The 71,998-nt window shown below is 37.3% G+C and overlaps 2 protein-coding genes across 2 annotated transcripts; one reads left to right on the top strand and one right to left on the bottom strand.

The window, feature by feature from the left end:
• The first annotated feature begins 27,113 nt into the window (after window positions 1–27,113).
• LOC136201111 (phenylacetaldehyde reductase) lies at window positions 27,114–31,799 on the top strand. Its single transcript, XM_065991690.1, has 6 exons — window positions 27,114–27,383; window positions 27,481–27,653; window positions 27,726–27,911; window positions 27,992–28,154; window positions 29,376–29,562; window positions 31,268–31,799. The coding sequence occupies exons 1-6, from the start codon at window positions 27,266–27,268 to the stop codon at window positions 31,410–31,412; spliced, it is 972 nt and encodes a 323-aa protein (XP_065847762.1). The 5' UTR covers window positions 27,114–27,265; the 3' UTR covers window positions 31,413–31,799.
• A 7,290-nt stretch (window positions 31,800–39,089) lies between these two features.
• On the bottom strand, window positions 39,090–60,901 carry LOC136235679 (vacuolar protein sorting-associated protein 52 A-like). The gene is made up of 20 exons (XM_066025540.1): window positions 60,767–60,901; window positions 60,436–60,530; window positions 60,248–60,305; window positions 59,439–59,534; window positions 58,203–58,304; window positions 56,162–56,245; window positions 52,993–53,073; window positions 50,931–51,074; window positions 49,712–49,803; window positions 48,711–48,792; window positions 47,686–47,868; window positions 45,197–45,312; window positions 45,035–45,093; window positions 44,667–44,767; window positions 43,713–43,763; window positions 43,190–43,369; window positions 42,935–43,069; window positions 42,672–42,746; window positions 41,919–41,976; window positions 39,090–39,758 (listed from the first exon to the last, which is right to left on the bottom strand). Exons 2-20 carry the CDS (start codon window positions 60,510–60,512, stop codon window positions 39,454–39,456), a joined length of 2,079 nt encoding a protein of 692 aa, XP_065881612.1. The 5' UTR covers window positions 60,513–60,530; window positions 60,767–60,901; the 3' UTR covers window positions 39,090–39,453.
• Window positions 60,902–71,998: the final 11,097 nt, after the last annotated feature.

Below are 71,998 nucleotides of genomic sequence, written 5' to 3'. Positions count from 1 at the left end.
ATTATATCAACTGGTGCCTTAACCATAAACGGAATATGGATCTTTGCGGGCTGTCGGACCTGGGTGCGGCTGGCCACAAGTTCACTTGGAAAAGGAATAGCGTGTTTGTTCGGTTGGACAAAGTTTATGCGAACGTGGCTGCGATCTATAGATTTTCCGAGGTTAACGTGCTGAACCTCCCTTTTCGCCACTCTGATCATTGTCCTATCCTCGTTAAGCTGGTTAAAGGTCATCGGCTCAAAGGGAATAGACCTTTTAGGTACATTGTTGCTTGGGATACCCATCCTGAGTTCAGGAATTTTGTTAAAGATAATTGGCAACCCCATTCTAATGTTCTCCTTGCTGCTGAGGAGTTTAGAAGGAATGTGGTGGGATGGAATAAAAACATCTTTGGCCATATTATCCGAAGAAAAAATAAACTTTTAAGGAGGATGGAAGGCATTCAACGCTGTTTGGAGATCCGTTTTGACCACAGTTTGAATTGTCATCTTAGATCTCTCCAGAACGAGTTGGAAGCGGTGCTTAGACAGGAAGAGCTCCTTTGGTTCCAGAAATCTAGGAAGGCTTGGATTAAGAACGGTGACCGAAACACCAGATTCTTCCACCTTTCTACTGTTATTAGAAGGCAGAGGAACCAGATCGATGCTATTAAAGACTCCAATGGTGACTGGATTTATGAGGAGGAAGATATTCGTCGCCTTGCTCTTGATTTCTATAAAGACCTCTTTAAAGAGGAAGATGTGGTTCTGGACAAAGCCCATTCAGGGGTCACCTTTCCTAGGCTGGAGGAGGATGCTATTGAAGAAGCTTTTCATCCTATCGACCAGAAAGAAATTGATCTTGCTTCACCAGTATTGGAGCTACTAAGGCTCCAGGGATCGATGGTATTCCTGCTAGTTTCTACCATAAACACTGGGTCACGGTGAAGGAAGGTGTCTACAACTTTATCTTTGGAGTTTTCCGCGGTTCCAACGATATTAGCCTGGTGAACAAAACCCTCCTGGTTCTGATCCCTAAGGTTGAAAAGCCCTCCTCCTTTTTACAAATGAGGCCGATCAGCCTGTGCAATGTGTTATACAAAGCTATCACTAAGATTGTGGCTAATAGGCTCCGGCGTATCCTTCCTGAGATTATTAGCCAGAATCAAGGTAGTTTTGTTCCTGGTAGGCAAATGATGGACAATGTGGTTATTACCCAGGAGATGGTTCATTCCATGAAAATGAGGAAAGGTAAGAAAGAGATCGTGGCTCTCAAACTTGATCTGGAGAAAGCATATGATCGGTTAAACTGGAGCTTTCTTATGGATAGCTTAAGGAGAGCTGGTATTCCTGAGAACTGGAGGAGATTGATTGAGGGTTGCATTTCTTCTCCTGTTTTCCAGGTTTTGATCAATGGAGATATGTCTGATGAGTTCTCTCCTTCAAGGGATATCCATCAAGGAGATCCTATGAGCCCCTTCCTTTTTGTGATAGCTATGGAAAGGCTGGCTCACCTAATTCAAGAGGCTGTGAGTAAGGGGATTCTCCATCCTGTGTCCATTAACAAGTTTTGCCCTCCTATTTCCCATTTGTTCTTCGCTGACGATGTGATGATCTTCGTGGAAGGAAATGAGGAGCAAATAGGTGTGGTCATGGATATCCTTAATTGCTTTTGCGTCGCTTCTGGCCAGAAGATCAATGTCCACAAGTCTCGGATGCTTTGCTCTAAGAACATGGATAGAAGCATTTGTAAAAAACTTAGCGATCTTTCTGGCATCCCTCTTACTCACTCCTTGGGCAAGTATCTTGGGGTCCCCCTCCACAGAGACAGAGTTTCCAAAGCCTCCTTTAAAGAGACTCTGGATAAAACTAATGGGTTGTGTGCTAGTTGGAAGGCCAATTCTCTCTCCTTGGCAGGCCGTCTAACCTTAATTCAGTCGGTCAACTGCACGGGTCCCAATCATATCATGCAAGCCTGTAAATTGCTTGAGCCGGTTCTCAATGAGCTTGACAAAATCAACCGGCATTTCCTTTGGGGAGAGTCTGGAGAGGGAAGGAAGATTCACCTTGTCCCTTGGAAGGAGATCTGCCAGCCTAAAAGCAGGGGGGGTCTTAGCATTAGACAAGCTAAGGACAACAACAAAGTTTTATTAATGAAGCTCCTCTGGAGAATGTGGCAAAACCCTTCTTCTCTTTGGGTTCGTCTGCTTTGTGGCAAGTATCGAAAGGACAAAATCTTTGGGGGCCCTAAGGAGAGAATTGTCAATTGTTCTTTCCTTTGGAAAGGGCTCAGTGCTGTGTTTGCTGAATTCTGCTCGGGGGTTGGCCTGGAGGTGGGTAATGGTAAGACCATAAGCTTCTGGTATAACACTTGGATCGGAGATAAACCGCTTATAGATGTTTGTAGCTCTCTCCCGCCTAGCAATATCTACAACTGGAGGATTGCTGATGTGGTGGACTCTGATGGGGACTGGATTTGGTCTAAGTTTGATACCTTCTTGAGCCTGGATACTCTCCTTAGAATCAGGGGAGTTAAGATTAGTAATCTTGAGGAGGACAAGGATAGGCATTGCTGGGCCCTGACTAACAATGGAGCTTACTCTTGCAAATCTGCCTTTGAAGCCTTTACTATCGACAGATCCGACCCTCTCTCGGATACTTGGAAATCCATTTGGGCTCTGAAAATCCCTTACCGAATGAGGAGCTTCCTGTGGCTAGGAGTTAAGGACAGGTTGCTTACTAATTCGGATAGACATAGACGGCATTTGGCGGATTCAGGAGCTTGCAGTAGATGCAGAGGCCAAGTTGAAACTTTGTGCCATGCCCTTAGGGACTGCTCTAAAAGTAAGGAGGTTTGGCAAAAAGTTCTCCCGCACCACATTCTCCCCTCCTTCTTTGCCCGCTCTAAGAATGACTGGTTCTCTAATGGGGTTAATGGAAAGTTACTGGCTAACATGGAGCAGGGAGACATTTTCTTTGCTATTATCTGCCACCAACTCTGGAAATGGAGGAACGAGGAGATCTTTGGTGAGAAGACTGTTTTTATTCAGAACTTACCCGAGTTCTTCTCGAAAAAGCTCCTTACTATTACTGAGAGCTTCAAAGGGGACCCCCTTGCCAAATCTACCCAGAATAAAGAGGTTCACCTTGTTGGTTGGTGCAGGCCAAAGGATGGGATGGTGAAGTTGAACACGGATGGCTCCTGCCTCAACAATGGAAGAGTCGCGGCTGGAGGTGTTCTCAGAGACGCGGGGGGTGCCTGGTTGTCTGGGTTCACCCATAACCTAGGTTTGGGCTCATCTTTTTCAGCAGAGCTTTGGGGTATTCTTTTTGGAGTCAAGCTTGCCAGAAATCTGGGTATTAAAAGGCTTGCTGTGGAGTCTGATAATAAGGAGGCAATTAGTATGATCTCTAATAATCATGTTATTTGTCTTAGTAGCCAGAACCTTATCAAAGCTATCAGAAGTCTTGGCTCCTCCTTTGAGTCCTTGGAGTTCAGCCACATCTTCAGAGAACAGAATCGGATTGCGGATCGCTTGGCGACGGCTGGGCATGAGGGGTTGTTAGGTGTTACCACCCTTTCTGATCCTCCTATCTATCTTTCGTCTCTCCTTTTAGAGGATAGAGTTGGGGTTAGCTTTCCTAGGCTGATCCCAGGCTAGTTTTGTTTTCGTGTTGTTTTTCTTTTCCTGTTTCTACCAAAAAAAAAAAAAAGAAAGAGCAATATGTTTGATGTTAGAAATATTTTTTTTATATGTAATTAGTATTAATAAATTGGTTATTTTCTATATATTTACTTAATAATAATACTATCTTTATTTTTTTTCCATGGTGGTGCATAATAGAAGAAATATTCTATAGAAAAAAAGGTATGTAATTATCTATTTATTTGAAGTGATATGTATTAATTATGTTAATATTGGAGATTAAAATAATTAAATGAAAATACTATAAATATGTTAAAGAAATGTGTAAAAAAATTATGTTAAATATTAGATATATATATTAGTTTAAGCTTGCTTGCATTGACACCCTGTAAGGGTCATCCCAAAAGTAATATTTGACTTCAGAGAAAAACTTCCTTCTTTGATTCGTGGATAGGTTGTGTGGCTTGAGCGAAGTTGCAAGGTAATTAGCTATATCGGCGAACCATGGCGCAGACTGTGCAGCATATAGATGCTCGTCGGGAAACCTTTCAACAATTTCTGCTTGTTCCAAACTGCCCTGGTGATCAATCTTTGACAAATGATCAGCTGCGACATTCTCCGTTCCCTTTTTATCCTTTATTTCCAGATCGAACTCTTGAAGCAATAATAACCATCGGATCAGCCTCGACTTAGCATCCTTTTTAGCGAACAAGTATCGCAACGCAGCGTGGTTTGTGTGAACAACAACCTTGGATAGCACTAAGTAAGGTCTGAATTTGTCGAAGGCATACACAACTGCAAGAAGTTCATTCTCGGTAGTTGTGTAGTTCTGCTGGGCCTCATTTAATGTCTTGCTTGCATAGTAAATGGTGTTGGGGTTTAGTGTCCTATAGAAAATTGTTCTAGGATACAAACTTAATGTAAATGAATTGTTCTTTATATCATTTGTTTTAATGAGATATATGTTTTATAACTATATAAAGACAATCCCTTTTAAGCACTAAATAAAGTCTAATAAAAGGAAATCCGTAAGTTTATTTAAAGTGATTATAAAGTGTTCATACAAGCATGAAGTGAGACAAAACTTTATAGTAAACTGATAAACTTAAAACCACCCCAAGTCAAGTGATATGTTTGAGATTGACATATCACTGTTGAGACTTGTATGTAACAATGCCTTCTGTCCGACAGAAAGCTGATCTCACAAGCTTCATATATACAGATATCTGGAGAGTTACATAGATCCGATGAAACGTTGTGCATTAGGATTGGGGATCCGATTTGAGATAACAGGATGGGTAGATTCATCTTTGTCACCTGTTCATCTCATTGGTATTAATAGGTATAACTAATCCTCAGACTCAAAGAAATATTAATTGGTATTCTGGATTACGGAATGTGATGCTTTGACTCTGGTGTAACACGATCCTTAACAGAGATGACTCTGGGGTGTGAATTATGTTAAATGTTAGAAAGGCGATAAAATGTACGAATTATGATAAATGTACGAATTATGTTAAATGTTAGAAATATTAGAATTTGTTTAAATGTGAATTTTGTTTGTAGAAGTAGGAATTATGAATTAAAATAGAAGTAGTGAATATGAACTACTTTAATAAGAATTTTGTAGGGTAGAAAATGTTTAACTAAAATAAGAATTTTGTATATATAATTATTAATTATGAACTACTTTAATAAGAATTCTGTATGTAAAAGTCTTAATTATGAACTTAAATAGATTACATGTCTGTTTGAACAAAGTAAGTTAATGATATTTAGTAGAATTAGTAAGTTTATGAACCAAAATGACTAAAATGGCCCAACGTTGATTATATATGTTGATTAAATAAATGCTTCTAATATGTCCCATACTAGTAATTTTGATAGGAGAACTATTAAATAATTTTTATATGTAGGTACTATATAATGGCAGGATATATTAATTATATCGTAAGTTGGGGCGGGAATATGAATTTTAGTGGTTGTGATTTTGAATATGATTGGTCTACCACATCCGCAAAGAGTAAACGACTGAAGTTTATAAATAAACCATCATTTGGCGAACTTGTGTCTAATCTCGAAGGAGCGATTGAGTTAGACAGTAGTATGAAGTTAACACGAATCGTGTACAAATTTCCTATCTACGGGGATGATTCATTGTCATTTTCTCATATGACTATATCCAATGACGATGATGTTGACTTCATTTACGATAACTTGAGCAACATACCAACATATCGTACAGTAGAATTATATCTTAAAGTTGAAACAACAACAAACAATGCAACGACATCAAATATGCTCCATGTATACAATGAGTTTGTCAATACCCAGACAGGTTATGGAAATACATGGAACATTGAAGGGCCATCAACAGCTAGAACAAGCTATCACCCCCCATCTAATTTTAATTCGGTAGATTTCCAACCAAGTGGCGTGTTTGACGGGTATTTTTCAACGCCAAATTATGGTCATCCAAACGATACGCAAACTCAAAACTTCCATAGTATTGTTCAATACACAAACTCAAACAAAAGTGGAGGCAGAGGCGAAGGCGGAAGTAGTCAATTTATCCACCAACATGGATTTGCGTTTGAAGCTGGAGGTAGTCAATATACAACAAGAATTGCTAGCCAAAATGTAGAAGAACCAGAACCTGACCCGGTAAGTGAATACGGGGGTCGAGAAAGCATATCTAGCGAGAGTGATGTCGACTTAGATATGGATGACGATTTTGATTATGAAGAATACGATGATCATGAAGAACATGAAGAACAAGGAGAAGAAGAGGTTGGGGTTGATGTTGATGTTGATGTTGGCCTTCAAAATGAGATGGTCGATGGTAATGTGCATGATTCACCTAGTATGGTTTCTTGCACTGTGGGAATGATGGACTTAAATATAGCTCCACCAAATGCTTTTGAATTTTATGGTATCCCGGATGTTGCCCCTTTATCATCCTTTGTCTTCCCAGCACCTGAATATTCAATGATAGAACCAGACCGTGTATATAGCAATCTTAACGAATCAGAAGATGAGGCAATATGGGATGGAGTTTCAGAGTTGCGAAAAGGATTAATTTTTGTTTGTAAGGAGGATGTGCTAGCAGCAGTGAAGAAGTTTTCTATGAGGAAGAATGTGTCGTACTCAACGGTTGAGTCGAAGCCACATAAAGTAGTATTGAAATGTTGGCAATCAGAACAAAATTGTCCATGGTGGCTAAGGGCAATGTTAAAAAAGAGAGAAGGACATTGGATAATAACTGTTTATAATGGTCCTCATACGTGCATCAATTCTTGTTTGACACAAGATCATAGGAAGCTAGACAGCAGGCTAATAGCGAATTGTATTATTGATATGGTTGCTAAAGATCCGAGATTGCGAATTGATGTTATACAAGCAAACATCAAAACCTTGTTTAAGTACCACATCACTTACAAAAAGGCATGGTTTGGGAAGAAGAAGGCCTTGGAGCAGGTGTACGGGAATTGGGAAGATTCATACAACAAGTTGCCTCGATACTTGAACGCCATGAGACATTACAACCTTGGATCTGTTACTATTATCGTGTCCAACGAAACACACGACCAGAGTACATCAATTTTCAAACGAGTGTTTTGGAGCTTCAAACCATGTATCGAGGGTTTTAAACATTGTCGTCCAGTCATTTTGATCGACGATACATTCCTGTATGGAAAGTACAAACACATTCTGTTGGTAGCAACCTCCTTTGATGGCAATAATCATATACTTCCGATTGCATTCGCGATTGTTGAAAGCGAGAACCAGTCTAGCTGGGCTTGGTTCATGGATGCTATTCGGACTCATGTCACTCAACGGCCTGGTTTAACTGTCATTTCAGATCGACATGCCGGCATACTGAATGCCATGAACAACCCTAGCTTGGGATGGGACGAACCCATGGCATATCATCGATTTTGCCTCCGACACTTTGTAAGCAACTATAATCACGCATTCAAGAAGACTGGCATAAAAAACTCCTTTATCGGGCGGGTACGTGTTATATAATAAACTAGTGATTTTTAATAATTTAATATGATTAACTTAATTTTCATCATGTTATACTCAATTTTGATAGGAGCGCAAGCACAACTTCACAAGTTCCTGAAGATTATGAAAGCAATAAAGGGGATGGACGTACACTCATACAACTGGGCAATGGAAAGACGTTTGGATCGATGGAGCTTATCGCATGACAATGGTGCTAGATATGGGAACCTGACGACCAATATCGTTGAATGTGTAAATGGTGTTTTGAAAGGCATTAGACAAATGCCTATTCAAAGCATCGTTGAACACACATTTGTGAAAATGGTGCACTATTTTGACTCTCGTAGAAAGACTTTCAGAGGCATGTTTGAAGCAGGTGATGAGGTCACACCAGTGTGCAAAGCTTTGATACAAAAGTATAGTGAAAGAGCACATGGACATACGATGACAGAGTTTGATACACAATCTGGTCTTTGCCATGTGAAGACTGCTTATGATCTGATTAAGCATAAAGGTAACAACACACAAATAGTGAACCTTCGTGATCGATCTTGTACATGTATGAAATTTCAGAATTTCCGTATACCATGTTCACACACATTGGCGGTTTGTATGTATTTGCACATCGATTTATGGCAATATGTTGACAAAGAGCATACCATTGCGGAAACATTGCGGGTCTACAGCTAGGGGTGAGCATGGTCCGGTTTGGTCCAAAAACCGAACCAAACCGAATTGGACCGAACCAAATTACCTCTATTTTTTAAGACCAAACCAAACCAAATTATAATTCGGTTTGGTCTGGACCAAACCGAATTATTTTGGTCCGGTTCGGTTTGGTTCATGTTAGGACCAAAGAAAGCACTAGAAACCTACAACTACTTGTGTCTTGACTAACTAAATAATTATATAAAGACAATAATCATATAATTAGTTTTTCTTTTGTATATATAATTAGTTGAGAGAAAAAAAACATATTTAATTGTTTTTTCTTTTCTATATATAATTAGTTAATTAATTTAAAACCTTAAAACTAAAAGTAGTATATATTGTATTTTGGTTTGGTTTGTTTGGTTTTGTTCGGTTTTGGACCAGACCAAACCAAATCGGACCAAAAACCAAACTAGCTTAAAAATTAGGACCGAACCAAACCAAATTATAATTCGGTCCGGTTTGGTTCGGTTTTTTCGGTCCTGTTTTTTCGGTCTTTGGATTTTTGGTTCGGTTCTGCTCACCCCTATCTACAGCTACCCATTTCAACCACTTGCTCACGAGGACTATTGGCCGGCATTCAATTATCCACCATTGATTGTCGATCCACAATGTAAGCGGAAGAAAGGAAGACCAAAGTCGACAAGAATTAGGAATGAAATGGACTTGATAGAGACAGGATTTACTAGTTATGTCTGCAGCATTTGCAAGCAAAGTGGACACAACAAGAAGACATGCCCAAATAGACAAACGAATGAAGGAGGTCACAATAGGGTCGAGGTTTCACGTGGGAGACATACTGGTTCCTCTTCTAGGACAGCTAGAGGTCATAGGATAAATTCATAGAGTGTCGTCATTGCCTTTATTATATTATGTGGAAGTTGTATGACATTTTATTAATGCAATATTTTTTCTCCTAATATGTATTCTGTTTTTTCCGACGATATATGATTTATTCTAATAGGGTATGGACCACTGGCGATACAATCGGTTTGACAACGGAGAAATACTAGATAAGTATATGGACCCGGATTGTGAAACATGGTATGGTAAAAAACGTAAATTCAACACTGCGAAACCATACTACCATGTGGTGCGCACTGATGCAGGTCATATTTTCGAGGGTTACCACAGTAAGGAATTACCAAATAATTGCATAGTTAATGAGTACATTCCGCCATCATGGATGAGGTTATGGGAAGTTAGGTGTGAGCTTGAAGCCTATTGTGTATGCCACTCTATAGTTAGACCGAAAATCACATCTGCCACAATGCTAAGGCGAACAACTGAAGAAATAATTCTTGTGAAAGAACAATTGCAGCGTGAAATAGATATAATGGAAATTCGTTTAGATATGGTTCATGGTGAATCACCCACAACCAATGAGCCAACATTATCAACCTCAGACTTATCTTCTGACGATGATGATTTCCAATCCTTTTTGCCAAGTTGTTTACCTCGATGTTGCTATACGACATTTCGTATGTAGAAATGTCGTAAATTCATTCTGCTTTCATGATGGACATGTTGTATTATTTCATTTAATGTTATGTTGGTGCTCTATAATATAATCCTTCAATGTTATATTATTAATATTATGTTGTCACTCTATTATTATGCTCCTTCAATGTTATACTATTAATGGTTATGTTGTTACTATATTAATATGTTCCTTCATTGATAACAGTGAAATGGCTCGACCATTAAATGCTGCTGCACGGGCTCGTCGTCAATTGCGGCGTAATATTGCAGACATGAGGAGACAAAACCGTACAGTTTCATGTGGGCCGAATATACGTAGACAAATGCGGCAACTAAGACGTCAGGCGCATGACTTACGTATTGAACGAGAAAACCAACAACAACTTGTCCACAGTATAGAGCGTGTTGTGGAAGATGTTGTACAGTCTCTCGCAAACAGAGTAATGACTGATATTTTACCATGTTTGACTCGTACTGTGAGAGAGGCAGTACGACCTTTAAGCAACCAATTGCAAGATCCAGAGGAGGACGCAGATGAGGACCCATATGAGGACCCAGAGGAGGACCCAAAGGAGGACCCCGAGGAGGACCCGGAGGAGGACCCTTAATATTATCAAGGACTTTCATAATAACTTAATATTATCGAGGACTTTCATATTAAGTTAATATTATCAAGGACTTTCATGGTCATACAACTTAATATTTTCAAGTTTTTTCATAGTAACTTAATATTATCAAGGACTTTCATAATAACTTAATATTATCGAGGACTTTCATAATAACTTAATATTTTCAAGGACTTTCATATTAACTTAATATTTTCAAGTTTTTTCATAGTAACTTAATATTATCAAGGACTTTCATAATAACTTAATATTATCGAGGACTTTCATAATAACTTAATATTTTCAAGGACTTTCATATTAACTTAATATTTTCAAGTTTTTTTCATAGTAACTTAATATTATTAAGGACTTTCATGGTCATACAACTTAATATTATCAAGGACTTTCATGGTCATACAACTTAATATTATCAAAGGACTTTCATATCAACTTAATATTATCAAGGACTTTCATATTAAGTTAATATTATCAAGGACTTTCATGGTCATACAACTTAATATTTTCAAGTTTTTTCATAGTAACTTAATATTATCAAGGACTTCCATATTAACATAATATTAAGTTTTCAAAGATACTAAATTGAATTGAAATATTCATGAAAAAATGTTACAACTGGCTTATCGTCTACCATATCTATTGAATATATGCCCCCCTGAATAACAACTCGTATGCTTAATGGGTCGTCTATCTTCTTCAACAACTTCTTCCCATTCGCCAAATGGCATGTTCAAGTCTATAGGGGGATTTTCACCCACATCCATAGTGAGCGGTGGATCTTCTACAAACCCAACTTCACTCACACTGGGTTGTGGAACCATAGGCGTATGCGAAGGATCAACCCAAGCATCGTGAAATAAAGTACGGGTCACCGTATTTGATGATCCACCTTGTTCATACCATTGGTTTTGGTGCACCATGTTCATATTTGTTTCCATCAGATTGGGATTATATTGAAACATTGTTGCACCACTTGAATCATAATTTTGTACTCCAAATGAGGGCAACATTGTTACTTGTGGAGTGAATGCAGTACCAGATGGTTCACCGATCTGTAAACCTGTCATCAATTCTGCGGTGGTCATGGTGTGTTGTTGTGACGCTTCAGGCATAGAGGATGCATCAAAGCAAAAAGATGACGACATATTTAACTGTGTTGGTTGTGGACCAGACTGTGGAAAAACCTCCTCATTCTGTTGTGGATAGTATTGTGGAAATAAATTAAAGTTCATTAATGGAGGAGGAATTTGATTTTGGCCTTGCGGAGGAGGAGGATATTCAATTTCATCTCGACGGGATGCTAGAGTCCTTCTCCTCCTTCTTGTTTCCACGGGCGGCTCTTGAATATACGGTATTATCGGTGCAGTTGGAGCACTTTGAATGGGATACATACTAGCCATTCGTTGATTATGATTGATGCCTCTGAGCACACTGCCAGCGATATCTCTCATGCTTTGCCATGCACCTTCCTCGGGTTGCATGTGATACAGTCGTTCAACACCATCCGCTTGTAACATATAAAATTTTTAAACGCCATACTAAATATTAATATCTATCAAATATAAATTGTTGCTATGTTACTTATGTTGGTCCCTTGTAAGGTTGCAAATATAGTTCCAATGGGGGGTTAGGAACTATTTTACCTTTTTAAAATAATTTGGGCAGATTTCTTTTCTTTAAGAAAAGTTTATAAAACAGCGGCACTTAACACTCAGCAAGACACTGGCTTAGTCAACTAGTGACTAGGACAGCTTCGTTGCTTAGGTCAGGAAATAGCACTTAGAGTCTATTCCTGAACCTGCTCGTTTGTAGTGCACAACTCAGCTTGACCTCTTTTACTTGGTCAGTTTTAGTTTGTTTTAAGCAAGCAATATGAATAAGGAGTTAAGGTTTAGAAATACTTCACTCAGCAAATTTATCCAGGTTCGGCTTCTTCTAAGCCTACGTCCTGTCCCCGGAACACCTCCGAGATTTCAAATCCTCTACTGAGCTCTTTAAAGGTAGAGCCTCAAACCTTTTACAATATCAGCAATTGAGTATGACAAGAGTACCTTCCTCTATACTTCTACTCAATCCTAATCTCTCCGCTGAGTACTTAAAACCGAGTACCCAGCCTCTCCTTTCTACTTCTAGAAATGATAAAGATTTTGTCCTAAACAACAATTGCTAGAACACCTTAGATGATTGAAAAACAATCACTCTAGAATTTTACACAAATGAATAGACTTTGTAGTGTAAGAACTTTGCTTTGCTTTTGATGGAGAACTTTTGTATACGTTTGGTCAGCGTAGCGGCTCTTGCTCAAAGTTCTCTAAAGAATGTGGATTCTGAATGCTCTATTTATAGAGAGCTTCTGGTTATTTCGAATTTCGAAATAACCGTTGGAGACAAATGGCTACAGGTCGCTTTCACTGAGTCTGCCAGTAGTTCTCGTTAGCCAATCAGATTCCAGCGTCTTCTGTTCTTCGGTCAGTGAGTCAGTATGTTCCACCATTTTGGGTAATGTCAACCAGACAGCTTGTTGTGTCTTCTGACCTTTACCTAATGAGGAAATACTTTGTCTGGAAGCTGTCTTACGGTCAGTAGCTGTCCTGCACGTTTTGTCGAGACAGCTCAGCAGCTTCATACCGAAGTTGTCTATGTGGATCTTCTCGATCCTTCTTTACTCAGCATGCGTTTCATCACTTCAACGGCGACGTTTTGGAGATACGCGGGCTGAGTGGTCTTTGGCTTGTTTGACTTGGGCCTTGATTTCCATATAGGGCTTGAGCCTTATGATCTTTATGTCTTGTGATAAATTATAAACTCAACATTGAACAAACACATTAGTAACACTAAATCAAAGCATTTAAACTTAGTGTGTTATAGAATATTTACTTTCACTTAATTAATTTTGTCAAATCAAAATCCTGTGGAAAGGTATTTCAACAAACTCCCCATTTTGATGTTGGCAAAACTAATCAGCAAGGAACTCAGTATGAGCTCCCCCATGATAGTTGACCTTTTTAATTAAGTGAACTCCCCCGTAAGGATAGAACTACTGACTTAGTTTTATTCTAAACATTCTAAGGTTTAGCTGAATAAGCCTAAGATCAGTTTTCAGTTATAGGTCAGCTTATGGGTCATAATCTATTTTACTCGGTATTCAGCGGAAGTGATGTATAGTGACGGAGCGCTGAGTAAATCATTTGTTCAATGGTTTATATTTGACAAGTTCAAACATTTATATGCAGCATGCATTTATATAATACTTGGCATTTGATGGATGAATAATCAATAATTTAAATTCGAATGCAAGTATTTCAGAAGTTAGGCATATTGTTTAAAACAAAACAACAAACAAGAAAAACATTACAAAACAAGATAACGAAATTCTTCCTAACTTCTAACACTCTAGTTTCTTTCACTTAGAGTTCCTTCTCCTTAGTTGCCACTTTTCTCCCCCGTTTTGCCAGCATCAGCAGTAGGCAAATCAACGGTAGGGGCAGGAGAATTGGCCTGATCCTGCAGCACACGTATTTGACCCTCCAAGGAATTCATGTGACTGACCATAGTCAGTATGAGTTCGGTCATTTTGGTCAGTTGAGCATGTGGTGGTGGCTACGGCTGGACAGAGGAGAAGTGATTGATCAAATCATGGATTTCACGCAGAATATGGTGAGTGACAGGTGGATGAGAGGACTGAGCATGAGTTGGTGGAGGATGGGCTTGTTTTTGAAGCAGAGTGTTAGCTGAGGCGATGACACGCCGTCCTGACTCAGTGGCACCTAGATGTGCATATTTGGCAGGAGTGGGCTCACACTGAGTGCCTTGTGTAGTGACAGGACTACAAGGCGTGTTGACCTCAGGTGCTGAGTTGCTTTGAGCTTGAGGTGGGAGTGGAGCTTCTTTTGGACTCGCAGGGGTTTTGGCTTGTTTCTCACTTGGAGGAACAGAGGCTTGTTTTTGTGGAGACCCCTCTTGGGTAATGTGGGGCTCAAGAACAGATTCTGCTTCTGTTCTCAGTTTCTTCTCAGCTGACTCAGCTGGGTCCTGATCAGCTTTCCTCTTGTTTCTTTCCATCAGCCTTACCTTTCTCGGGACAGTACGAATATCCTTCGAGCAGGCTCCTTTTTTCTTCTTCTTCTCAGCTTCAGCAATCTCAGATGGCACAGTAGAAGGATTCTCAGTTTGAGGTTCATTGGTTGGTTCTGTACCCTCAGCAGTGTGTGCAGCTTCAGCCATAACATCATCTATAATGGCATCCAGGTTTGTCAAATTTTCCATTTCTCCAATGGGTTGCTCACCCTCAGCCATAGGATCCTCCTCCTCAGAGGTTTCATTCTCATCATACCCTTTCAGGGGTTGGCTGTGTGATAGTCCATTCAGCAGACGTGCTGTGATAGCAGTTCCTGTTGAACTTATTTCATCAACAGTTTCTATGTTCTGGTCTTGTATTATCCGGGTGATGAGAGAACCTAAATGGAGCTTCCTTCCACTTCGTTGAAAGGCTCCTACCAGAAATACAGGTAGATTGAATGGAGTGCTGGTCAGCATATGCCAAATGAAATACTGTTCAAAGTTAGAGGCAGATGAGGGAGAGCTGAGTTTAGGGAAGATAAAGTTGGTCAGTAAGAAGTGGGCCATCTTCTGATTTTTGCCCATGCAGGTGCTGGGTACTTCTCCCTTGTAGTTTCTGGGTTTACAGAACCCCTTCATCTTTTCTGCGATGGCTTTTGGTATCGGCTCCTTTGTTGTCCTGAACTGAATCCCTGTATTTGGTATCTCTAGAAATGTGGCTAGATATTTAGGGGTTATCACTATCTTTTGACCCTTGACTGTGGTCTCTAGGTAGTCAGAGTCATCTGCATCAACATGCAGGTTGGAGTAGAACTCTCTCACCATTGTGGGATAGGTTTGACCGGAAAGAGAGAAGAGACCTGTCCATTTGTTGTTTTTGATCCATTCACAGAATGGAGTCTCTGAAGAGATGAAATCAGGATGGAAGAATCGACTCCTTAGTACCTCTTGATTCTTGGCCCAAGAGTGTACTTTGATCATTTTTCTCATTAGGCTAGTTGAAGGACCAGCCTGGTCAGAGGATTTGAGAGTTGGAGAGAAATAACTTTCGTTATAAGACATTTTTGAAGTTTTGAAGCTCTTTGGAAAATTTAGAAGCTTTCTTAGGGTTCAATGTATATGTGACGAGGGTAGTGGGTTAGTATTTACTATTTATAGATTTTATGGTTTAGGGTTCCGTTTGAATTTTATCCAGTTTTGCTCTGGGTTGTCCAATCGGCAGAAACCCTGACACTTATGACACTATTAAGACGTTATTCGGCGCATGCGCAGTACAGGTGTCACTTCGCGTGTAGTGACATTAAATGCTAATAAGTGCTTTTACTTAGCGTTTGTTGATATAAACGTTTCATATTCTAAGTAGTCAGTGCATTCTTTAAGGATGGTTTTTAGTTCAAGTTCGAAAACTAATTTACTCAGTGTGCAAGATTACTCAGTATTGTATATTCAGTCAGTTTCAATGACATACTCAGCAAACAATAAATCATTCAGCATGTAATTCATTCAGCATTCAATATTCATTTAGCACAGGAATTTACTGAAGAGGATTAAACATACCAATTGCTTCTCTCAGTATGCTGAACTGCTCACGAGCCAGTGGCTTCGTGAAGATATCCGCCAGCTGTTCATCCGTTGGGACATAAGTCAGCTTAATTTCTTTCTTAAGTACATGATCTCTGATGAAATGATGTCTTATGCTGACATGCTTCATCCTGCTGTGCTGGATTGGGTTCTTTGAGAGGTCAATTGCACTCTTGTTGTCGCATTTGACTTCAATTGTCTTTGTTTGAACACCATAATCTTCAAGCTGTTGCTTAATCCAAAGGACTTGAGCAACACAGCTTCCAGCAGCAATGTACTCAGCTTCAGTTGTGGACAGGGCTACTGACGCCTGCTTCTTGCTGAACCAAGATACAAGACAGCTTCCTAGGAATTGGCATCCTCCAGAGGTGCTTTTTCTTTCCAGCTTGTCTCATCCATAGTCAGCGTTAGTGTATCCGATGAGTGTAAAGTCATGATTATTTGGATACCACAGACCTGCATTTACTGAGCTTTGCAAATATCTAAGGATCCTTTTTACAGCTATGTAATGGGATTCCCTAGGGTTAGCTTGATATCTAGCACAATAACATACTGACGCCTGCTTCTTGCTGAACCAAGATACAAGACAGCTTCCTAGGAATTGGCATCCTCCAGAGGTGCTTTTTCTTTCCAGCTTGTCTCATCCATAGTCAGCGTCAGTGTATCCGATGAGTGTAAAGTCATGATTATTTGGATACCACAGACCTGCATTTACTGAGCTTTGCAAATATCTAAGGATCCTTTTTACAGCTATGTAATGGGATTACCTAGGGTTAGCTTGATATCTAGCACAATAACATACTGAGAACTGAATGTCCGGTCTACTTGCTGTTAAGTAAAGTAAAGAGCCAATCATACCTCGGTATAACTTGCTGTCTACTAGCTTACCATTCTCATCAGCGCAGAGGACAGTGTCAGTGTCCATAGGAGTGGATATTGGCTTACAATGTTCTAGTTCATATTTCTTCAATATCTCCTTGGCATATTTAGCTTGACTTATGAATATGCCATTCTTTCCTTGCTTAATTTGAAGTCCGAGGAAGAAGTTGAGTTCTCCCATCATTGACATTTCGAATTCAGTCTGCATTTGTTTGCTAAATTCCTTGCACATAGATTCATTAGTAGCACCGAATATAATATCATCTACATATATTTGTGCCAGCAGGGTATCTTTACCCTTTCTCTTAATGAATAAGGTTGTATCAGCTTGACCCCTGACGTAACCTCTAGTCAGTAAAAAGTTGGTCAGCCTCTCATACCAAGCACGTGGTGCTTGCTTGAGTCCATACAGAGCCTTTTTGAGTTTGTAAACGTGGTTTGGGAACTTAGAATCCTCAAACCCTGGAGGCTGATTTACATAGACCTCCTCGTCTATTACTCCATTAAGAAAGGCACTTTTGACATCCATTTGAAACAGTTTAAAGTTCATGTAAGATGCATATGCATATAAAATCCTAATAGCTTCTAGCCTTGCCACTGGGGCAAAGGTCTCACCGTAGTCAATACCTTCTTGCTGACTGTAGCCCTGAGCTACAAGTCTTGCCTTGTTTCTGACTACGTTTCCTTGCTCATCTAGCTTGTTCCTGAAGACCCATCTCGTTCCAATGGTCTTTTGGCTCCTAGGATGTGGCACTAGCTCCCATACATTATTTCTCCTGAACAGATTGAGTTCCTCTTGCATGGCATTCATCCAGAATTCGTCATCCTCAGCTTCGGCAAAGTTCTTCGGCTCAAGTACTGAGACAAAAGCTACATTGCCGAGATACTTCCTTAGTTGATTTCTTGTCATCAGCGTATTTCCAGCTGAGTCAAGAATTGCATTTTCTGAATGCCCTCTTGGGACTCTTATCTCCTTTGGTAGACTTGTGTCTTGTTCTATCTGTGTTTCAACATTCTCTGCAGAAGTAGATAGGTCAGTGAAAGTAATTTTAGGTTCACTCTTACTCTTGGTCAGCCGTTTTATGAAGGACTCAGTAGCTGGTTCTTGATCAGCAGGTGCTGAGTTTGGTTCATCTTCTGTCAGCGGCTGGTATCTTCCTGCAGGGTTAGTTTCATCGAATTGCACATGTATAGATTCTTCTAATACTTGAGTTCTCTTATTAAAAACTCTGTATGCTTTACTGTTTGTTGAGTAGCCTAGAAAGATAGCCTCATCAGCTTTTGAATCAAATTTGGCTAAGCTATCTTTGGTATTTAAAATAAAACACCTACAGCCAAAGGCACGAAAGTATCCAATATTGGGCTTTCGTCCTTTCCAAAGTTCATAGGGGGTTTTCTTGAGTATAGGTCTAACTAGAGCCCTATTAAGAATGTAGCATGCTGTGTTAACAGCCTCACCCCAAAAATACTTTGGAAGCCTATGCTCATCCAGCATTGTCCTGGCTATTTCAACCAGAGTTCTGTTCTTCCTTTCTACAACCCCATTTTGCTGAGGTGTTCTAGGAGCAGAAAAATTGTGGTCAATGCCGCTGGCTTCACAGAATTCAACAAACTTTTGGTTCTTGAATTCTCCACCATTATCACTACGGATATGAGCTAATTTTAGGTCTTTCTCATTTTCAATTTTTCTAACCAAGTTTGAAAATGTCTCAAAAGTCTCATCCTTACTGGTCAGCAGGATAACCCATGTGTACCGAGAGAAATCATCTACAATAACCAAGGAAAACATTCTTCCACCAAGACTCAGCGGCTGGACTGGACCAAAGAGATCCAAGTGTAGCATTTCTAACGGACGCTTAGTTGAGACAATGTTTTTAGTTTGAAAAGATTGCTTGGTTTGTTTTCCAGCTTGGCAGGCATGACATAATTGATCTTTTTGAAATTTAAGTTCAGGCAGTCCCTCAACCAATTGCTTTCTTGCTAATTTGGCCAGGAGGTCCATGCTTACATGACCAAGTCTCCTGTGCCATAGCCAGGAATTTTCTTCCTTTGTGACTAAGCATACAGTTTTTGAAAACTTCTTTTCGAGGTTTAGCATAAAGACATTGTCTATCCGAGGGGCAGTTAAGATTAACTCATTAGTTTTACCCTCGTATATTTTACATCCAGTAGCATCAAATATAACTTTTCTCCCATTGTCACATAGATGAGCTACGCTGAGTAAGTTATATTTGAGTCCGCTGACTAGGGAGACAGATTCAATAGTAGGGTTACCTCCGACGGTTCCTGAGCCTACTATCTTACCCTTCTTGTTGTCTCCAAAACTTACACTCCCTCCTCGTTTACGTTCAAACGTGATGAACTGAGTTTCATCACCCGTCATATGCCTTGAGCATGCGCTGTCAATATACCACATCTTTGACTTCTCGGCACATCTCAGGCTTACCTGCATTGTAACTAGTTACTTTTAGGTACCCAACTCTTTTTGGGTCCTGACTTGTTAGGTGCAACAGGTATAGCATCATATTTTATTTTATGGCGGCATACATGGACAGTATGGCCATTCTTTCCACAGAAGTCACAACTGACCTTCTGTTTAGGATTTCTTACTGACTTGTCAGCATCCCAGTGCTGAGCGTGCCAGCACACTTTAGTAGTGTGTCCTAACTTCCCACAAAAATCACATTGGACTTTTCGCTGGGGATTTCTTCTCTGCTGAGTACCTTGGTACTGTGTACCTTGATACTGAGTTCTCAGCGGAAAATTGTTTTTGTTTGGAACCTTTAATTGGTTCTGAATGGTTGTGACATCCTTCCTCAGTTTCTTTGAAACTGACTGGACTTCAGAGACAGACTCATGAATGATTTTCATATTTTCATGCAAAACTGAGTTGTCTTGAAGAAGGTATCTGAGGTCACTCAGTTTGACCTCTTCTACTTCATCACAGTGCCGGCTGAGTGCTTTAATCTTTCTATTACACTTTTTAACAAGTGTATAGAGATCACTCAGGGCGTTACCCATTTCATTTCTGAGTTGAGAGAGTGAGATTACCTCATTAGATTGCTCTTCATTATCTGACTCATCAGATTGGTCAGCATGCTCAGAAATGCATGGCTCAGCAAGTTCGTCAGCCATAAAGCATATCTTCGCTGACTCGGTGGCCTCAGTTTCTGTTGATGAAGATTCATCACTGTCACTCCAAGTAGCCACCATTGCCTTCTTCCCACTTTTCTTGTCTTTCCTCAGCGTGGGGCAGTTTGACTTAATATGGCCATCTTGGTGGAACTCAAAGCATGTAATGGGCTTTGAGCTGTCCTTTCTGTATTTGCTGTCGCTTGAGTCAGCCTTATACTTATTAAACTTTTTGTAAGGCTTTTTGGAATATTTGTCGTTCTTCCTGAACAGCCTCTTCATCTTTCTTGTAAACATAGCCATCTCCTCATCATCAGTTGAACTCCCGTCAGTGGAGTCAGCCTTCATGACAAGTGACTTCTGCTTCTTGTCATCAGATTTTTCCTTCACCTCAAAGTTCTTCATTGATATCTCATGGGTCAGCAATGAACCGATGAGTTCGTCATATTTGTAGGTGGTTAAATCCTGAGCTTCCTCAACTGCTGTCTTCTTTGCTTGCCAGTCTTTTGGAAGACTCCTGAGTATCTTTTTGACTTGTTCTTCCTCAGTGAAGATTTTCCCAAGTCTCTTGAGCTCATTAATGATGTTGGTGAACCTTGCGTTCATGTCTGAAATGCCCTCATCATTGTTCATCTCGAACAGCTCGTACAGTCTCATCTGCTGATTCACCTTGGATTCTTTTACTTTGTTTGTTCCCTCGTAGGTGACTTCCAGCTTTTTCCAGATCTCTTGTGCCGACTCACAACCTGAGATTTTGTTATATTCTGCAGCATCGAGCGCACAGTGAAGCATATTGATAGCCGAAGCATGGTTTTGAAGCTTCTTAAGATCATCCTCTGTCCATTCAACCTCAGCTTTAACAATTGACTGGTCATCAACAACTTTCACAGGTACAAACGGGCCTTGGACTATAGATAGCCAGGCACTCATGTTTGTAGCTTTAATGAAGTTTTTCATCCTATTCTTCCAAAAGGTATAGTTTGACCCGAAGAATAGGGGAGGCCTGGTAATGGACAGCCCCTCAGGTAATATCTGAGTTGTCTGGTTTCCAGGGAGAAACCGAGTGCTGTTTTCGCCCATGGTATGGATCAACTCAAGGTTGTTAGACCTTTAGTAATGAGCTTTTAGGCTCTGATACCACTTGTTGGTCCCTTGTAAGGTTGCAAATATAGTTCCAAGGGGGGGGGGGGTTAGGAACTATTTTACCTTTTTAAAATAATTTGGGCAGATTTCTTTTCTTTAAGAAAAGTTTATAAAACAGCGGCACTTAACACTCAGCAAGACACTGGCTTAGTCAACTAGTGACTAGGACAGCTTCGTTGCTTAGGTCAGGAAATAGCACTTAGAGTCTATTCCTGAACCTGCTCGTTTGTAGCGCACAACTCAGCTTGACCTCTTTTACTTGGTCAGTTTTAGTTTGTTTTAAGCAAGCAATATGAATAAGGAGTTAAGGTTTAGAAATACTTCACTCAGCAGATTTATCCAGGTTCGACTTCTTCTAAGCCTACGTCCTGTCCCCGGAACACCTCCGAGATTTCAAATCCTCTACTGAGCTCTTTAAAGGTAGAGCCTCAAACCTTTTACAATATCAGCAATTGAGTATGACAAGAGTACCTTCCTCTATACTTCTACTCAATCCTAATCTCTCCGCTGAGTACTTAAAACCGAGTACCCAGCCTCTCCTTTCTACTTCTAGAAATGATAAAGATTTTGTCCTAAACAACAATTGCTAGAACACCTTAGATGATTGAAAAACAATCACTCTAGACTTTTACACAAATGAATAGACTTTGTAGTGTAAGAACTTTGCTTTGCTTTTGATGGAGAACTTTTGTATACGTTTGGTCAGCGTAGCGGCTCTTGCTCAAAGTTCTCTAAAGAATGTGGATTCTGAATGCTCTATTTATAGAGAGCTGTGAGAGCTTCTGGTTATTTCGAATTTCAAAATAACCGTTGGAGACAAACGGCTACAGGTCGCTTTCACTGAGTCTGCCAGCAGTTCTCGTTAGCCAATCAGATTCCAGCGTCTTCTGTTCTTCGGTCAGTGAGTCAGTATGTTCCACCATTTTGGGTAATGTCAACCAGACAGCTTGTTGTGTCTTCTGACCTTTACCTAATGAGGAAATACTTTGTCTGGAAGCTGTCTTATGGTCAGTAGCTGTCCTGCACGTTTTGTCGAGACAGCTCAGCAGCTTCATACCGAAGTTGTCTACGTGGATCTTCTCGATCCTTCTTTACTCAGCATGCGTTTCATCACTTCAACGACGACGTTTTGGAGATACACGGGCTGAGTGGTCTTTGGCTTGTTTGACTTGGGCATTGATTTCCATATAGGGCTTGAGCCTTATGATCTTTATGTCTTGTGATAAATTATAAACTCAACATTGAACAAACACATTAGTAACACTAAATCAAAGCATTTAAACTTAGTGTGTTATAGAATATTTACTTTCACTTAATTAATTTTGTCAAATCAAAATCCTGTGGAAAGGTGTTTCAACAACTTACACATGCCTCCCTCTCGACACTTCTTGGAGAGATCCATCTTTTTGTACGTGTCAAGTACCACTGCATGTACTGCGACTGTGAACACAAGTTTCGTGTTGCTGGTTGTGTTGTCGCTAACCAACTATGTCTATGTTGCTTCCATGCATCAAGATATTGAGCATGTCGAACAAACCATACCTTATCTTGATGGCCACGCAGATCAATAGTATGGAGCGAGTCAATAACATTAGGTTTTGTAGGAATGTGTTGCTCAAACCCAAATTGTCGCATGCATCTATCCGGGTGATGTTGTTCCACAATATGCACATATATAAGTGGCACTACAGAACGCCACACATTTTGTCCTCGCCGATACATTGCATGCATAACCGGTATGAGTTCTTTGTATGGCTCTCATATCATCTGTCAAATATTAATTACACTGGGTCACTAACTAATTGTGACTAACATTAATTAGCTATTTGGAAAACATCCACCATAATTACCTCCTCTTCTTTCTGACAGTCCAATGCCTCCCTAATGAAATTGAGTTTATGCGTTGGATCACGGGGGTTATTAATCTCCACTGATTTCCACCTACAAATATTTTAGTAATGGATAATAAGGTTAAAGTAATATTTTTAAGCATAGATAATAATGAAATTGTGTATGTTTTTTTACCTCATAGCATATGGTTTTCCACCAACAATATCAACAATATGTCCACTGCTATGGGCAATTGGTACAAGTCTCTCGTATGCCCAATATTGCAAAAATTGTGCACACCCACCTATTTGCTTACACGTAGGGTCTGTCTCTTTACACATTTCTCTATACAAATTCGCTAACATTATGGCACCCCACGCATATGTTCCTGCCACATTGAAATCTTCCAACAAAGGTAGGACCATCAATTGTACCTTATTGCCACTCTTAATAGGAAACAAAAAGCCACCCCATATACGCAGTATCAATGCCCATGCATGACACTCGATTATGTACTCAGATGCATCAATTGGAGGTTGTTCTGGAAACTTCTCAGTCAACCACGACATCTTCAACTCAACCCCGGTAATATCATGACCCTTTCTTGGCCGAAAACCTAATAATTGGTGGCATATCGCACACCAGTCAATTCCTATCTTTCCAAATGTGACGGCTTCACCGTCCACACGAAGTCTAGTCAAGACCTCCACATCTTGTAATGTCATTGTTGCTTCTCCAACAGGGAGGTGAAATGTGTGTGTTTCCGGCCGCCACCTTTCAACAAACACTGTTATCAATGCATGGTCTATATTAATAAGCCCCAAATCAATAATTGTTCCAAAGCCTGCAATTTGCAACTTTTCCAAAACTCTTGGATTTATATTTTCAAAACCTTCAGGTTTCACTGCTCTGGAAGGCTTCAGTGCTTTGTAATTGTCCTACAGATTTTTCAAACACATGTGCAAAAAGTCACTTCAAGTGTTTCTAAAATTTATATTAGTGTCAGAAAATTGATCACTATTGATAAAACGATAATATTACCTCCTCCAACCAAACACCATGGGAACGGTGTATTTTCTGTTGTGTCAATAAATCATCAATTAGTGGCCCTGGATTTATTAATTGTTGAGGTCTGTTTTGATTAGCCATTTGTTCCACGTTATCCTACATATTATATAAGTACATAAATGTTATCTCAATATTTCTAACAGCAAACATATTGCTAATATTTATTACATTTCTAACATATAACATATTTGTATGATGAATTTTTTTAACATATTGCTAATATTTATTACATTTCTAACATATAACATAAATAATTCAAACATTTTTAACATTTATCATAAATCAAACATTTCTATTATGTAACACATTTAACATAATTCTAACATATTTTCATATTTCTAACACTTTTCAAACATTTAACATATATATCTAATATTTAACATAATTTTTTTTACACATTAATTTCTCTAACATATTTGTTGTTTTTTCATTTAATTAATTTAATTTCAAATATTAACATATTTAATACGTATGAAATAAATAAATAATTACATACCTTTTTTCTTTAGTAGATATCTTGTATTATGCACCAACATGGAAAAAAATAAAGTTAAGTAAATATATTGAAAATAACCAATGTATTAATACTAATTCCATATACAAAAATATTTAGATAAAAAATAATAAAAAAAATTATTTCAAACATTTATAAAATTTAAAATAATTCAATATAATTTTATCATATTTCTAACATTTTTCAAACATCTAACATATTTATAACTATATATCTAATAATTAACATAATTTTTTTTACACATTTCTCTAACACATTTGTTGTTTTTTTATTTAATTAATTTAATTTCCAATATTAATATATTTAATACATATGAAATAAATAAATAATTACATACCTTTTTTCTTTAGTAGATTTCTTCAATTATGCACTAACATGGAAAAAAAATAAAGTTAAGTAAATATATAGAAAATACCCAATGTATTAATACTAATTCCATATAACAAAATATTTAGATAAAAAATAATAAAAAAATTATTTCAAACATTTATAAAATTTAAAATAATTCAAACATTTATCATAAATTATACATTTCTATCATATAACACATTTAACATAATTTTATCACATTTCTAACCTATTTCAAACATCTAACATATTTATAACATATATATCTAATATTAAACATAAATTTTTGTACATATTTATAGGTTTTTCATTTAATTAATTTAATTTCCAATATTAACATATTTAGTACATATGAAATACATAAATAATTACATACTTTTTTTTTATTTAGTAGATTTCCTCTATTATGCACCAACATGGAAAAAAAAATTAAGTCAATGTATAGAAAATAACCAATATTTTAATGTTAATTACAAATAAAAAAAATTACATTGCTTAAACATACCTTTAATTTTTTTGAACTCTTCAAATGTGGTGAGAGATAATCTTGTGAATTATGAGAGATTAAGAGAGAAAATAAAATATTTAAGGGGGTTAGTGGAGTAGAAAAAAAATAAGAAGAAGAAAGGGAATAGAAGTAGAGAAGAAGTGTGAGAATAAGTTGTGAATTGTAAGAAGAAGAAAGGGAATAGAAGTGTTAGAAGTTTGAAAAATAAATGGAAGTAAGGGTTTGAAGGGATAAAAAATTAAATAGGGGGAGTGAAATATTAAATAGAGGGATTTGGGGTTTTGAAAGATGAGAGAAAGAGTGAAAATTTTAATGGGAGTGAGGAGTTAAATAGTTAAATTTAAATAGAGGGCCGGGGGAGAGATGAGGGGAGGGAAAACAAAAATAAAATAAAAAATACATTCACGGTTCCGTGAATGTATTTCTTCACTGCTCCCATCATGGGAGCAGTGAAGCCATATTCCACCGATTCGGTGGAATATAGACAGAGTGTGGTCTTATCCACACTCTGCCAAATGCTAAGAGATCGGAAGTCCCGGTCTCCATTTTTTTTATAATAAAAAATAGAAACTGGAAGGTGGACTTCCGGTTTCTTTGCAAAACGAAACCGGAAGGCTGACTTCCGATTTCGCTCCCGGTTAAACCAGCCCCACAGTGGGCATAAAGTTTAACCGAGCCCTTTATATGGTAATAATTTCATTTTAAGCCCTATTTTGGGGCAAAATCCAAAAATTCATATGTTCATGAAAATATTGTTTTTTGATATGAAATTCTAGTAGCCATTAATAGAAGAGAGTGGGTTGTTGAATGAATTGTTTTTTTTTTTTGTTTTATGGGAGTTGATTGAAAAGGAAAATGTTTTTTATTTTTTAAAATGTGTACAAGTTGTTGATTTTCTTTAATTGAGGATTTTTGTTATTTGTTTGGTTGACATCTGATTGTATTTTACACCCGAAAGCAGGGGCGGAGATAGGAGGGGGCCAGAGAGATCTGGATCCCTTCGACTGCCGGAACCATCATGACTACGAATAATTTCGGTTCCTTTGTATCCATAAAATTTGAAATTGTTGTGGTTCCGGCCACATTGTTTTTAAAAAATTATATCGGGTGCTGAATTAGTATTCCAAAATTGGTCCATGTCCAGTTAGGTCCTCTAAATCTAAAATTTCAATTTTTTGATATGTTAAACCATAATCTAAATTTCTAATTTTTTTTGATATGTTATGCATTTTTTAAATCAAAATTTCTATTTTTTTTTCTATTAGATCTTCTCTAAATCCGAATTTTTTCTATTAGACACAATTTTATTACATGTTAAGAACTTTAAACACAATATAGTTAATTTTAAAAAGTTTTACATTATTATTTAAAAATTAGTTATTGACCCATCTTATTATAACATATATATATATATATATATATATATATATATATATATATATATATATATATATAAAATTGAATAAATTCAATTTAGCAATTTTTTTTTTACACATAAAATCCATCTCCGACTGAATAATTTTATATTAATAGCCTTTTACAAACCCACTACGCTCCGGGTATGGTTTATGACATCTGTTTCCGAACTGACCGTGACACTAGGTGACTTGATGTTCTTTTATAACTTAAGTTCATGAAGTTGATACTATGGAAGTAAAGCCAAAAGTGGGCACAGAAACTGAAAAGTAGCGGCCAGAGAGAGAGTGAGTGAAGAACAAGAAGGCGAGGAAATAGCAAACAAAGCCGAGGAAATGGCAAACAAAGGAGAAATTGTTTGCGTTACAGGAGGAAGCGGCTGCATTGGTTCATGGCTCGTCCTTCTTCTTCTTCAACGCGGTTATACTGTTCATGCTACTGTCAAAAATCTCAGTTACTACTCTGTACTCTCTCTCTATCTCTCTCTTTCTTCAATGGATTTTGTTTCTCTTTACTTCCAATTTCTCTGATTCTTTTCTCTCTATTGAAGATGACGAGAAGGAGACTAAGCATCTACTAGCTCTTGAAGGAGCAGAATCGCGTCTTCGTCTTTACCAAATCGATCTTCTCAACTACGGTTCAATTCTCGCCTCCGTCAATGGCTGTGCCGGCGTATTCCACCTCGCATCTCCTTGTATCGTCGACAAAGTTCACGATCCTCAGGTAGTAAAACACTTTCTCTATTCCCCTGAGATTTAGGTTTTCTAATATTGAACTGTTATGACATTTGATCAGAAAGAGCTCCTCGATCCGGCGATTCAAGGAACCTTAAATGTGCTAAAGGCGGCTAAGGAGTCAGGGGTTAAGCGCGTGGTTATCACGTCATCGATTTCCGCCATAACGCCGAGCCCTAAATGGCCGGCGGATGTGGTCAAGAGAGAGGATTGCTGGGCGGATACTGAATACTGCAAGGAAAATGAAGTGAGAGCTTATTACTGATAATTTATTGAAAAATTCGTAGATGAGAGATTTTGATCTGATTTAATGTTAATTTGATACAGATTTGGTATCCATTATCTAAAACTCTGGCTGAGAAAGCTGCTTGGGAGTTTGCTGAGGAGAATGGTTTGGATGTGGTTGTGGTGAATCCCGGAACTGTTATGGGTCCTGTTATTCCACCTACTCTAAATGCAAGCATGGCGATGTTTGTTCGTCTTCTTGAAGGTATATAATCTTATCCCTCATTTTTTCAATCTTAGTTCTTCATTCTGTTTTGGTTTCTGTATTCGTTTCCAATGTTTTCGTTGTAAATTTTCAGTTGATTTCAGTTCTTACTTACAACCATGAACCATAGTTAAAATAATTGAATTTCGAAAGAAATATTTTGTGCAAAATTAAGATATTGTTTGGTAATATATAACGGCAAAAAGTATCCTGAGGCCCTTGATTAATTCACTTTTAGTGGATTGAGCCCCTGATCTTTTATTTCAACATATTTTTGTGCACATTAATCCCCTCCATGATGACAAAAAAAAGTCATATTTGAATATAAAACTCGGTTAACAATGTTATTCAATCCATATACATTCGAAATTCGCATTTGTTATAGCTCAAAATAAGGTTTTTATAATTTCTCTATGCCACATCTCATGTGTAAAAACCGGTTTTCAAACCGTTAAAAATGCAACTTTCGAATGTTATGAAATGTTTAAGGCTCTGTCAATCGAGTTTTATGTTTGAAGTTGATTTTTCTAGTCATAATGTATTTAAAAATAAAAGGTCAGAAGCTTAATACGTTGAAATAAAAAATCAGAGGTTCAATCCATCGAAATTAGAATGATCAGGGCCTTCTGCCATATATATATATGATAACATCAAACATAATACAACTTAGGTTTCATACATCAGGGCCTCTGTATTTGTCTAGATATCTGATTGGTCCTCTATATTTGTCTAGATTATGTGTTGAACTCTTAAACTTTGAAGATGTCTCATCAGCCCCTGAGCTTACTTAAAAGCTTCTCATTACCCCCCCTAAGTCCACACCGTAGAACAAGGTTGGACAAGGTAACTTAAAACTTATATCACTTTCAGCAAATTCAGAGACTAAAAGATAATTGTAACTACTTCACGGGCCATTAGGTCATTTTGCAAAGTTTAGAGGGCTAATAATAGGTCATTGTAACCAAGTTCAAGGAGCTAATGAGATATCTTCAAAGTTTAGCTGTTAATCTGATAATCTGAACAGTACATAGCCTCTTATGTATTAAGCCTATGGTTTGAGAAATTTATCTCTCTCCGTGCTCTGATTAATATTTCCTTGGGGTCATTTTCATATATCATGGCATAAGCAAAATGGTTTAACTTTGGGAATTTTAACAGTGTCTGATTCTTCAGTTTTGTATGTAGGAAAGCTCTAATAATGACATTTAATTATGATTGCAGGTTGCACAGAGACATATGAGAACTTCTTTATGGGATCTGTTCATTTTAAAGATGTAGCAATGGCGCATATAATCGTTTACGAAAACCCATCAGCTTCTGGTAGACACTTGTGTGTTGAAGCCATATCTCATTTTGGTGATTTTGCAGCCAAAGCTGCTGAGTTATATCCTGAATATAACATGCCTAGGTAACAACTTTGACATCTCTCATTGATATAATTCTCATATTCTAATAGGCATAATATATAAGGGTAAATAATTTATTAGTCCCCGTCTTTTTACCTAGCACACTGTTTAGTCCCTCTATTTTGAAAAACACATTATAAGGTCTCTATCTTCTGTCTGTTTACCAAATATAACAGTTAAAAATCTAAAAAAAAAAAGGACAAAAAGACAAAGTGTTAATATTGACAAAACATAGGGATTTTATAATGTGTTTTTCTAAATAAGGGGACTAAACGGTGTGTTAGGTAAAAAGGAAGGAGGGGACTAATAAATTATTTACACATATAATTATACACTTACACTCGTAATTTTTGCCGTTTAACACCCTATATTTATATTTAGACTTATTACATACTTGAACTTACCAATTTGGAGCTATTACACACCTAAATTTGTAAAATTTGGAGCTACTACACTCTTATTTGCTGTTTTGGCAATAACATGGCATGTAACATATTTTTCAATTCTTAACAATATAAGGTGTCAAATCAGCAAATAACGGTATTAAAGATTCAAAATTGATGAGCTCAGGTGTGTAATAGGTTCAAATTGACAAGTTTAGGTGTCTGGTAGGTCGAAATATAAGTACAGGTGTCAAACAATAAAACGTTACAAGTTTAGGTTATATGTTAGGAATAGAATCTCATATTCTAGTAGGTTAGGAATAGAATCTCTTTTATATTTAGGGTTGTAAATGAGCGGCTCGAGGTTTGGCTCGATAAAAGGTCGTTCATCTTTGGCTTGATTTATAAACAAACGAGCTTAAGTACGATTTTGAGGTTTGATTCGTAAACAAGCTGAGTTTGAGCACGAAAAAACTTGGCTTGAAAGCTCACGAGCTGGCTTAGTTATAGTTTCATGAACAAGTTCGATTATAATGTTCATGAAACATGCTCGTGAGCAAGATCAGTTCGATTTTTTTTTTAAATATCATATTTCTATAACTGAGGGCGAGCCTTGGCGCAAAGGTAAACGTTGTTTTGGCAGGGGAAGGCTTGGTGGTACCCCTCCCCGGACCCTCGCTTAAGCGGGGACGCGTAGTGCACTGGGCCACCCTTTTAATAGTATTTCTATGAAGGGGGAAATGTAAAACTACGAATTACGTAGTTTTGTGTTAAAGAAATTTCAATCGAGATTGAAACTCTATTTTCAACTTCAATTCTTATTCAAACAAAATTAGCGAGCTATTTGCAAGCTCTTCTTTATTCACACAATTAATGAGTTGTTAGTGAACAAAGTTTATGAACGAAATTAACAATAAACAAGCTAACGATCATACTTTTCTTAATTAACCGAGCTCGAATAGGATTTTGAGCTCGAGCTCATTCATTTTCGCAGGTCAAAACTCGGTCAATTATAACCCTACTTATATTACTCTCTATTACATTAGTTACACTTGTTCTATTAACATTAGCATGAGTTATATTTATATGCTTGAATCCCGAAATAAATCCTCATAGAATGGTACACACCTAACACCTTGTATTGCACCAGACCAAATTTAATTGATTGATCACGTCAACACGTCACATTAAAGCATAGCTCTGATATCACTCGTTAGGAATAAAATTGGTTGGAACTATAGTGAGTTTGATAAGCTGAAATAGAAACCTATGTAGTTTTTTCTTGAAAAATAAAATAAAATTATTTGTAATGTGAATGTTGAAGGTTGCCGAAGGACACCCAACCGGGGCTGTTACGGGCAAAGGATGGAGCGAAGAAATTGATGGATTTGGGTTTAGAATTTATTCCGATGGAGCAAATAATCAAAGATGCAGTCGAGAGTTTAAAGAGCAAAGGATTCATCAAGTAATTTTTCTGTACATTATCTTATGTATGCAAATCTTACGGGTCTGCTCGGATGGAGGTTAAAAAAAAGTTAAATAATCGAAGGGGAGTTAAAAATATTTAACCTCCAAATTTTACCTATTTGGTGGGACTTAAAGCGGACGTTTTTTAACTTCCAAATTCTCGGGGCAAGGTTAGATAATTAACTTTCCATTATTTAACCTTCAAAAACCTCTATCCGAGTAGACCCTAAAACGTATGTAGCTGCACCAAATATGAGAAATTTTTATCATGTTCGGTACTATTGTAAACGCAGCTAGCCATGTATTGTATAATAAGAAATAAAGATGCGTGTATTAAATTATTGGTTTGACCTGATTAACTATATAACCAAGTTTGATGTTTACAATTATTTATCTTGTTATTTAAGGGCTTAATGTGTACAAGTATAATTGATAAAGAACTAAGCTCCCGTTTGGTAAGATGTAATGACCAGCGTAAAGGAATTAAACATCCATTGCTACGTTTGGTTGTATATTACAATTTTGTTATAATGGAATGAGAAACTCATGAGTTAAATTTTGTTCAACAAATCCTGTAATTCTCATTATACGTAGAAAATGATTTGAATTCCCGTTACATTCAAAACATGTAATTCTAATTTCTATTTTCAAATCTCCATCTAACCTTTTATTTGTCAAATCTTACATCTCATTCTTGTCAAAAACGAAAAAAACACGAAAATAAAAAAAAGGGAAATTGGAAAAAAAGAAAAAAAAATAGAAAAACAGTGAAAAATGTTGAAAATGGAAAATAAAAAAATGAGAAAAATATAAAAAAAGTATGAAAAAGCAAAAAACTATACACTAATTAATTAATTTCAGTTAATATAATTTTGTATTTGCTTTTGATTCAATTTTTTTGCACTTTCAGTGTTTTCCGTTTTTTATGTTTTTTTTATTTTTCTTGTTTTCATGTTTTTCGTTGATTGTAATTACGTAAATAAAATTTTATGATTATATTTAATTAGAAAAATATAAATATTATAATGGTAATTACATTCCATCATTTTTTTTTACTTGTCAACCAACGTGATAATAAAACCACTATTTTATTGCATTACAATTGTAATTATATTGCATTACTAAATTGACCGATTTTAAATATTTTGAATAGAAAGATTGAAGATTTAATCGATAAAAAAATGTAAAGTTTATATAACTTAGAAAACTTTTTTTCCATTTATAAATATTCTAACGGGCTGTTTGTTAGAAGAGATATAAGAGGTGGGACATAGATAAAAAAACACGAGATAAGTTATTCCGTGTTTGTTTGGGAGATAGAAGATGGAGATAGATGAGGGATAAGCCTCTTATCCCTAAATCCTATATCCAGGAAGGGGTGGTATAAGGAGGTGGGATAAGCTCCTGCGATTTTAATAGGATGGAAAAGTCCATCTTATCCCTCAAATTAATGTTATGGAGTTTAAATAAGGTTAAAATAGTAAAATGTATTATTTTATCCCTATCCATATCCCACATACCAAACATTGAATAATAATTCTCGGCTATCATATTTTTATCCTTATCCCAACCATTTATCCTTATCCATATCTCAACCTTTATCTTTATCCCTATCCCAATAGAATGTCAAACGTCCCGTAAGATATCATAGGTACTTTATTTTATTTTTTATTTTTGGTTTGCATTTGGCTTAATACGTAATAACACGACTAAACAACTCATGTTTTTTTCATTGCTTGTCGCTCTGAATTTATATTTAGATCTATTATGTGCGATAAATTTGTTAATTTTGAATCTTTGATTATGGGCATGAGACGCGCTTAAAGGGAGTTTGACATTAAAATGCCATGCCACCTTTGTAATCTACTAAGGCCCTGTTAGGTAAAGAGCGTTTTGGGATAAAAAGAGCGGTTTTGACCAATTTTAGCGGTTTGACCACTGAAACCGCTGATTGGAGTGTTTGGTGGAGAGAGGTTTGGGAGAGAGTTTTGGGATGAAAACGCTAATTTAGAAAAAGCTCCTTTTAGGAGCTTTTTCAATTAGCGTTTTGCAATATTAAAATTAATGGACTTCTTTAACCCTAATTATTTTATGTATATTTTTATGTATTAAAAAAAGAAATGCCCTTATTCGTCTTCTTGCACAAACCGCTATTATCAATCAGCTAATTTTTACCAAACAGGTCTACACAAACAGCTAGTCAAATCAGCTAATGTAATCAGCTAACAGCTAATGTAATCAGCTAACATCTAATTTCCAAACAGGGCCTAAATCATCAAATAAGCATTGAAGGTTTAATAAAATTGAGAAGTATGACAGGTCTAATTATAATAAAATTGAGAAGTATGACGAGTCTAATTATAAATTTAATAGTTTAACTATGAAAAGTTTAAATGTAAAATTATTATTTTTTTTATGAGAAGTTTAAATGTAGATTTTTTTTTTATTTTTTTGTTGTCCTTTTCATCGCGAAAAAAAGGTTAAAAATTCCTCAAGTTTTTAAATTTAGAAAAACAAATTATTCAACCTGGCCCGACTGATTCAGTCGGTTGAGGGAGCTGGAAAGGATGCGTATCCCTAGTGGGTTCCAGCTCGAACGACTGGTCGAACTGTTGGAGGAGGATCGGAAACCAGCTAAGGTACCGTAGCGTCCACTAAAGGCGTAACTGACAGGTTCTGTTCTATCTTCCCCTCCGAGTCATCTCGTACTCCAAAAAAGCAGAGGTGAGGTCCGGAGATTGGCCCTCGAGTGCAAAGGTTGAAGGGAGCTTAACTGCAAGACCCATCCGTCGAGCAGGAACGAAAGTCGGCCTCAGTGATCTGACAGTGCCGAGTGGAAGGGCCGTCGCTCAACGGATAAAAGTTAATCTAGGCCATTTTCAGTCTGTCGGTCTCAGTCCTGTCTAGAGTGGTATTTAGGAAAGTCTATCGAGAAGTTTCAGAAAGCAAAATAGTGATTTCGATAGGTAAAAGCTGAAGGAAGAAAGCAGATGAATCCGCTACGGAAAATCTAATTCTGGCAGCTCGCGAGCCAAGACTAGGAAGCAAGTTATATAACTGGATTGGATAGCAGAAATTGACAGATTCTTGGACCCAGCAGAAAAACGAGTCAAGCTGGTAGTATGTTGATTGAGAGGCGGTCCAATATAAACTTATTGGTGCCAACCTAGTTGGGATGCCTGACAACTCTTCTCCAATCCCAACTTTTAATTAAAAAAAAAGATATAGATTTATTAAAATTCTACCATGAAAATTAAAAGTGAGCTGCTATATACCGCAACTTTTGACATTTATGCCCTTCTCATTTTATTTTTTCCAAAAACTCAAATTTTTTTTTTCTCTTTCTCTCCCAAGCCTAAAAACCCGAATTTGACGAAAATGGACCCGAGTATTCCCGAAGACCATGATTTCGAACACGAATTAATCTTACGATATAAATTTAAATTAAAAATTCGTTTTTTAAATTTTGAATTTTTTTTTTAATGAATAAGCCTAAACGGATGCGCCACCCGTTCCACCATCAGGTGGAACGAGCGCGGAACCCAGTTCCACCTTACGGTGGAACGGGAACGGGTGCGCCATACTTTCCACCTGGCCGACGCCGTTGCCACCACGGGCGGAACGAACAGTTCGTCCGTTCCGCCCGTGGTGGCAACGGCGTCGGAGTTCCGTTTAGGCAAAAAAAAAAAGGGTTCCGCCTCCGATTTCGAAGGCGGAACCCGTGATTTCGGACATATTTTTTTTAAAAAAACTTATCGGAAGATTCATTAAGCCTTTTCCCCTTCCTTCCTTTGGCGGCATGTCGTTTTAGGTTGGGTTTTATGAAAAGCTTCAAAAGCTAGAGAGGATTTGAGAGTTTTTGGTTATTGGTTTGAAATTGTGAGGAGGCATAAATGTCAAAAGGGTGCGGTGGAAAGTATAACCTTTGCGATATATAGCAATACCCAAATTAAAATTATCCTGTTTTGGAATTAACAAGCTTAGATGTAATGGTATGCGAAGTTTATTTGGTTACTCAAGTTCCATGTAAAAATTACAAGTATATGTTATATGGTTACACGGATTTGCAGATTTGCACCTGTGGTATTTTTTGTTACAAATGCAGCCATGTGGTTTGCAAAATTTTGCATTTTTAACTTTGCAAATTTGACCGATAACGACCTCAAAATGAAAATTTTCAAGATTTGAAGTTATTTAGTGTCATATTCACGATGGAACCATATTTTTCATTTTTCAAAATCATCATTTTTTATGTTTTCTCTATTTAAACATTAACTTTCTCTTTCATAAAAAAAAAAAACCACCTAAATGACCTCAAACCTAAAAAGTTCAAGAATTAAAATTGCTTAAAATATAATTTAACTCTTGAAAATCTTTATTTTAAGATTGTTATTAGCCAAATTTGTTAAAGTAAAAAAGAATGTAAAATTTTGCAAACCACATGATTGCATTTGTAATGAACACTACCACAAATACCTATTTTTGCAAATCTGTATAACAACATAACATCTACTTTTATATATATATATATAGTTTGATAATTGGTTAGAGATCATATATGGATTCCTTCTAATTAAAATTTACTTCTTTAGAGGTACTTTAAACATAGTACGCCAGTTTTTAAGATAGCTTAGAATATGTTTAAAAAAGAAATAGCTTGGAATAAACCACTTGATTTTGTAAAATGAAAAAGAAACACGTAATTACTTTTAAGAATAACACCTGCTTTTATTTTAATTTAGGGGAAAGTTCGAATAAAACTCCTGTGATTTCACTAATTTTCAGATAAAGGACTGTGGTTTACTTTTTGTCAAAACGAGGACTGAGGTTTCGTACTTTTAATAATGCTATTAAAACTATCTTTAACGACCTGAAAATGAAAATTTTCAAGAATTAAAGTTGTTCAATGTCATATTTTCTATGGAACTACATTTTCGATTTTATAAAATCATCTTTTTTGGAACTTTCTTTCTCTAAACATTAACTTTCTCTCTCTTTACCAAACATCATCTAAATAATCTCGAAATAAAAAAGTTGAAGAATTAAAGTTGCTTAGAATATTAGTAGTTCTTAAAATATGTCATTTTTGAAGTTGTTAAGGGTGATTTTAATAGTATCAATCGAAAAAGTCCTTATTTTGCTAAAGTTGAAAACCTCAGTCATCGTTTTGATAAAAAGTAAACCACAGTCCTTTATCTGAAAATTAGTGAAACCACAGGAGTTTTATTTGAACTTTACCCTTTAATTTATCCTTAAAAAATAAAATATTTTAAGCTATCTTAAAATTGCGTACTCCTTTTGTAGTTTGGTAAAGTCATTACATTTTTTTTATCTTTTCTCGCAAAAAAAAAAAAAAAAGAGATAATTTTGCATATGTTTCCTCGAGGACAAAATTTTGTGATGCCTACATTTTGAATTTTCAACATACACATGTTACAATTCCTTAGAGATATGTTACAATTTCATCTTCTACTATAGTATAATTTATTTGATTTCGCCTTTAAATTTTAATTTATTTGATAACGCTCCAAAACCCTGTTTGATACACCATAATGCTCCAAAACCCTATTTGATACACTATAATAGACAATGGAACGTTAATTACAATGAAAGGTTCATTACCATATTTAGTTAGTCATGTTATTTTTGTCGTAATGGAATCACAAATATATCACATAATTTTTGTTTACAAATAGATATAAATCTCTATTACGACTAACTCTTGTATTTTTTTTCTTGTATTTTTTTTAATGTTAATACTTATGAAAAAAGCGAAAAAAATAAAACAAGGAAAAATACAAAACAAAAGATGGGGAAACGTTTTTACGCAAAAAAAACACACAATAAAGGGAAAACCCCAAGAATGAAAAACATGTAAAATCGCCAAATAAACCTCAAAAAACAAGAAAAACGATAAAAAAAACACAAAAGGCGCTTAAAAGGAGAAAAACTTGAATAACGAAAAAAATATGCACACACGAAAAATGAGAAATGAAGAAAAACACAAGAAGCAGAGGACAAAAAATGAAAACATAGAAAACGGAAAACTAGAAGAAAAATGGGAAAACAACAAAAAATGTGAAAAACGTGAAAACGCAAAAAGAAAACTTGAAAATGATAAAAACGTTGTTTTCCCATTTTTGACGTTTCTACTGTTTTCCAGGTTTCACATTGTTTTTTTTTACAGTTTTTCATATTTTTTTTTCATTTCTCCCTTTTTCTCATTTTTCATTGTTTTACTATTTTCCCATTTTTTGTAATTTTTCTGTTTGTGTTTCGCAATTTTTTACTTTTCACTGTTTTACTGTTTTTCGCAGCTTTTGCCTTTTTCCACGTTTTTCTTATTTTCCATTTTTCACATTTTGCCCATTCACATTTTCCATTGATTTTAATTGTATAAATAGAATTTTATAATGACATTTAACTATACAAACATATTACATATGTATTATAATAGTAACACGTTTTATTAAATTTTTAAAAAAATGTCAACAAAACATTGCAAATATAATCACTATTCCATTTTATTATATTGTAACTTTCATTACATTAACCTAGAAGTTAAAAACTCCTTGGAAAACATTTGAGTTTAAAATTGTATTATCTGAAGACTAAATTCGCTCTTCCCCCATAATCATATACCACTATGTGAAAAACCTTTTTCTTAAGGTATAACTTATCTCAAATCTAATAGTTGAAGAGCTTATTCATTAAAAGAAAAAAATAATACAATTCTTCAAGTTAAAAGTAAGAATAATTTCAAAAATGATACTTGTGGTTTCACTAATTTATAGATAGATGCATACCGTTTTTTTGTTGCCAAAAGGGAAATAAAGTTCCCGCGTTAGCAAAACCAATGACTTTTAAATTAACACTGTCAGTTTGACCACTGATGATCTCAAAATAAAACCCACGTGATTAGAGGTGGATTCCAATTGCTATGACAGTTAAATAACAGTCAAACTAGTCTTTTCAATAACATATGCTAAAATTGATCTTGCTTGAAAAAATGTTAGGGTTAAATTTGAATCATTTCGAACGCAAGGGCAAAATTTGCACTTTTCCAAAAACGTTAGGGTCAAATCCCGAGTTAAATGCACCGTTGGTCACTGAACTTACATGATTGTCTCAAAATGGTCACTCAACTTCAATTTGTCTCAATAAAATCACTCAATTTTGAGTTTTATCTCAATTAGATCACTCCGGCAATTTCAGTGATTAAAAGGCAACAGAATGACACCATATCTGACACGTCAATATAAGTCAACTCAGATTTCCGAATGAAACGGCACGGGGCAGCCACGTGTCAGTTATTTTTATGAAAAAATTAAGTTTTTAAAAAAAAAAAAAAAATTAACCGACACGTGATTGCCAGATGGCGTATACGTGAATGCCATGTGTCGTTTCGGTAAGAGATCTAAGTTGACTCATGCTAACGAGTCACCCACGTCATCATTCCAATCCCATTTAATCACTGAAATTGCCGGAGTGACCTAATTGAGACAAAACTCAAAGTTGAGTGATTTTATTAAGACAAATTGAAGTTGAGTGACTATTTTAAATTCAGTGACCAATGATGCATTTAACCGTCAAATCCATAGAGCAACGGACATATAAACAAAGGTTCTATATTCAGTTAAAACAAATGCAAAAAAGATTGAGGAAATTTGAAGAAAAAGTGAAGATAGAACAGGAAATATATTACCATGTAAAAATGGTGTTACACTAACCATGGTACAAAAATCTGGTTGTTCTTAACATAAGATCAAAGCAAAACATTTAAACATTAAGTTGAAGTCCCTATGCTTCACGCATTTGTGCTAATTGACCTCTCAATTTCAAATTTTGTTCGATTAAGTCCTTGAAATTTACTGTATTTCTGCTCTTAAGTCTCTCAGATTTTAAACTATTGTATAGTTTAGAGGCTTCAAATGATGTTCTCTGCCTAAACAATAGAATCTTAAGCCTTACTGTATAAAATTGACATGAACTGACCTGAAGAAGCTCTACAAACTCGGTGTTCGGGTAAAAAGATTAACATACCTAGAATGTCCTCGAGTATTTCTTGATCTCGTACATGATCGAAGAAATGGAAACGAGATCTTTATTGAGTGCAGAGCCACCAACAATTCCCTTGATGGAATCTGAGAGCCTGGTGTAATATAGCAGAAGTTGGGTCAACGCAGCCCTTAAAATCTCCATCCCACATAAGAAGTTGCTGAAAGAAGTTATAACATCTTTATGCATAAGCTCTATTGCAGCTTTCCATCTACTTCCAAAATCTTTCACAATTGTCTCGACTTCACCAACCGATATTGGATTCTCCGAACTGGAACTTGGGTCCTCAGCTGATCATAATTATCATAGAAGAAGAGAACGTCGTGTTAATTTTATGTTCGGCATGGAAAATTTGAAGATCAACACAATCTCGTTGTTGAGGCTTTTAGGTCTGATAGTTTGATGATTGATTTGGGCTAAAAAATAGTATCATAACGGGCCGTTTGGTATTCTATTGGGATAGGGATAAGGATAAAGGTTGGGATATGGACAATGATAAATAGTTGGGATAAGGATAAAAATATAATTCGAGAATTATTATTCAATGTTTGGTACGTGGAATAGGGATAGGGATAAAATAATACATTTTACTATTTTAACCTTATTTAAACTACCTAACAGTAATTTGAGGGATAAGATGGACTTTTCCATCCTATTAAAATCGCAGGAGCTTATCCCACCTCCTTATACCACCCCCCTCCTGGGTATAGGATTTGAGGGATAAGAGACTTATCCCTCATCTGTCTCACTCTTCTATCTCACAAACAAACGCGGGATAACTTATCTCGTGTTTTTTATCCCTATCCCACCTCCTATATCCCTCCTAACAAACACCCCGTAAGTTTCCAGGGTAAAAAGCACACACACAGTCACTAAAGTAGAGGGTTTTACACCAGTGGTAACTAAAGTAGATTCTCCATCAATAAAGTCACTACGACGAAATCTGGCGACTTGCTCCACCGGAATGCTGATGTCAACCATATGACATGAACATAATTAGAGGAGTAGCAACATGTCATCCACGTGGTGCCAAGTGTCCAAAAAGGAAAAGAAAATATCACACTGACACTTGGCAGCCACGTGGACAAAACATGGCTGCCACGTGGACAAAACATGGCTGCCACATGACTGCTACTCCAATCATGTTTACGACGTTTCGTTGACATCAGCATTCTGGTGTAGCAAGTCACCAGATTTGGCGTAGCGACTCTATTGACGGAGATGTGCTACTTTAGTGACTTTATTGTTCCAAAATCTACTTTAATGATCATCAACGTAAATACCCTCTACTTTGATGCCCGTGGGTGCTTTTTACCCAAGTTTCCATTTAAAAAAAAAAAAAGGGCGGCCCGGTCGCATTACGCGTCCCCGCTGAGCGAGGGTCCGGGGAGGGGTCCCACCACAAGGGTGTATTGGGGGCAAGCCTTCCCTTGCCAATTTAATTGGCAAGAGGCCGCTCCTAAGACTCGAACCCGTGACCTCTGGTCACACGACAACAACGTTTTACCGTTGCGCCAAGGCTCACCCAAGTTTCCATTTATGGAGAAAAATTATGCCTTCTAGTCTGTATGTTAATCTCAGATTAAAATTTTTTTAGCACTTTTTGGTAGGCCGTATGTAAATTCCACTTTAAACTCTTATCCGTTCAGTTTGCCCTGGCCTTGGAGGTAGGACTGCCTATACCTAAACTTTCTTCTACCAAAAACAAATCTCAGATCTTAAGTTATATGAGTAACATGCTAGAACAATTTTTTCTTTCTTTAGAAAAAAATAAAAATAAAAAAGTAATTTCAAAATACGGAAACAGAGGTATAAATTTGACCGTGTACCTCCAAGTGTCAGAAGACTAAGCCATACGGCAAAAATATTTTTTTTTTCTTTTCAAAAAGATTCATGAATATGATAAAAAATGAATTTCGATGGCTGACAGAAAAAGATGCAAATTTAAATCCATAATGCACTTTGGTTGAGTAAAGTAAATTATTTCTTAATTCTTTATGTGTGCAGCGTAAAATAAGTGTCAGAGGCCTAAGCCATGAGGTAATTTTTGTTTACTTCCCCTGCTTCCAATTACGTGAATAAAAAATCATTTTTTTTCCTTCTTTTCTAAAGATTCATGAAAGTGATCAGAGGAAATTCTTGTAAGCACCGGGTGCTTACAAGGACCCCCATAGGAGAAGTGACACGTGTCGCTTTTGTCAGAAACACGTGTCGCTTTTGTCAGAAACACGTGTCGCATGGGGGATGCGGTGCTAGAGATGAATTCCAATTGCTGACATAAAAAAAGATACAAATTTAAATCCATGATAAAATTTGGTTGAGTAATGTAAATTTGTTTCTTCTTAATTCTTTATTTATGCAGCCTAAATGAGGAAATGAAATTCAAAATTACCAATCTCAATTTCACAATCCAGACACAAAAAAAATTGACTTTGTTGAAATACACTTACAGGCTCGAGTCTTCACAAACTTGATGAGATCACTAAAATGCTCTAGCAGCAACTCTTCCTGCAGGGAAAGAATGAACGATTACAAACATAACCGAATCCATACACGCAGAAAGGACTTAATTATTTTCAATGTTCAACCTCAAATGAAAAAGGCCCGGAATTAGTTCTAGAACCTCCCAATAGTCTAGCTAATCTCTATGCCCTTTTCACATTCATGTAAGCTTCACATAGGAGTTTGTTTGTTTGCATAACTGTCTTTATATTTTTCAAAACTATTTCTCCTGATGAGCCCTTTTGCAATGGGATAAGTAGAAAAACATGGCTTTCATCACCCATCATGTATGAAAGCATCAAGGTATTTTCTTAGAGAGCATTTCAAACATGACTTTACTAAATTACTTTGCCTCTCTCAAGCCTCAAAAAAAGTTTAACAGCATCAGCTGAAAAATTTGCTTTCCCATTGGAAATAGGAGTGTCAAAATGGGTTATCGTGTCATATCATAGTCATGTTTTGTGCATTTATATATTCTATGTGATTATATATGATATAAATGACACAAAAATGTCAATCTTGGCATAATCATGTTTTCGTGTTAGAAATTGACAACCCTAATTGGAAGTTATCTTTTACCCTTACCTGCTATGTCCGCCCCAACTTATTTCATGCTTAAAGTACATAATAGAAAATAAAGAAATCTCAGTTCAAAGTTCAGAATAAAGAATACAGATTTTACGTCAGAAGCATTTGCATACCACAAATAATGCTGTATTGCTCTTCAGCAGTTCCTCAAAGTGTGACTGAATTTTCCCACCTTCCGGACCAGCCTCCTAAAATTACAATAACAAAAATTGCAAGTCAACACTTCTTATAGGTTGATACCAAATCGGAAAGCAGATGAGCGATTTTTCTAGCTGGCATTATTAAATGATCAAGGAACTTCAACATTGTCCTCTGCCTATACCTTTGTGTGAAACAAATTTAGAAGATCCCAGAGGAAATAGATTTGAATCCTTACCTTCAGTACAGAAATTGTCATATCATAGTTGTTTATGAGAAACACAATTTGCATTTTGTGCTTTGGGAATGTTCTGGCAAGCTTGATGATCAAGTCGTCAATGGCCATCCTCAGTCGCTCTAAGTTCAGATCGAGCTGCATGCATAGATGAGCCACAATATATAGGTAATTTATCACTTGCGTACAAACACCGAGAGATAGAGACAGAGTAGAAGTACAAATTAAGAGAACACTGTAGTCTGAAAAGGATTGCACCTGCCCATCTCCATATTCATAATTTAGGTGAATCAGAGAAGCTGTGAATTCAGCATAACGCCTCATAACATAATGAGGATGAACATCATCTTCCCACAATATCTTCACATTTGCATTCCGCAGGCTGCTAAGATGCAAGTCAAAGACCATCTTGAAACGAGGCCACAGCGAAATATTGACCTATCCAAGGAGAAAAAAAAATGTATATATCAAATGCCACATATGTAATTAGATGGGGTCACTTATGAAACTGCTTAAGAAGATATTGCAATCATCTGCTATACGGTTTGCTTAGGGACGAACCTGCAACAATATTAACATCTATATTCTATACCAGTGCTCCTTTTGTTATTTCCCTATGAATTGCAAGTTATTTAATAACTTACATGTACATCATTTGTTTTTTGGCCCAAATGACACTAAAAAATCATGGTTGACCAAATAACTATGAAAGAAAGTTCAGTGCAGAGCCATATAAAATATAACAAGTTTTGATCATAAACTTTCCATGAAGAAAACGAACCTTGTCAAGATAGGAGTCCAAGCATGGAATCCGCCGCCGAGACATTATAAGCTGGAAAAGGAAGTAATATAAGGGATCAAACCCGTGAAAAAAGTAAACATTTCCACAGATTGGAACTAAATGCAGATGATAAACATCATGGGTTGATATACATACTAAATTTCTGCAACAAACTTCTTACGTCACGCTTGGTTTAGGATGAATAGATGAGAAAATATTCTAAAGAATCATGGAAATAAAAAGTATGCAACTTTTAGAATGAATATTAGCAATTTCTCAAAAAGAATCATGGAAGAAATGCCTCAATATTTTCACCTCCTGATAGACATGAAATGTGACAAATTTTGCATTCATCACAATGACAAGTTCATTGCAAGTTACAACATCTTATAGGCATGCAAAAACAAGGATATTGGATCATAGTGACAGAAACTGAGAAATTTGCATGTTTTGTTATTAGTAGATACATGGAGGAGAAAACACTAGAAAATAACCCCATCCTATATCATCTCATCTATGAATTGTAGGGCATGAATACTAGGTAACCCCCCACCCCCTCCCCACCGCCTTAGTCTCTCTCTCTCTCTCTCTATATGCATGAATCAGTTTCAAAAGAAAAAACCAACAGAAGATACTAGGTTATATGGATCATTACCGTATATCTAATTGGTATACATAATACATCAAGTTGGCTTAATACTAAAAAACGAAAAAACTACAGAAAAATATCAGTTAAGATTGAGTCACGCATAGAGTTTTGACATTTTGACGCTTCAAGCCCAAGGGGATTTGTGTGAGGAGGGAGGGGGTCAAAGATGATAAAAATATTCCCTGGGCCTTACCTGTAAGCTTAAGCTTTTAAGTGAATTGGTCCCTTGACAATATGCATATGATAAATCATATGGAAGTAATCCAACCTTAGATATGAGATCAGAATCATGGAAGAAAAATCACCTGGTGCTGGTGTATGATGCGAATCATAAGCATGAGCCCTATGGCATCATAACAATTTGGTAGTATTGAATTGAAGTGCTCATCAACAACGGCAAGAGGACCTGATGATATTTCATAAATGAGAACATACAAAAATATATGAAAGAGTTTTATATATATTCAAAACATAATGACAGTTTTAGTGCTATATTCTCAATAAACTTATGCAAATGGAAAACACCACCAACTAATAGCCATTCACTGATTTGAAACTTCTAGACCAAAAATCTTGCTCAAAGGGGAGAATATTGCAGCTGAGGTTAAATAATTCAATAATTCCAACAAAATGCCATATTCATGCAACTTCAAAGAAAATCCATCACAATTACCTGTAAAAATATCCTGAAATATGGATTCTTCCGCAAAGAAATCATCGCAAAACAGGTATCTGCAGATCAGGAAAATGTGAAAATGCATACAAGTGGACTTAGAATTTATCCGTAGATGCAGAAACAAAAATAATAAATTTAATAAGGGTGACTCTAGAATACTCAGATGTGGCAGTATCCATTAGCAACTTGTGTAAACTTCGGAACAGGACCTCATAGGGATACTTCTGGGAGCTGGCTTCAGCTATATGAGGAATCAGTGCTGGTTGATCAATTTCCTAAAACCATAAAAAATGGAATGATGCATCAAACTAAAAATATTACATGAATATCCAGGCATATATGAAAACAAGAACTCTAAAAACAGATCAGTAAATATCTCCAAGAACCAATAACAGAAAGATCTCCAAATGCTCTCTGACCAATAAAGGCAGAAGAGAAATAACTAAAAGAATATTCCTGAATCACTACTGACGTGATACCAGAGCCTTATTCCTTTCTTCACCTAAGCTTCTTTTTCATCATCATCATCCTTTTTTACTCTTTTGTTATTATTATTTCTAAGTCCTAAGAACTTTTTCTGTTAAATCTTTACTGCTAGCGCTTTCTAGTTAGCCTATCATGTGCCAAGGTGTTAAAGAGGCTTATGCTCAACATGCACTATAGACCATTTACCAAATAATAACTATTTGTGTTGTCGCTTCATAGCATTTTCCCATTCCAGGATCCCACTCCCACAATTAAATATCGAAGATATTTAATACAGATAGCTCAGAATGTTACATTCAAAAACAAGAAAAGGATATGAGGAAATAAGACGACTTCTGCAAAATGATCATGACACAAAAGGAGCATGCATAATGTATTGCTAACCCAACTAGAACAGACAGTTTAACTGCCTGCAAAATACATAAACCCATAACAGATTTTCCCATTTCTCAGCGTTCAACCAATATGACAAATGCCATTCAATTGACAATGAAAAATACTCGTACAAAATCTCAAATAAAAACCTAAAAATGTCCCTCAAGCCTTGCTGCAATGTAGAAAGAACAACTTAATAAAAGTTATAATTGCCTGGGGCATCTTTCTCTTCTCCCCGTAACATAGCAGGACATTTACACAAGAAATACTTTATTGATAAAAACATATTGTGAAGAAAAAGTCAAATGATGTGCGGACCATTTATCCGTCAGTAAAACAATGAGCGGAACCCTTCTGGGACTGCACTCTTTTCTTAAAGTAGTATGCATGCTACAATAACTACACAAACTCCTTGATGACATAACCTATGAAGCACGGAAACTTTTCACGACAAGCGTTTCCCGTTTCTGGCAGATGTGGGAAACGAAACTCTCGGAAACACGTTACCGTAATTACCCAAAATATGAAACACCTCTCTCAATTTTTAAATGGTTTTCCCTACCTATTTCGATTAAAATTCCAGAAATTCAAACTTTCTATTTTGCAATTCCTATTCAATCTAAGATTAGGAAAATTGAAACTTCCTATTTGAGAGATGTCATGGAACCGATTGAACTAAACGCTCAAGCTGATAGATAAAGGTCCACTCCATATTAATATCTGACACACCCCCACACGCGAATGCCCACTAGGCTTGAAGCGTGCACACACAGGCCCATATTACTATGTCCTGCAATTAAATCAACAAATGGGGCTGCCAAGAATCGAACGCTAGACCACTTGGTCAATCTGCCTCTGATACCATGTCATGGAACTGTTTGAACCAAAAGGTCAAGCTGATAGTTAAAGGTTCACTCCATATTAATATCTGACAAGAGATAATTCCTTCTTTGTATCCTTCAATGTAAAGAACTTACCCATATTTCTTTCTCCTATAATCTTTGTCTCTTGAATTTCGATTGAGCTTGGACTTTCTTCCTCTTGTTCTTCAATCTTGTTTTTTTAATGTATTATTATATTTTTAATATTTATAAAATACGCCCCTACATTTTTAATATTTACATGTTTCCCCCACGTTTCCGTTTCCTACGTTTTTCAGAAATTACGTTTCTCGGTATCCATTTCTGTTTCAGCTTCCGTGCAATTCCTATGTTTAAATATACCTCACTTATTGATGAATTTAAACACATGGTGGGATGAGCATGTGTTGTACACACCTCAAGCCCAAGGAGCATTCGCGTGAGGGGGTGCGTCAGAGATAATTATAAAAGCTATTCTTGGGACTTGTAATAATGTAAGCATGGTATGGGTCTGTCTAGGTATGGGGTGTAGTTGTCTAGATAGTATCCTTAATGTGTATGTATATGTGTATTCTCCTTGAATGAAATATATTCATATAGTTTTAGTCTATATGGTATCCCATGTGTTTCCAGTGTATTCACATGGTTTGTAACAGGCATTAACTATCAGCTTAAGCTTTTAGTTCAATTGGTTCCTTGATACCTTGGACATAAATTTTCTTCAATTATTACAGGTTTCTAATGATGGTACCAGAAACAAGATTAGCATAGGCAAGTTTCCAGAAAAAGAAAAGGAAGACACTGAACTCTGGAAGACAGGGAGGATAACAGTCCATGCTCAAAGAATCATTATCAATATAGCGTTTATTATAAAATAACTGATAGCTAGACAGCAATATTCCACAATGAATTAGGAAAAAAGAAAACCTTCAAAATATTAATCCTCTCCCCCAATGCAAAAACAGCTGATCGATTCTTTAAAGGCTCCCTTGCTCTTGAGAACAGACCACTGCTTCTAGTCTCCACGCCAATTAAGTCACTAGATGTTGCTATATCTAACTGTAACTTCTCTAGAGCTTGAATGTAAGCACGGAAATGTGCACTTAAGACCTGCACAAGAGCAGAATATGCAAGCCTTGTTCTTATCATATATTAATTTAATGTTCTTGAGAGAACTGCTTTTGCAATTTGTGGTAAAAGGAAAATGAGCCAGGAGTAATGAAATAGAGCAAGTTATTTACTTATATTGAATTAAATTGAAGAGTTAATTACATATATATGCAATAAATTACTGTACCGTGAAAATACAATGTAATTTGAACATGTAAGTTCACCACTTCCAAAATGGAATATTAATGCTTATAATAACTTGCAATTCAATATGAACTATGAAGTACTGTATAAAATTAAAACAATTTGACAAGTTCATTATTCTATATGCATATTATTCTCCTTAACTTGCACAGAAAATGTAATTAAGCTACAAATAATAGGAACATTTTTATTTGTTACATACCAACAATAATATTACTTAATATGTATGAAGGGGTTGGAGTACCCAATCTTTTTATGCCTAACAACAAAGATCCTTTCATTTTCATGTAGCGGAGATATAGACAAGATTACATCCAGTGGTAGCTGATCTCAGTGTTCTTGTAAAATACATAAATTTATGGTCTTATCTTACTGGAAATTTAGGTTATATAAGATACAGTTTCTGAAAATTTTGTTCATTTGATAATTGAAGTATATTTTCTAATCTCCAATTGTTCTAACTTCTTGCATGCATTCAACTACAATTATGGAGATAACCCCCATGAACTCATCCCAATATTTACAGAATGATTTCTTCCAAATGAGGGGAATATTGGAATTAGGAATTATATTAAATAGAAATCCATAAGTCTTAGCCCAAATTTTATTCAAAGGTATACTTTTTGTCTAAAGCTTACCTTGTTCATTGTGTCAATGTATGCTCCACGAACTTCGACATATATCTCCTTTCCATGTTCCTTGAGGAAGGAAATAACGTACCTAGAATTTCACGTGACCATGTAGTAAGCATAATTATTGAAGCTACTAAGTGGTGATAGGGTCCAAGGTACAAGGCATATGTGAGTGCTTGATAATGTCGGGCACAAAAAACAAAATAGGGCAAAAAAAAGCTAAGCTTATATGGCAATAATTATAAATAACCTTAACATAAATACGCATGAGCTTAGCATCAATATTTTCTAAGTTCAAAATAAACATTGAAGTAGATACTTAAAGAACTTAGAACAATATCCTACTCATACTAGTAATATCACTTAAGAAACCATAACATTTTCTGATCACCAAACCCAAAATAATCTTCATTGTCATTATTATAGGATTCAAATTACACTTCCCATTTCTTCACATCCATAATCTTCTTTCACATCAATATCTTTCTCATCTATACTGGAGGAGTATTGGCTCTGAAATGAGAAGAAACTTTTGTGATTCCAAATACTAAGAGTGAATATGGCATGGCATTTTTTCTCTTGAATTGATGTATTATGATAGGCATCCTCATCTATGCCACCCTATCCTATCCCAAGTCAAATAATAATTTCACAAATTGTTTGTCTTTTGGGTTCTCTGGTAGGTCACCAGATAGATCAAATTTATAAAATTAAAGAAGGCCAAGGTTAAGAAGGTGTGCCTTTCTTGTTCCTTGTGATGGACTTAAGGCACACTCCTGGAGGAGAGCCTGCCTTTCATAAGTTGAGGTGCTGAGACTAATGCTTAATGAGACTTCAGACTGAGGCATGCCAAAGCACACTCCACTAAATATGGTAGTATGCAACAAGCACACAAACGAGTAGGAAAAAGAGAAGACTGAACATGTTCCAAGGAACCACTTGAGCTAAAAAGCTTAAGCTATATTGCTAGAACAAATACACACTATTAAGCTATTGACATAACTCACTTGTACTTTAAAAGAACACTCTGTTGAAGAATCTGAATATTTGTTTTGGGCTTTCTCAATGCATATAGCTTCTGGACAATGAAATCAAAGACCTGTAAAATGGATATTAAGAGTGAAGATTAAGCAACCAGACTCCTGCAATGCAAAATCTTAAAAACACAAGAACAAATATTATTTTAGGAAATTCAGGAGTTTCTAGAAGCAATTCTTAGAAGTTTAAGAATATATGTACATCTCATGTGAATGATATAGCATTGCTCACCATTAAGCCAGTGCTCAGCTATTTAGCACTGAGAGAAATAAATATGGGAAGGGTGATTTAAGAGAATGAGCTGAGAGCAGACTCATAATCTCTCTCATGATGTCGTGCATACCAAGGTTAACAAAGCAGTAAAAGTTATAATTCTTATAGAAAAAGGCTAAAATATACTTCTAAAAGCCAAATTCTCTCTTTAAGTTTTAAATCAACAATGTACAAGTAACTATAATGCAGACATTAATTTAGGTACAACTTACAGCTCATAGAAACCGGACAACAAAACTTTAATGTATATTAAAAATAGGCCTAGTTACCATAAATATCCAAATTTTTTTACATTAAAGGGCGGCCCGGTGCACTACGCGTCCCCGCTGAGCGAGGGCCAAATGTTTTTACATTAGTTAAAAAAAAAAAAAAAACTCCAAACCTTAACAATTTTGGCCTTATTTCACCAATTGATTGCAACTTAAGCACCTCTTCTTTCTTTTAGAAGTAATATTTCATTTAGGCTAAAATTAAATTTATCTTTATTTATCTTAGATTGAAGGAGATGAAGAAATTAAGAAACAAATTTCTCAATTTGAAAAATAAAAATAAATGATAGTTTGAAAAAAATTATGAATATAGAAAAACAAAAATATCTTAAAGAATCAATATAGCCGTTTTATTTTAAAGCAACAAAAAGAAACAGATTTTTATATCTTTTTTCTCCTCATTCAATTCCTTAAGTCGGACTAAAATTGTTAATATTCAAAAGCTTTCACCAAGCTTGAAAAAATGCAAGGAATAAATTTATCCGGTCATTAGGTCTATAATATATGAAAGCAGAATATGCCCACACAAATGAAATGATTCAGATATGATATTGTTGAGGAAAAAGAAATCAATTTGAATTATTTAAATCGAGGAATATGCAATTGAATAATCAACATGGCTCAAGCCTCAACTTCAGTAAATTACCTTCGAAATGGCTTTTTGCCTCAGCTTTTCAAGCTCAGGCTGCACATCTTTCAAAGCTTTTGAGCCTTTAACCAATGGATCCACCTCAATGAACTTCAGCTTCTTACTGAGAATCTCAAGAGTTCTCAAATATTCATCATTAACCTGAACAAATTAAATATGGAATTTATATCCACTAACCCCAAATCAAGAATTACCCCAATTTGGTCCTGAGAAATGTGGTTGAAAACAGGCATGGTTGAAAATGGAATGAGCAACGAAAAATAATTCTAGAAGCTCGAACTTAGATGATAAACTAAAAGTTCAATAAAAGAGGAGAAAAATGAGAACAAAAACATCCAAATCCTTCAACAGCAATTTTCCCTTATAAAGACGTACGAATAATTAAATAAAAATGAGGACACGGCAACAAGCAAGATTTATAAGAACCAAAGCAAAATAAAAAGGAAAGTCAATAAGTTCACATTTACAATGCATAGCTTCAGTAAATACCCAACAAAAAAATTTACAGTGAAGAGGCACAGCAAACTGATATAATTAAACTAAAGAATGATTTAGGGTATGGATAAATGTATCTTACCCTCCAAAGATAAGCAGAGCGGCAAATTGCCAATGTATGTCCAACAAGCAGAAAGGGGTCGATATATATACATGACATCAATTAATCAAATGAAATATTGAAAAGATTCCAAATATTCAAAATAGATTTGACTCCTCGTCCTACCATTCAATCTATGTCCATCACAGATATACCTGAATTGTGATCAAATCAAGTGAAGCAAATAACCCAACAGAAATTGATCAATTTGTAGAAGCACATTGTTTCAAAATTTAGAATTTTCCTTCAATATCAAAAGAGGTTGTAAGCCCTCCATTCCCTCCCTTGGTATTGTTCTTCTACCTACCACTCTTTTCTCTCTCTCTCTCTCTCTTGCTAGCTACTAAAGTCGAAGTAATACAATGTATCCGCATCTATTGTTGCTTCAACAACAACAACAACAACAAAGCCTTAGTCCCGAAATGATTCGGGGTCGGCTAACATGAACCATCATATAAAACCGTGAAAATCAAGTCGTGTCAGCGACACAGATTCGCTCCCTCCACTCCGTCCTATCCACTACCATATTTTCCTCAATTCCCAATAAACTCATATCACTCTCGATCACCCTCCTCCAAGTTTGCTTAGGTCTTCCCCTACCCCTCACCACTACATCCCTTTGCCACTCTTCGGTTCTCCTAACCGGCGCATCAAGCGCTCTACGTCTCACATGGCCAAACCACCTTAGTCGGTTTTCTCTCATTTTATTCTCAATAGATGTAACCCCTACTTTTGTCCTAATTATTTCATTACGCACCCGGTCCTTTCTCGTGTGACCACACATCCATCTCAACATACGCATCTCCGCCACCGACATCTTATGGATGTGGCAGTGTTTCACTGCCCAACACTCCGTACCATATAACAATGCTGGTCTAATTGCCGTCCGGTAGAATTTTCCCTTCAATCTATTAGGCATGCCGGGATCACAAAGGAAACCCGTAGCACTCTTCCACTTCGACCAACCAGCTTTAATCCTATGAGCAACATCTCCATCTACTTCTCCATCCGTTTGGATAATAGATCCTAAATACCGGAAGCAATCCGAGGCCTGAACAACTCTCCCATCTAGGGTGATTGTCCCTGCCTCCCTACTCCTACGGCCGCTAAACTTACACTCCAAATATTATGTCTTACTTCGACTCAACTTAAAGCCTCTAGATTCTAGAGTTTGCCTCCATAGTTCCAACTTCATCTCCACTCCTTTCGTCTCATCAACCAACACAATATCATCTGCAAACAGCATTGCTTCAATAAATTAAAATCAAAGCCTGTTTGAAAATTTGAATAGAGCTATAATCCCAGCTTGATTTTGAAACTATTAATCCCTCCTCAAATTCTAAAGACTCCCTAGCATACCACTCCCACAAACTGCAACAGATAGCCAAGATTTCTTGGGAGAAAAGCAAGAAAACAACCAAATGATAAAGCAATCAATATGATAAAAATAAAAATCAGAAATACCTCTCCATCCACGATTATGTCCACCATTCGAGGAGGAACAATAATGTCTTCAACAAATTTTGCCAGTTGTGACTCGGCAACCTAATCAATGCACAGTAACAGAAACATAAGATAAACTGAAGAATCATATAGAAGAAACAACTATTTATAGTAGGGAAGGGAAAAAAAAAAGAAAATTAAAGCATAAAGGAGACAAGTGAAACTAGAGACAAGATTAATTGATCTCATAGATGTCAACTTTCAGCTTCACACACACACAAAAAAAAGGAAAAAAAAAAAGAACAGAAAGAAGATGAAGAACGGTACTTAGTGAAGCTTATAAGCTCTGTGATCTAAATTCTTAATTTTTCAGTTAAAGGATGATTGTGAAGTTAGTTCCTAGCATCGCAATTCAATCATAGGTAGCACAATTCCAGAATAATAAAAACAAGCTGAGAACAGAAATTCAGAACAATCACAGTAGAAAGAGGCTTCACCGTTTTAATTTATCATTTTCAATAGATTGGTCGAAAACTAGGAGAAGCAAATGGAGTAGCACAGGGGAAAAAGGCTTCTGCATTACTGTTAACCATCTAGATTGGCTTAATACATCAAGCTTCCCTGACCTTGCTTAAAGTAACCTAAAATGTTCAACTAACAATTCTCTTACTGACACAATTTCCACTCAATCTAACCAATTTATCCATTTTATAGTATAGTGGTTGGCTCTGATATCACAATACTGGCCCCAAACCCTCACTTTTCAGAACTCTTATATTTCTCCTAATAACAAATTTCATCAACAGAACCTCCATTTTTCCAAATGCATTAATTTCTCCTCCCAACAACAAATCTGCAAACGGAAATTTTTTTTTTCTCCAAACATTTATATCATCCATTCCAACAACGAACTTGAGAAAGGAAAGAAGGAAAACAGAAAATGGCAGAGATGTATGCTCTTTTCCATCTGGGTTCCATCACCAAATTTGACAAAAGAAAGACGCAGTAGCAAGTTTTGATTTGTCTGAAATTTTTTACCTACCCTATTTGCCGAAAATTGAAATGAAGAACTGGGTCTGCTTGATTGCTTGTTTTGTTTATCTTTATATACGATAATAAAATCTAAAGCTTCTTATTGACACCTTGATGAAACATAAGTGTAGCCACGACATATTCAAATTGAATAAACTTCTTACTAAGTTCCTCATAAATGAGCATGGGCTTATATATATATATATATATATATATATATATATATATATATATATATATATATGAGAGAGAGAGTAATGGTGATGAAGAACAAAGTCACCACCATAGATTGGTAGAGTAATTATAACGTATAATATAATTTTTTGATGCCTATTAGTTAGGCCTAATTTCTTGTTAATTCGGTGAGATAGTTTTCTGTTCTATAAAAATGCACATGTCAAGAGGCTCTGATACCATATCAAGGAACCAATTGAAATAAAAGCTCAAGTTGATAGTTAAGGTCCAAGAATAACTTTTATATTAATCTCTGACACACACCCCCCCCCCCCCCCCCTCACGTGAATGCCCCTGGGCTTAAAAGGTGCACAACACAGGTCCATCTCACCATGTGTTTTTAGTTCCACCAATAATGAGTTGCCAGGATTCGAACCCTCGAACACTTGGTGTAAGAGGCTCTGATACCATGTCAAGGAACTAATTGAACTACAAGCTTAAGCTTATAGTTAAGGTCCAAGAATAACTTTTATATTAATCTCTGACACGTTTGAAGCTCAACGGTGATTTCTAAGAGATCAGCCAAACTCCCTTAATTCCTAATTGACTGAAAATTCATAATTGTTTTTATTGAATATGAACCTCCCCTTTAAATAGACAAGGATCCTAAATACACACACAAAAAAAAAAAAAAAAAAAAAAAAAAAAACTTTATTTAGAAAAACTCCAAAATAATAAAACTCTAGACTCTCAAGTAATAAGACTCCTAAATAATGAAACTTCCAAAAGAATAGAACTTCCTAAAGGTTTGCAAATATTAAATAGAATAAAATTAGCTAACACAGACATACACATGTAAACCCTAGTCGTAATTTGCTGCAATAGATTTTCTTTTCCAATAAGCATCCGTAACATGGTCTCGTTAAGGCACTTCATATTAACATTATTCACATTAACACTTTTTTTTGCCAGCAACGTTTATCATAGAAACAATGTCACAAATACACAAACAATTCAAGTAATCAACAAATAACAAATAATGGAAGAGAATGGGAGCTGTTATTCAATGAATCGAGAATTGAAAACAGAGAACAAGATAGGCTAAAGCCTCAAATGAAGATGAACCTTCTCTCTCTACAACGGGTGGAGCCCTGCAAAATATGCAGAAGAGAATACAAAACCAGCCTACCTTTCTCCCTGACAAACATCACTCAAACACTAGAATCACTACCGCTGCCACCTCATGCCCTATTCTTACCTAACGCACCTCAAATCATTTATGACCCTACTGTTCCTTTTCTTCTTAGGGCTATAAACCCTCATTTCCCTGGTCCCATGTGTATTATGATCCAGGAGTTCACCACTAGTAGTCCTCTATCAGCCTCTTTCAGTGTCACTTCATAGTTCCTTTTATATATCCCAGCATCCCTTATTATAAACAACATAATCAAAGAAGTAGAGAAGGTAGAATTCATCATCTTTCAAAAAGAAAAAGCGAGGAGATGTCAAAGACAATGGGATATTACTTTTTGATGATTTAGTAGTTCCATATATATCATGCAAAGTGCCAACCCACCATAACCAGCTCTTCAAACAAATTGCACAATGCTACAATTGGGAGCGATAACATAAACTCAACTTCTGACCAAAAAGAGCTCCTAATACTCTCAACTTAGGAAACGCAGAAATGAAAGAGAAGCAAAAGTGTCTTACATGTATCTATAAGAAATTGATTGCTCCGAACACCTTGCGACACTATAGGTATCTCAAATTGCTATCAAGCATCAAGAAAAGGCAGAGGGAAGACACATTGAACCCATGTCAGATAACATACCATCCCTAAATTACGTTTCCTTGTAGTCAGGAAGTGAGAGAAAGACAATATGCCAATCATCATTAAACATCTAAATTACATTTACGAGCATTTAGTAAGTTTAAGACAAACAGTGGAAATAATGATGCAAATCTTCTTATGAAATCATACCTTGCGGTTGTTCAGTTTCAAACCCATATCCATAGACTTCTCTTGGAGAATCTTAATGTCTGAACTTATAGAACCAATCTCAGCCTGCCATGCAACTTCTGAACTAGTCAGTAATATAATTGAAACCAGAATTCAATAACAAGAAAGAACACACCCCCAAAGAGAATATATAAGTATCAAAAGATGATGATTAAAGAAAATCATGAATCTAGCAGTAAACCTAACAATAAGGTAACTCCATATATGCTTACTAACTAAATATATTCCTGATAGGTTAAGCAAGTATAAAATTGATAAGTACTTTGATACAAATGCGTGCTGCTTATTCTTACAAGGAGTCAACATGTTACAATAGCTTGACCAATTCATGTGTATAGAACTCACACATAGCATCAGATGCTGCAAATGATTGAATTTTTAATTCATTTGCACAAACAAGACCTTCATAGCCATAATGACATCAGCCAACCCGTTTGTTATGTAGAATCTCATTATGGACTGGTTTCACAAGCCTCATGGATTAATTAGTGAACATAAGACTTCGAACCCAATCATGAACACTAACTTGTACAGCAAAATTAGTCTTATTAAATCCTTCGAATCCTATAACTTGAGTTTTTACTATATGAAGGCTATAAAATACAAGTGTTTGATCAAAGAAATTTCCTTCTCAGTGCCTTAAGTGCTAACCTCATTACACAATACATGACAAAAGTGAAAATTTGAATAAATATAGTTACAAACTAATCTTCAAAAGAAGCAAGCAATGCAAAAATTGGTATATACCAAAATGATTCTATTTCATGTTAAAAAAAGCCTATTCATTTCTTCTCTCTTGTATAACATAAACAGTCCAACCCTCTTAATAAATGGCCATGGAAAAGCTTCAATTTGTCGTTGCAAGGTACATAGGCCTCGCATAACTACGTGCTCTGTCATCACGTTGTTAATTATTCAGGCTTCGGTTTTGGATTAATTCGGACCATGCACCTCTACCTATATTGAATCGCTAGGAGCTTGTTAAGAGAGAACTCCACGATCTCTTAAACATATTACAAACTAATATTTAAAAGAAGCAAGGATGAAAAATCGGTATGTGTCAAATTGATTCTAGTTCATGCTAAAATGAACCTATTCATTTCTTCTCTTATATAACATAAACAGTCCAACCCTCTTAATAAATGGCCATGAAAAAGCTTCAATTTGTTGTTTCAAGGTATATAGGCCTCACATGCTCTATTACCAAGCTGTTAATTATTCAGGTTTCGGATCCAATTATGGGACCATGCACCTCTACCTATATTGAATCATTAGGAGCTCGTTAAGAGAGAACTCCACGATCTCTTAAACATAGAATTTGTAGGAAACGGCTTGTTTTGTCTCACTTTATCCTTTTATAGAGGAGCAATCCAAACGTAACAGATAAATGCATCAATTATCTAAAGGATAAAGAAAGGGCGGCCCGGTCGCATTACGCGTCCCCGCTGAGCGAGGGTCCGGGGAGGGGTCCCACCACAAGGGTGTATTGGGGGCAAGCCTTCCCTTGCCAATTTAATTGGCAAGAGGCCGCTCCTAAGACTCGAACCCGTGACCTCTGGTCACACGACAACAACGTTTTACGATAAATAAAAAATTAACATAACTAATAAAATAACTTCAATGAAATGAAATCTAATCCAGAAGTCTGTTTGATCTAATCCATTGCAGGCCGCTCTTATTATAAAAAAAAATTCTTTCTTCATGATGGTAAACTTTTACTTACTTTGGATGTGGTTGAACATCTAACATACTAGGATTAGGACTCGCTATAGGTTTATTTGTAGAGCAGTCATCATAAAAGTGAAGCACATTGAACGAAGAAGCAAGAATCAAAGGGAGAACATCACACAAGCAAACAAACAAATGAGGCATAACAAAAAAGGAAAAATATAAGAACTCAAGCTTAGGAAGCATCCTCAAATCCAAAAAGTTTAGACATCCAATTGCCAATCCCAAAATAATATTAAATAATCATAAATATGCTCATGAAGGACTATCGCACCTGAAATCCACTTAGAAGAGTTTCCATTTGGGACAAGATGCTATCACAATCGCGAATTTGATCATGAAGAGATACTAGATTATCACTTTCTTTGATATAATCCTGCATAGTTGAAATAGTAGTTCTAGTAATCACAACAACCACTATAATGACTAAAAACAAGAATATGGGATGGCAGATGAAAGGGAAAAGAGACAGGTATATTTAGACAAGAGAGTGACCATGTTAGTTATGTGACATTATCTTATTACTCTTAACAAGCAAAAAATAGCAAGATAACATATTAATAATACTATTGAGAAAAGGAACAAAAAAATCAATGAGAAATTGTATCGAGAAATTAAATCACATTACATCCATTGAATTTATAAAAGATAAATTTCTCTATTATAAGATATTTGAGATATTTTGAAATTCATCTACAATGACAAGATGGAACACTGTTTGATGCAATACTAAAAGCTTTGGACATGAAGCACAAATCAAAAATTCATAATGCATCCGGTTTTCAATAGCTAAAATGGCATTGTTCACAGGTCTTCTATGAATGTCACCATTATATAATCACCACCCACAAACAAAATAATGAAGATACTACCATTATTGTAGTAATCACTAGGTTATCATGATTGAAAATATAACAAATAGGTTTTTCCCTCTTCCGTACGGTTTACCATTACAATCACGAGACATGATAAGCCTTGGTGCAACAAAAGATAATTGCAAACTGGAAACATGAATACATCATAGTGAATAACGTGATAGGATTTGCTATCAATTGCATGTTATTTAATAAATAAGACTATGTAAGACTGCAATGGCACCAAATTATTCGTTTTTGTTCAAACGAATATAAATCTATTTGATAAAATGAAACAAATTTAAACTATCACTATAACAATATAATCTTTGCATAACTTATTATGTAAAAAGAAAAAGAACTCCAAAATTAAAATGTGTTACACGATAATTGAGAAAAACAGTAGAAACAATATTATTCACTATAGTAAAAAGCAGCTTCAACCTCATTTTCACAGGTTAAAACTTTGTGCATGTTATCAACCAAGTTTGAACCAAAAACTAAGCAGCATCACAAATTTACTAACATGTAAGATCACAACTACATAACAAGAAAACAAAACGGTTAAAGAGGAAGACCAAGATCTTATACATGTATATAATCAATCATATAAGTACTCGAATGATCATGGATAACTAAAAGAGGAGGTTACACACCTGAATGGAGTCTAACTCAACTTGTCGCAAATTGTTCTCCACTCCCTTTGTGTAATCTCTTAATGTTGTGCCTTTAGATAAGATATTTGCAACTACCTATATTAAATGGTGATGAGACAAAGACACAAATCAGGATATTCATAGCCATTGGTTAAAGGAAGGCAAAAGAGGGTTCCTTGAAGCAAACTCGGACTATAAGTAAAACAAGTAATTAAATGAGTTAAAAGTAACCCTACAAGTTTAATCATGGATGCCAATTTTTATAATTCCTACTCCACGTATTGATACAGCTGAAAGGTTATACTTGTATAAACTGCCAATAATAAAAAGTCAAACAGAGCTTTGGTGGCAGCGAACTACCATGTGATGCCTTCCATTACTCCATTAAAAACCTATCTATTTCTTAATCGACTAGTGTCGCCACTTCCAGAACATTTCTAAATATTCACAGCACAGGGAAATTATAAAGCCATAAAGAAAATCTCGGTTTAGCATTCCCAGTAAGAACAAGCACATGATTATTCGAAGGGCAAAGGGGAAGCCACTGCCACAAGTATCCAAGCCAAATATCAATCAAGAGCATGCAAATATTCCCTTCGTACATACTCTAATATTTCTAATCTTGTGCAAAAATAAACCAATGAAGACATTTAGCTGCTAACTACAAATGAATCACTCAATAGACTTAAGAAAGTGAAGGTAGAGCGCAAAAACCAAATTAAGCACAAAACACATTCTTTCTCAAAGAAAAGAAATAATATAAGTAGAGGAAGGAAAATGGAATTAAAAAAAGCACTGAAGTGACTTACATCGTCATTTTTGCATTCTTCCAATTCTTGCTCAAGACCTTCTAATGATATGTCATCGCTAAAAAAAAAATCACAGAAGAACAAGAACCCACCAGCACATGATAAACTCAGCATGTAAAAGAGAACTCGTAAATGAAATTGACAACTGTTATCACAATTATTATTTGACATAATTGTAGCCACATTACCTGCTAACATCCTCTTCAACAGTCAAGTAACCAACAAATGCCCCTACATCAAACACATCTCTAGGTGTATATTCCATAACACTGTAAGATTGACTCTGCACAATGAAAAGAAATTAGTTTCGTTTAGTTTAGTTTGTTATGAGGAAAAAGATAGAATTAAATAGCATTACGATAACTATATTATGCAATACGTGAAAACCAAATCCCAATTTGCTACAGTATAGACTCGCAAATAACAAAGGGGAAACAGAGAGAGCACAGACACAGTAAGAAAACAGGATTCAGATGAGCTTATAATGCAGGTCGGAAAAGTTCAAAAGAGAGCTGGTACCAATGCGCGGCAGGAGAAGAGAGCTTCTGATCTGGAAGAACGCAGGTAATTCAGATCTAGGCAAGAAAGTGGTGGATGTATGTGCCTGCCGCTTTGACTAACGGAGGTCCCTGGATCTGTAGTAGAAAGCGAGCAACCAGAAAAATTAAACGGAGAATTAAGATAGGATAGCTTTCCAGGTTGTAGACTTTGATCGGCGAAAATGAGAGAATCCGACACTGAAACGGTGGCTTCGATCGACGGTGACAGTTAAGAGACTGAAGTAAATGGAAATTGAGAACTTTTAATTAGGCCTAATTACAAATAACCCCTCAACTTGTCCAAATATTGCAACTGTCCCCTGAATTTTCAATTGTAACAACTTATTCTTTAAACTTGTCCAATTGTAAAACATAATCTCTCAAACTTATCAAATTGTAAAACATAACTCCAAATTATTGACATAAACTGGAATTGAAGAAACACGTTGATAACATCCAGATACTATTTACAGGACCGAAAAGGTAATTAACCAAACGACTACGTATTCGGATGATCAAGAAAGCTACCACGTATCAAGCAAGCCATCAAAGTGGCAGATCGCGTAGATTCCGCCACACGCCATCCGTAGTCAAACCTACGGGAGACCCGCCATCATGCCTCGATCCGCCCGTCGAACGATTGAGCCGATTCTCAATAAAGGCAACTAATAACCCATTAATGAGCTAATGACCATACTTAAATGAGATCAGTAACCGCCATTAATGAGGCATTGGAGACTTTCTAGTTACTAGGAGTTACGACTACATGACTATAAATAGCTTGCATCACAAGTTATTGAGGTACACACATTCTCGCTCTCCTAAACCCTACTTTGTCATTATAGTTTATTCTCTGCACATATACTGACTTTGGCATCGGTGCTTCCCCCCGTCGAACCCAACGACGCCCCCCGCAGAGAAGGAATCCGATCGAAAGTTCATCACCAGTTATCAATTGGTGCGGTGAACGTGGAAGTTCTAATCTTAAAAGGACTCAGTTCACAACCCAAATATGGCAAGTGGGGGGTCTAACCCCTCAACCGGAGCTACAATACCACCCGTACCAGCATCAATTAATCCCACTACAAACGCTGGTCGCGTTGATCCCGATGTACCAACCGTCCATGACGAAAGGGACATGTCGCCAGAATCCTTTTGGGAGATTTGCGCAAGTGCCGTAGGAAAAGAACATGGACCCATTATGGAAGGTCGAATGAGGGCCTATCTGGAGAACCAGGATGTAGGTGGACCCACGACAGGGACTATTCCCTCACTGAATCGTCAACGCCTATGTTGGACCCGGTGCTTACCGTGATTCGTCATTTTTTCTCTCTCAACCTGTGGATTCAACAATCGTTAATCCGGAGCTCGCTAGTAATCTACCAATGAACCGAAGGTTATTTTCCGATATACCAGAGGGAAGTCACAGGAATGATCAAGCTCCCTTGAGGAACACAACAAACCCAGGGATCACTATTGGCGGACCTCGAGCTCCTCCAGTACAAACCGAAACGTTGGCGGATCAAAATAACACGGTATTGGATCAACCAGAAGGCGGACGTGATGGTCACAGGCATAAGAGACGAACCAGGTCACATAGGAAGGGACGATCCAAATCCCGTTCTCACCACAGACGTCGAACTAGATCCTCCCGACGTGGAGGTTCGCCCCCACCACCCGAGTGAAGGGAGGACGAATGTCGAGCTGGGTCACCTCACCAGGTCATGCAACACCCGCCACCAAATCGAGGAGACGGTAGACGGTCTCCACCAAGAGGGCGTGGCAGCGGCGAAAGAAGGTCACCATCAGAACCTTCATCAGACTCTAGCTCCTCTTCCTCACAGCGAAGCAGGTCTCATAGCAGGAGACGCCCAAGAAGGAACCAAGGTTCTATAGCGGATCAGATCAGGGTAGAAATACGTAGACAGAATGAGGAGAATGCAAGGCACAATCCGTTCGCCAACCGAGAATCGCCCTTCACTGCGTGGATTGAAGCAGAGGAAACTGATAGGTAGTTTAAGATCCCGAACATACCAGCCTACTCCGGTGAGGATAATCCTGAAGCTCATGCAAGGAAGTATCGCATGTTGCTTGGGCTTAACCGTGCAAGTGAAGCTGTGTTGTGCCGGATGTTTATCACCACGCTGAAAGGTCCAGCTTATGATTGGTTCCAATCTCTCCCCCCGGGATCAATAGATAGCTGGGATCAATTGAGCAGGGAGTTTTGCGCAAAGTTTGCAGGATGCATCCCGCCAGTGATTAAATCGCGAAAGCTCTTTGAGCTAAAGCAAAAAGAAAATGAGTCTCTTCGGGAGTATGTCGACAACTTCAATAAGTTGTGCATCCGTGTGGTGGATGTGGATCTTGTTGAAACACCTTTCCACATGATTTTGATTTGACAAAATTATTTAAGTTAATCTCATGATTAAGACAATTAAATTTAAGTGCTTTGATTTAATTGTACTAATATATTTGTTCAATGTTGAGTATATTGACTAACGAGAACAGGAACTGAAAGTTCACAAAACAAAGTCAGCATAAAGGAAGTACACAGCACAAGTTGAGTAGAACACAACTCAGCATCATAAAAGAAAAGTCTTCTTCAGAACAAACGCTTGAAGGCGAAGCCGACCAAAAAAGCTGAGTAGAACGTAACTCACCCCCGTCAAATGAGATCTTAAAGGCAACGTCAATCAAGTCAAGCTGAGTGTTCGTCAGGACAGCGCCAATGATCCGTTGACTAGAAGACAAAGTCCGAAAAAGGTCTGCACTAATTCAGAAGCCTCGGAAATGTGATCAAAGACCTTTTCGAGACGTATGGATCACCTGGCATTTGGCAAGAAGACAAATCTGGCGCTAGAAGACGAACCTGGCGCAAGAAGACGAAACTGGCAAGCCTGACGCCTGCTAAATTCAGACGACAGGATTGGCCTGCAATTCTGAATGCTGACCTATCAATGACGAAAGAAGACCGTTTGAATTCAACGGATATGTCCGAATTCAAATCATTGGAGCTTCAGAAATTGCTATAAAAGGACAAGTTCATCACTTGGATCCTTTGCCGAATTACAAAAAGAAAAAAAAACAAGCAAGATCTTCACTAAGTTAAAAGATCCAAAAGAGAAGCTGTCTGATTAGAAAAAGCAAGTTCTTACACCCAAATCCAATCTCTGTGTAAAAGTCTAGAGTGAATTTGTATTCATCTAAAGTGTTCTTCGATTAGTGAGAACAATCTTGTATCAATTGTAAAGGTTGAGAGAGTGAAGCTGAGTACTCGGTTTTAGTGCTCAGCGGTAGAGAAAATTTGAGTGTTCGGTTATAGCGCTCAGTAGGATTGAGTAGACGAATAGAGGACGGTACTCTTGCATACTCAATTGCTTTGTAAACGGTTTGTGCTCTACCTTTAAAGAGCTCAGTAGTGGATTGAAAAAGCCCGGAAGGATTCTGGGGACTGGACGTAGGCGGTGAGGCCGAACCAGGATAAGACTGCTGAGTAATCTCTAACCCTTTCTCTTGATATATATGTATGTGTTGCCTGCTTAAATTACTCAGTATATAATTTGTTTAAGCCGACGCTGAGTAATCAGAGTGCTGTGTTGGAAGCTGACCTAAAGTGTTATTTCCCAACTCGCAGATTGAAACAGCTATAGTCAGTGTCTGATTAAAGCTATCTCACACTTCACTCAGCCTTGCTGACCTAAAGCTGAGTTAAATTATCAAACATTTAATTAAGTCAGCATTATTAAGCGAAAAAGGTATATTAGTTCCTACCCCCCCCCCCCTTGGAACTAATCATATTAAGTTACACGGGACCAACAGATCTCTCCATGGTAGTTGAAGCATTAGTAAAAAATACAACTTGTAGGAGCTTGCAGGTGGATCTAATAAAAAACAAACCAAAAACTATGGCAGAGCTGATGGAAAGGTGTAAGGATTTCATGGAAGTAGATGATATCCGAAGAGAGTCGGTGTCTCCACCAAAAAGAGGGAAAGGCGAATCCCGGAGGCGGGATAAGGAAAAAGAAAAGCTCCCAGACTCATCCTCCCGAAATAGGCGGAGAGGCTATAGGAACAAATCAGCATATATGCCATTGTTTACGCCGTTAAACGCCTCCAAGAGTGAAATGCTAATGTGGATAGAGAACAACCAACACAAACGGAGCATTTCATACCCTGAACCAAAAGGGGGAGAGTACACCAATACGGGGAGAAACCCCAAGAATTATTGCAAGTATCATAGGAGGAATGGCCACGAAATAGATGCATGTTGGGAACTGGCTAGGGAAATTGAAAGGCTTATTGAGAGAGGAAAACTGGACAGGTTCGTCCAGAATGACAAGAAAGGAGATGGCAATAAACCAATAGATGAGCTGAAGAAGAAGGCTAAGGGGGTCATTAATGTCATCGCCGGTGGACCAGGCTACCAACCTATGGTAAAGAAGGCAAAAACTACTGCTCTCGACAGGGCATCACTCAATCGCCCCTTTGCAGATGTTGGTCCAGAGATCCCTCCTCACGCAGATGCTCTCGTCATCACCATGATGGTGGAAGGATGGGAAATGAAGAGAGTGATGATAGACACTGGCAGTTCGTGCAATGTCATCACTAGGGGAGCATTCGCCAAGCTCAAGGTTGATCCTATCCAAGTGGAGACCACCATCGTAGATATCCTGGGAGTAACAGGTCACACAATCCAGACAAAGGGACAAGTGACGGTGGAATGCGAATTAGCAGATGGAGATCAGGTGTGGATGGTAGATCTGGAGTTCTCCATCATGGATGGTCAGTTGGCATACAATATCATCTTAGGGCGGCCTTTTATCTCAGAGGTGGCGGCTCTCATATCGATACGCCATTTGACGATGTATATCCCTACTGCCAAGGGAGGAGTGATGATTAAGGGGAACCAGAAGGTTGCTCAAGAGACATATTCGGCATCCTTATCGATTCGCCCGTAGTCTAAAGATGATGAGGAGGATGAGCTTGTTACGGCGGCCCTTGGAGATACAGAAATGTTCCTCATGGCGGATGGAAAGCAGGTGTGGATCGCCAGAGGGCTAAAAGAAGAGGTTAGGAAGGATGTTACGAAGGTTCTTCTCGAATCAGAAGATGTGTTTGCATGGAAAGATGAGATCCTCACAGGGGTCAGTCTAGAGGTGATCACTCATAAACTCAATATCGCCAAGGATGCGGTCCCGATAGCCCAAAACCGAAGGAATCATGGTCCAGAGAGACAGAAAGTGATCGAGGAAGAGATATCCAAATTAAGGAAGGCAGACGCCATCGAGGAAGTTATTTATACGCAATGGCTGGCAAATGTGGTCCTAGTTAAAAAGGGAGGCGAATCATACCGCATGTGTATCGATTTCACGGACCTTAACAAAGCTTGTCCCAAAGACCACTACCCTTTGCCTTGCATTGATATCCTAATTGATGGAACTGCATGGCACGCAATGTATTCCTTCACAGATGTGAAATCGAGATATCATCAGATCCCGATGGAACCGTCGGACAGGATCAAGACTTCCTTCGTAACTCACCAGGTGACCTACTACTTTAAAGTCATGCCATTCGGACTCAAAAATGCTGGAGCAACTTATCAGCGGATGATGAATAAAATACTCGAAGGGAGAAAAGGTGACAACTTCTTAGTTTATGTGGATGACATGATCATTAAGAGCACCACCATGGAGAGGCATGCAGAGGACATAAGGGAGGTCTTAGGGGTCCTTCGCCATCACAACATTAAACTGAATCCTGAGAAGTGTACCTTTGGAGCAACTTATGGAAAATTCCTGGGATATATGATCAGCTAGGAAGGAGTAGGTCCTAACCCAGATAAAATCAAAGCAGTACTGGACATGAAGGCGCCGCAAAATGTCAGAGAAGTGCAACGTCTTAACAGGCGTATCATAGCACTTGGCAGGTTCATTTCGTGCTCTACTCGTAGATGCCAACCCTTCTATGAAGTGATCAAAAAACAGAAAACATTCGAGTGGAATGAGGATTGCAAGCAAGCCTTCGAAGGGATCAAATGCTTCCTCTCAGAACCGCCTCTGATGAGCAGACCTTTGGAAGGTGAGAATCTGTATATGTATGTTTCTATTACTGATAAAGCAGTTTGCATAGTCATAATAAGGGAAGAAGATGGCCAACAATATCCGATCTACTATGTAAGCAAAGTCCTAAAAGATGTGAAAACTCGGTATTCAAGATTGGATAAGATGGCTTTGGCTATGGTCACCACTTCGATTCGCCTCAGACCTTATTTTCAAGCACACACAGTCATTGTTTGCACCAACATACCCATGAGGAAAGTGCTACAAAGGCCAGAAACTTCAGGGAGGTTGATGGAGTGGGCAATCCGCCTGGGCGAATTCGACGTTCGCTATGAAGGCAGATCCGCCTTGAAGAGCCAAGTCTTGGCAGACTTTGTGAACGAATTCACGGAGGAAGGCATGAATCTCCCTAAACCAAAAGTAGAGGAATGGACCATGTACACTGATGGTGCTTCTTCAGCCGAAGGTGCAGGGATAGGTGATGCGCCTCCCGTAAAGGAGACTCACTAAGGGATAAGTGTACCCCGTCGTTATCAAGTAATAAAATTCTGGAAAGTCCAGGTATCGAATCCACAGGAATTATTTACCACAAGTATCGAGCTACTTGGTCTCAGGTGTTATCTAGGCTTTGTGGGTTTTGAGTTTGTTTGTTTAAGTTAATCTACTCCTAGGTTGAATTACGCTACTCCTAGCTAGATTATACTAATTCTAACTGAGTTATTCTGCGCCTAATTAAGTTAAACTACTCCTAATTAAGTTATACTACTCCTAGGTGATCTTTCAATAATGCAATTACCCGAAGGAACATGGTATGAACGATAATAATGAAGTTAGGTTGTTAGGTCTATTGATTAAAAACCTAATCTAAGTCACTTGTATTCAAGGCGATTAACCCTACTTACCCTCCTGAAGTTCCTAGTGCGTGATTTCCTTGTAAGGCCGAAACTAGGTCTAAGGCTCAGCAATTTGGGCTTAATCAACTAAGAGGTCGTCAATCTCCTAGGCTCTGACTAGGTCAGATTCAGCTCACAATATGTGCCTACTAGATTTTGGGGCTTTTGAATGAGTTAAACCAATTGAATAAATCGTAAGACAAAGATTAAACAAATAAGCATAGAACAAAATAAGAGCTAAAATATTATTAAAGATGAAGAATAATATCACAGGATACAATTAGCCTAGGATTCATAGACTGTATCAAAGAGTACAAACAAGGAAAGGTAAAAGGAGATACGAAAATCCCTTTCAAGGAACTTGTCTACTCTGCAGCCGGCTTCCTAGGTCTTAAGGACGGACCTTGAATATTCCTCGAAGAACAGCTTTGAAGGAGCTTCAATGGAGGTTGAAGAAGATGGAGGAGATGGAGAGGAATTTCAAGGGGAAAGCTAAAGTAATTTACAATTAATGAAATATGTCTAATTTACATTGGAAAAATCCTATTTATAGGCGCGGCTCGGGCCCTTTTCTTGACCTATTTCGTGTCCTTATGCAGGTCAGAAGTCGTGGGGCCGGTCGTGGAGTCGTGGGGGCGGAATTGGTCTTTTTGACCAATTCCCGCAGGTCTGCTCGCCGAGCAGGGCGAGCTGCTCGGCGAGCAGGCACTGCTCGTCCCAAGCAGGCTCCCTACTCGCCCGAGCAGGCCTCTGAGGGCCTGCTCGGCGAGCTGGCCTACGAAGGCCAGTTCGTCGAGCAGTCTTGCCCGGCACGCCTCTGCGCGGCCGCTGAATGCCAAAAGTGTGTTTTTCGCCCGAACTTATCCCTGCGCATTTCACAAAAACTCCAGATAGCATTAATCCAAAGGCTAAATTGACCCGCCAATCGCTCATTTTGAGCAAACGCTTCGTTTGGTGCGACTTTTGACGGATCAATTAGCTTCAAAAGATAACGGAATTATAATATGCATGCTATTTTGGCCGTATTTGCCTAAATTGATCATAAAACGAGCCTAAACAACGAAAAGTAAATAAAACATTTCCAATTTCTAACTAACTCACACAAAAGCATTTAAATGCGAGAATTGCTCGCTTATTAACTAAATAACGCTAAAAACCGTCCTAAAACCGTACCCAAAGATAGGGGTTTTTGACCCCTATCAATAGGTATAGTGATCAAAGGGCCACATTACATAAAGTTACATTATGCTGCGAAGCTAGACTTTCCCGCAACAAATAATGCTGCAGAGTATGAGGCCTTAATATTGGGACTACGCCTATTGAAGGAGATTACACCAGAGAGGGTCGTGATCTATAGCGACTCCAAACTAATGGTCAACCAGGTGATCAAAAACTTTGAGGTGAAAGATGAAACTCTGGCCAAATATTTAGAGGAGGTCAAAAATCTATTAAACTACCTTGAGATCAAAGAAACCAAATGGGAGCTAGTCCATGTGCTTCAAGGATCAAACACAGAAGCGGACCACCTGGCTAAACTGGCTTCTAGCAAGGATCAGTGGGCGGACCTACAATGCCCATTCGAGGTGAAAACGAGGCCGCCATTCGCCCCAGAAAACGTAGTTCTTCTTACATCCACCGTGGGAGATTGGAGATCGTCGATCCGGCAGTATCTTATAGATGAAACTTTGCCTCAAGACAAAGAAAAAGCTCGGCGGACGGTAAGAAAGGCAGCATACTTCTCCATAATAAATGATTGCTTATACAGAAAGTCTTTTGGACAGCCTTGGTTGAAGTGTGTTACGACAGAAGAGGGACAACAGATCCTTAAAGAGTTACATAAAGGTGCTTGCGGAGCCCATGAAGCATCCGCCTCCATTTTGAAAAAATCCAAGTTGGCGGGATTTTATTAGCGCTCAGCGGAACTTGATGCTCAGAAGCTAGTAGAGTCCTGTCATAATTGCCAGGTTCATGCAAATGAATCTCACACGGCTAAACACCTACAAAAACCCATTGTTGAGGGACGACCTTTCGCCATTTGGGGTATCGACATTGTCGGTCCTTTTCCTCATACCAAGAGACAAAGAAAATATGTGGTTGTAGTTGTTGATCACTTTACCAAGTGGGTGGAAGCAGAAGCTGTCTCCTCCATAAATGCAGAGCGAATGGTCGAGTTTGTAAGGGAAAATATCGTCGAAAGATATGGAGTCCCTCACACAATTATCACCGACAATGGGACGCAGTTCAATTGTGCGGAGTTCAGAGCATTTTGCGAAAGTCAAGGCATTCGAAACAGGTTTGCCTCAGTGTATTACCCGCAATCCAATGGGATGACTGAAGTCACAAACCGAACAATCGTCAAAGGCATAAAAAAGAGATTGGGGGAGCATAAAAAAATGGGCGGACCAGCTGATGAATGTCCTATGGGAATACCGAACCACTCCTCGGACAGCAACAGGTGAATCTCCATTTGCCCTCTCCTATGGCGTAGAAGCTGTGATCCCCATAGAGATTCAGGTCCCTAGCGACAGAGTTCTATTCTATTGTGAGGACATGAATGATCAAAGGTTGAGGGAAGGTCTCAATCAGCTAGAGGCAAAAAGGGAAAAAGCGTATGCACGAATGGCTGCCTACAAACAACGGATTGCAGGCTATCATGACAGACACATCAAGCTCGTGGATCTAAACCTGGGAGACCTAGTGCTCCCAAAGGCGAACAAAATTCAATCCACGGAAGGCAAAGGAAAGTTGGGAATCACTTGGACGGGGCCATACAAGATAGTCACCAAAATTGGACCCGCCACTTTCAAGATCCAAGATATGAAGGGGAACACACTGCCACGGACGTGGAATATTCAGAACCTCCGCAAGTATTTCGCCAGAGAGTAAAATGTAACCAAGGTCTTGAGTACTCTTTTTCCGTTGGTAAGGTTTTATCCCATGTGGTTTTTCTTATTAAAGGTTTTAATGAGGCTCGCACATAAGACCAATTTGCTGTAATAAGGCGAATCGCCATTCAATAAAGAGAAATTTTCATCTTGTAAATTCTTTCTTAAGTATTTTCTTGTAGCAATATAAATATTCCAGATTCAAAAAGGGGAGGCAACAAAAGCATTCCCATGGTAGAATAATGCCATCATGGCATGACTACTGATGCGCCTCTCATAAAGGAGACTCACTAAGGGATAAGTGTACCCCGTCGTTATCAAGTAATAAATCTGGAAAGTCCAGGTATCGAATCCACAGGACTTTTTTACCACAAGTATCGAATTACTTGGTCTCAGGTGTTATCTAGGCTTTGTGGGTTTTGAGTTTGTTTGTTTAAGTTAATCTACTCCTAGGTTGAATTATGCTACTCCTAGCTAAGTTATACTGGTTCTAACTAAGTTATTCTATGCCTAATTAAGTTAAACTACTCCTAATTTAGTTATACTACTCCTAGGTGATCTTTCACTAATGCAATTACCCGAAGGAACATGGTATGAATGATAATAATGAAGTTAGGTTATTAGGTCTATTGATTAAAAACCTAATCTAAGTCACTTGTATTCAAGGCGATTAACCCTACTTACCCTCCTGAAGTTCCTAGTGCGTGATTCCCTTGTAAGGCCGAAACTAGGTCTAAGGCTCAGCAATTTGGGCTTAATCAACTAAGAGGTCGTCAATCTCCTAGGCTCTGACTAGGTCAGATTCAGCTCACAATATGTGCCTACTAGATTTTGGGGCTTTTGAATGAGTTAAACCAATTGAATAAAGCGTGAGACAAAGATTAAACAATAAGCATAGAACAAAATAAGAGCTAAAATATTATTAAAGATGAAGAATAATGTCACAGGATACAATTAGCCTAGGATTCATAGATTGTATCAAAGAGTACAAACAAAGAAAGGTAAAAGGAGATACGAAAATCCCTTTCAAGGAACCTGTCTACTCTGCAATCGGCTTCCTAGGTCTTAAGGACGGACCTTGAATATTCCTCGAAGAACAGCTTTGAAGGAGCTTCAATGGAGGTCGATGAAGATGGAGGAGATGGAGAGGAAATTCAAGGGGAAAGCTAAAGTAATTTACAATTAATGAAAGATCATAATTTACATTGGAAAAATCCTATTTATAGGCGTGGCTCGGGCCCTTTTGATGACCTATTTCGTGTCCTTATGTAGGTAGGAAGTCGTGGGGCCGGTCGTGGAGTCGTGGGGGCGGAATTGGTCTTTTTGACCAATTCCCGCAGGTCTGCTCGCCGAGCAGGGCGAGCTATTCGGCGAG

The sequence above is a fragment of the Euphorbia lathyris genome, chromosome 7 (assembly GCF_963576675.1).
Source record: "Euphorbia lathyris chromosome 7, ddEupLath1.1, whole genome shotgun sequence".
NCBI classification, from domain to species: Eukaryota; Viridiplantae; Streptophyta; class Magnoliopsida; order Malpighiales; family Euphorbiaceae; genus Euphorbia; species Euphorbia lathyris.
The sequence above is the reverse complement of the archived record's forward strand: the minus strand, read 5'-3'. Positions and strand labels throughout refer to the sequence as shown.

Coding starts and splice junctions, on each gene's coding strand:
- LOC136201111 (XM_065991690.1), top strand. CDS start 27,266: ATGGCAAACAAAGGAGAAATTGTTTGCGTTACAGGAGGAAGCGGCTGC. Junction 27,654..27,725: donor ACAAAGTTCACGATCCTCAG/GTAGTAAAACAC, acceptor ACATTTGATCAG/AAAGAGCTCCTCGATCCGGC. Junction 27,912..27,991: donor AATACTGCAAGGAAAATGAA/GTGAGAGCTTAT, acceptor AATTTGATACAG/ATTTGGTATCCATTATCTAA.
- LOC136235679 (XM_066025540.1), bottom strand. CDS start 60,512: ATGGAATATACACCTAGAGATGTGTTTGATGTAGGGGCATTTGTTGGT. Junction 43,370..43,712: donor TGGACTCCTATCTTGACAAG/GTTCGTTTTCTT, acceptor CTCCTTGGATAG/GTCAATATTTCGCTGTGGCC. Junction 41,977..42,671: donor GCAATACAGCATTATTTGTG/GTATGCAAATGC, acceptor CTTTCCCTGCAG/GAAGAGTTGCTGCTAGAGCA.